The sequence below is a fragment of the Electrona antarctica genome (assembly GCF_951216825.1).
Source record: "Electrona antarctica genome assembly, chromosome: 22".
Lineage (NCBI taxonomy): Eukaryota > Metazoa > Chordata > Actinopteri > Myctophiformes > Myctophidae > Electrona > Electrona antarctica.
In genome coordinates, this window is record NC_136805.1 from 5,303,998 (window position 1) to 5,376,086 (window position 72,089).

At 45.0% G+C, this 72,089-nt stretch overlaps 2 protein-coding genes and 2 long non-coding RNA genes across 4 annotated transcripts in view; 1 reads left to right on the top strand and 3 right to left on the bottom strand.

The window, feature by feature from the left end:
- Positions 1–17,964: 17,964 nt before the first annotated feature.
- LOC306915209 (tyrosinase-like) lies at positions 17,965–28,233 on the bottom strand. The gene is made up of 7 exons (XM_079492483.1): positions 26,776–28,233; positions 25,051–25,261; positions 24,028–24,175; positions 22,731–22,912; positions 21,558–21,761; positions 20,255–20,375; positions 17,965–18,381 (listed from the first exon to the last, which is right to left on the bottom strand). Exons 1-7 carry the CDS (start codon positions 27,598–27,600, stop codon positions 18,258–18,260), a joined length of 1,815 nt encoding a protein of 604 aa, XP_079348609.1. The 5' UTR covers positions 27,601–28,233; the 3' UTR covers positions 17,965–18,257.
- Positions 28,234–29,928: 1,695 nt separating this feature from the next.
- LOC306915211 lies at positions 29,929–42,757 on the bottom strand. The gene is made up of 3 exons (XR_013788778.1): positions 42,635–42,757; positions 39,370–39,516; positions 29,929–30,132 (listed from the first exon to the last, which is right to left on the bottom strand). It is a non-coding gene; the product is annotated as an uncharacterized lncRNA (long non-coding RNA).
- Positions 42,758–47,013: 4,256 nt separating this feature from the next.
- On the top strand, positions 47,014–47,670 carry LOC306915711. The gene is made up of 2 exons (XR_013788874.1): positions 47,014–47,436; positions 47,570–47,670. It is a non-coding gene; the product is annotated as an uncharacterized lncRNA (long non-coding RNA).
- Positions 47,671–65,949: 18,279 nt separating this feature from the next.
- The window catches only part of prkg1 (protein kinase cGMP-dependent 1), a 12,541-nt gene continuing 6,401 nt past the window's right edge, over positions 65,950–72,089 (bottom strand). Inside the window, exons 6-8 of the mRNA XM_079492461.1 lie at positions 68,905–68,967; positions 67,062–67,128; positions 65,950–66,055 (exon numbers count right to left, since the gene is read on the bottom strand). Coding sequence (XP_079348587.1) covers positions 65,957–66,055; positions 67,062–67,128; positions 68,905–68,967 — 229 coding nt within the window. The 3' untranslated portion in view covers positions 65,950–65,956. The remainder of the gene's footprint in view (positions 66,056–67,061; positions 67,129–68,904; positions 68,968–72,089) is intronic.

A 72,089-nucleotide genomic window follows, 5' to 3' on the forward strand; every position in this document is an offset into this window, starting at 1 on the left:
CATCGTCTCGGAGTCATTTTCGTCTTTTTTTCAAATCCTCGTTTTTCATCATTTATGACCATGGGCTATAGCCCATATCGGACGGCATACTATAGCATGCCGTTTTTCATCATTTTTGAGGATTTGAAAAAAAGACGAAAACGAGGATTTGAAAAAAAGACGAAAATCACTCCGAGACGATGGGCTATAGCCCATGGTCTCGAACGGCATACTATAGCATGCCGTTTTCCATCATTTTTGAGGATTTGAAAAAAAAGACGAAAATCACTCCGAGACCATGGGCTATAGCCCATGGTCTCGGAGTCATTTTCGTCTTTTTTTCAAATCCTCGTTTTTCATCATTTATGACCATGGGCTATAGCCCATATCGGACGGCATACTATAGCATTCCGTTTTTCATCATTATTGAGGATTTGAAAAAAAGACGAAAACGAGGATTTGAAATAAAGACGAAAATCACTCCGAGACCATGGGCTATAGCCCATCGTCTCGGAGTCATTTTCGTCTTTTTTTCAAATCCTCGTTTTTCATCATTTATGACCATATCGGACGGCATACTATAGCATGCCGTTTTCCATCATTTTTGAGGATTTGAAAAAAAGACGAAAATCACTCCGAGACCATGGGCTATAGCCCATCGTCTCGGAGTCATTTTCGTCTTTTTTTCAAATCCTCGTTTTTCATCATTTATGACGATGGGCTATAGCCCATATCGGACGGCATACTATAGCATGCCGTTTTTCATCATTTTTGAGGATTTGAAAAAAGGACGAAAACGAGGATTTGAAATAAAGACGAAAATCACTCCGAGACGATGGGCTATAGCCCATGGTCTCGAACGGCATACTATAGCATGCCGTTTTCCATCATTTTTGAGGATTTGAAAAAAAGACGAAAATCACTCCGAGACCATGGGCTATAGCCCATCGTCTCGAACGGCATACTATAGCATGCCGTTTTCCATAATTTTTGAGGATTTGAAAAGAATACGAAAATCACTCCGAGACCATGGGCTATAGCCCATCGTCTCGGAGTCATTTTCGTCTTTTTTTCAAATCCTCGTTTTTCATCATTTATGACCATGGGCTATAGCCCATATCGGACGGCATACTATAGCATGCCGTTTTCCATCATTTTTGAGGATTTGAAAAAAAGACGAAAATCACTCCGAGACCATGGGCTATAGCCCATCGTCTGAGTCATTTTCGTCTTTTTTTCAAATCCTCGTTTTTCATCATTTATGACCATGGGCTATAGCCCATATCGGACGGCATACTATAGCATGCCGTTTTTCATCATTTTTGAGGATTTGAAAAAAGGACGAAAACGAGGATTTGAAATAAAGACGAAAATCACTCCGAGACGATGGGCTATAGCCCATGGTCTCGAACGGCATACTATAGCATGCCGTTTTCCATCATTTTTGAGGATTTTAAAAAAGTACGAAAATCACTCCGAGACCATGGGCTATAGCCCATCGTCTCGGAGTCATTTTCGTCTTTTTTTCAAATCCTCGTTTTTCATCATTTATGACCATGGGCTATAGCCCATATCGGACGGCATACTATAGCATGCCGTTTTTCATCATTTTTGAGGATTTGAAAAAAAGACGAAAACGAGGATTTGAAAAAAAGACGAAAATCACTCCGAGACGATGGGCTATAGCCCATGGTCTCGAACGGCATACTATAGCATGCCGTTTTCCATCATTTTTGAGGATTTGAAAAAAAAGACGAAAATCACTCCGAGACCATGGGCTATAGCCCATGGTCTCGGAGTCATTTTCGTCTTTTTTTCAAATCCTCGTTTTTCATCATTTATGACCATGGGCTATAGCCCATATCGGACGGCATACTATAGCATTCCGTTTTTCATCATTATTGAGGATTTGAAAAAAAGACGAAAACGAGGATTTGAAATAAAGACGAAAATCACTCCGAGACCATGGGCTATAGCCCATCGTCTCGGAGTCATTTTCGTCTTTTTTTCAAATCCTCGTTTTTCATCATTTATGACCATATCGGACGGCATACTATAGCATGCCGTTTTCCATCATTTTTGAGGATTTGAAAAAAAGACGAAAATCACTCCGAGACCATGGGCTATAGCCCATGGTCTCGAACGGCATACTATAGCATGCCGTTTTCCATCATTTTTGAGGATTTGAAAAAAAGACGAAAATCACTCCGAGACCATGGGCTATAGCCCATCGTCTCGAACGGCATACTATAGCATGCCGTTTTCCATAATTTTTGAGGATTTGAAAAGAATACGAAAATCACTCCGAGACCATGGGCTATAGCCCATCGTCTCGGAGTCATTTTCGTCTTTTTTTCAAATCCTCGTTTTTCATCATTTATGACCATGGGCTATAGCCCATATCGGACGGCATACTATAGCATGCCGTTTTCCATCATTTTTGAGGATTTGAAAAAAAGACGAAAATCACTCCGAGACCATGGGCTATAGCCCATCGTCTGAGTCATTTTCGTCTTTTTTTCAAATCCTCGTTTTTCATCATTTATGACCATGGGCTATAGCCCATATCGGACGGCATACTATAGCATGCCGTTTTTCATCATTTTTGAGGATTTGAAAAAAGGACGAAAACGAGGATTTGAAATAAAGACGAAAATCACTCCGAGACGATGGGCTATAGCCCATGGTCTCGAACGGCATACTATAGCATGCCGTTTTCCATAATTTTTGAGGATTTGAAAAAAGTACGAAAATCACTCCGAGACCATGGGCTATAGCCCATCGTCTCGGAGTCATTTTCGTCTTTTTTTCAAATCCTCGTTTTTCATCATTTATGACCATGGGCTATAGCCCATATCGGACGGCATACTATAGCATGCCGTTTTTCATCATTTTTGAGGATTTGAAAAAAAGACTAAAAAGAGGATTTGAAAAAAAGACGAAAATCACTCCGAGACGATGGGCTATAGCCCATGGTCTTGAATGGCATACTATAGCATGCCGTTTTCCATCATTTTTGAGGATTTTAAAAAAAGACAAAAATCACTCAGAGACCATGGGCTATAGCCCATCGTCTCGGAGTCATTTTCGTCTTTTTTTTAAATCCTCGTTTTTCATCATTTATGACCATGGGCTATAGCCCATATCGGACGGCATACTATAGCATGCCGTTTTCCATCATTTTTGAGGATTTGAAAAAACAGACGAAAATCACTCCGAGACGATGGGCTATAGCCCATCGTCTCGGAGTCATTTTCGTCTTTTTTTTCAAATCCTCGTTTTTCATCATTTATGACCATGGGCTATAGCCCATATCGGACGGCATACTATAGCATGCCATTTTTCATCATTTTTGAGGATTTGAAAAAAAGACTAAAAAGAGGATTTGAAAAAAAGACGAAAATCACTCCGAGACGATGGGCTATAGCCCATGGTCTCGAACGGCATACTATAGCATGCCGTTTTCCATCATTTTTGAGGATTTGAAAAAAAGACGAAAATCACTCCGAGACCATGGGCTATAGCCCATCGTCTCGAACGGCATACTATAGCATGCCGTTTTCCATAATTTTTGAGGATTTGAAAAGAATACGAAAATCACTCCGAGACCATGGGCTATAGCCCATCGTCTCGGAGTCATTTTCGTCTTTTTTTCAAATCCTCGTTTTTCATCATTTATGACCATGGGCTATAGCCCATATCGGACGGCATACTATAGCATGCCGTTTTCCATCATTTTTGAGGATTTGAAAAAAAGACGAAAATCACTCCGAGACCATGGGCTATAGCCCAAAACCATGGGCTATAGCCCATGGTCTCGAACGGCATACTATAGCATGCCGTTTTCCATAATTTTTGAGGATTTGAAAAGAATACGAAAATCACTCCGAGACCATGGGCTATAGCCCATCGTCTCGGAGTCATTTTCGTCTTTTTTTCAAATCCTCGTTTTTCATCATTTATGACCATGGGCTATAGCCCATATCGGACGGCATACTATAGCATGCCGTTTTCCATCATTTTTGAGGATTTGAAAAAAAGACGAAAATCACTCCGAGACCATGGGCTATAGCCCATCGTCTGAGTCATTTTCGTCTTTTTTTCAAATCCTCGTTTTTCATCATTTATGACCATGGGCTATAGCCCATATCGGACGGCATACTATAGCATGCCGTTTTTCATCATTTTTGAGGATTTGAAAAAAGGACGAAAACGAGGATTTGAAATAAAGACGAAAATCACTCCGAGACGATGGGCTATAGCCCATGGTCTCGAACGGCATACTATAGCATGCCGTTTTCCATAATTTTTGAGGATTTGAAAAAAGTACGAAAATCACTCCGAGACCATGGGCTATAGCCCATCGTCTCGGAGTCATTTTCGTCTTTTTTTCAAATCCTCGTTTTTCATCATTTATGACCATGGGCTATAGCCCATATCGGACGGCATACTATAGCATGCCGTTTTCCATCATTTTTGAGGATTTAAAAAAAAGACGAAAATCACTCCGAGACCATGGGCTATAGCCCATCGTCTCGGAGTCATTTTCGTCTTTTTTTCAAATCCTCGTTTTTCATCATTTATGACCATGGGCTATAGCCCATATCGGACGGCATACTATAGCATGCCGTTTTCCATCATTTTTGAGGATTTGAAAAAAAGACGAAAATCACTCCGAGACCATGGGCTATAGCCCATCGTCTCGGAGTCATTTTCGTCTTTTTTTCAAATGGGCTATAGCTATAGCCCATGGTCTCGGAGTCATTTTCGTCTTTTTTTCAAATCCTCAAAAATGTTGGAAAACGGCATGCTGTAGTATGCCGTCCGATATGGGCTATAGCCCATGGTCATAAATGATGAAAAACGAGGATTTGAAAAAAAGACGAAAATGACTCCGAGACGATGGGCTATAGCACATGGTCTCGGAGTGATTTTCGTCTTTTTTTCAAATCCTCAAAAATGATGGAAAACGGCATGCTATTATGCCGTTCGAGACCATGGGCTATAGCCCATCGTCTCGGAGTGATTTTCGTCTTTTTTTCAAATCCTCTTTTTAGTCTTTTTTTCAAATCCTCAAAAATGATGAAAAACGGCATGCTATAGTATGCTGTCCGATATGGGCTATAGCCCATGGTCATAAATGATGAAAAACGAGGATTTGAAAAAAAGACGAAAATGACTCCGAGACGATGGGCTATAGCCCATGGTCTCGGAGTGATTTTCGTATTTTTTTCAAATCCTCAAAAATGATGGAAAACGGCATGCTATAGTATGCCGTTCGAGACCATGGGCTATAGCCCATCGTCTCGGAGTGATTTTCGTCTTTATTTCAAATCCTCGTTTTCGTCTGTTTTTTCAAATCCTCAAAAATTATGAAAAACGGCATGCTATAGTATGCCGTCCGATATGGGCTATAGCCCATGGTCATAAATGATGAAAAACGAGGATTTTAAAAAAATACGAAAATGACTCCGAGACGATGGGCTATAGCCCATGGTCTCGGAGTGATTTTCGTCTTTTTTTAAAATCCTCAAAAATGATGGAAAACGGCATGCTATAGTATGCCGTTCGAGACCATGGGCTATAGCCCATCGTCTCGGAGTGATTTTCGTCTTTTTTTCAAATCCTCTTTTTAGTCTTTTTTTCAAATCCTCAAAAATGATGAAAAATGGCATGCTATAGTATGCCGTCCGATATGGGCTATAGCCCATGGTCATAAATGATGAAAAACGAGGATTTGAAAAAAAAGACGAAAATGGACGAAAACGAGGATTTGAAATAAAGACGAAAATCACTCCGAGACGATGGGCTATAGCCCATGGTCTCGAACTGCATACTATAGCATGCCGTTTTCCAAAATATTTGAGGATTTGAAAAAAATACGAAAATCACTCCGAGGCCATGGGCTATAGCCCATCGTCTCGGAGTCATTTTCGTCTTTTTTTCAAATCCTCGTTTTTCATCATTTATGACCATGGGCTATAGCCCATATCGGACGGCATACTATAGCATGCCGTTTTTCATCATTTTTGAGGATTTGAAAAAAAGACGAAAACGAGGATTTGAAAAAAAGACGAAAATCACTCCGAGACGATGGGCTATAGCCCATGGTCTCGAACGGCATACTATAGCATGCCGTTTTCCATCATTTTTGAGGATTTGAAAAAAAAGACGAAAATCACTCCGAGACCATGGGCTATAGCCCATGGTCTCGGAGTCATTTTCGTCTTTTTTTCAAATCCTCGTTTTTCATCATTTATGACCATGGGCTATAGCCCATATCGGACGGCATACTATAGCATTCCGTTTTTCATCATTATTGAGGATTTGAAAAAAAGACGAAAACGAGGATTTGAAATAAAGACGAAAATCACTCCGAGACCATGGGCTATAGCCCATCGTCTCGGAGTCATTTTCGTCTTTTTTTCAAATCCTCGTTTTTCATCATTTATGACCATATCGGACGGCATACTATAGCATGCCGTTTTCCATCATTTTTGAGGATTTGAAAAAAAGACGAAAATCACTCCGAGACCATGGGCTATAGCCCATCGTCTCGGAGTCATTTTCGTCTTTTTTTCAAATCCTCGTTTTTCATCATTTATGACCATGGGCTATAGCCCATATCGGACGGCATACTATAGCATGCCGTTTTTCATCATTTTTGAGGATTTGAAAAAAGGACGAAAACGAGGATTTGAAATAAAGACGAAAATCACTCCGAGACGATGGGCTATAGCCCATGGTCTCGAACGGCATACTATAGCATGCCGTTTTCCATCATTTTTGAGGATTTGAAAAAAAAGACGAAAATCACTCCGAGACCATGGGCTATAGCCCATGGTCTCGGAGTCATTTTCGTCTTTTTTTCAAATCCTCGTTTTTCATCATTTATGACCATGGGCTATAGCCCATATCGGACGGCATACTATAGCATTCCGTTTTTCATCATTATTGAGGATTTGAAAAAAAGACGAAAACGAGGATTTGAAATAAAGACGAAAATCACTCCGAGACGATGGGCTATAGCCCATGGTCTCGGAGTAATCTTCGTCTTTTTTTCAAATCCTCAAAAATGATGGAAAACGGCATGCTATAGTATGCCGTTCGAGATCATGGGCTATAGCCCATGGTCTCGGAGTGATTTTCTTCTTTTTTTCAAATCCTCAAAAATGATGGAAAACGGCATGCTATAGTATGCCGTCCGATATGGGCTATAGAGCGTCGCAGTCCCGCCCCTTACCTTGGACCAGGAAATGAATCCCAATGCATTTTTCCCATAGACATTTCGTAAAGTATTTATTTAAAGACCTTTTAAGCGTCGTACGAAGCCAACTCGAGTCGTGACAAATCATGACAACACACACAATATTTTGGACCAAACAAATAATTACATAGAAGAAAAACAACAAAAAAAGTGTTGTAACCTTCCGTTTTTTTCTTCTTTCTAATTATTTTTTCGGCCCCAAAAATTGTGTTTGTTGTCATGATTTGTCACGACTCGAGTTGGCTTTGTCAGCGGCGTAAACGTCTTTAAATAAATACTTTCTGAAATGTCTATGAGGAAAATGAACGGAGAATCATTTCCTGGTCCATGGTAGAGGGCGGGACTGCGACGCTCTATAGCCCATGGTCATAGTGAAATCCAACATCAAAGAAGAACACGTTTATCCACAGTCACAAGGGGGCGCTCTGTAGTAGTCTGTAGTACCAAGACGATCTGACGACGAAGAAAGAAGAAAAGTAACGAGTGTGTGTTCTGGTCCCTTTGATTGAGCTGAGAAGGACCTAGAAACTGGCTAGCCTGATTATCAGACTGTAGCTTTCTTGAAGCTTCTCAGTCCACTCAGAGAGTGGGCGGGGTCTTTGGGCTGGATCCAGGCTAGAAACTGGCTCCTTCTTCTCCTTCTTCTCAGCTCAATCAACAGGACCAGAACAAACACTCGTTGATGATGAATGAGGAAGTGGTTCAGTCCATTCAACAAGTGCCTCTGAGAACGAAGCGAGTCGCCACACTGCCCCCTAGTGGTGGCAACGCTAGGAAAGTTCCACTGTGTAGTGTCATTGAGAAAGCTTGGAATTAAACCAATAGATATAAATATGCATTGTCCATTCTTGCTCATATAGCAACATTCTTTTCACAAAAACAACATCTTCACAATCATGTGACCATACATTTTGTGTGCGTCACATTGGCTAAAATACAAAAGAACGCTTTCTGAGAGATGGTGTACTGGTCTGATGATCAGACTCTCAACACAGAGGTTCCATGTTCAAGTCCCACATTTCCTAGTTCAACTTCAATTCTGGAGAACTTTTAAATATTGCCTATATAACATTGCACAAAGACGTTAATATCACTTTTCCAAGTCTGACGCAAACACGCCCAACACTCACTCAGCAGTCAGCTCACTCTAATTCAATATACAATTCAATATATAGGCCAAATATTGAATTGAATATAATTAAATGTAAATGTGTCTTATAAACCCATGGGGGTTTGGGCACTTTGTGTGCAGGACACGAAAATAAAAGAAGCAATCAAAGCTAAAAGAGTTCGAAAGTGAACAGCCCCGACATTGTCCAGTTCAAAATGAAGTAATGAATTACGCCGACACGCCACCCATACGACGTTGATACGCCGTCTCTCTCTGGACGGCGTATCAACGGCGTATCAACGTCCGCTCACGCCGTCGGACTGTTTTTGTCCAAAAACAGTTTTTTGTGTGATTTCAGACAGTTGAAAGTGAGCTGAAAATGAACTACGCCGACACGCCGTGCGCACGACGTTGATACGCCGTCTCTCTCTTGGACCGCGTAGTAACGGCGTATGGACGTCCGCTCACGCCGGAGATTTCCTCAGTGATAGAATGAATAAGTTACAGCTATATCTTTAATGGATTTAACAGATGGAATTAATTATTACAACTAGGCCTAGTCTTTAGTGGATTTATTTGATACAATTAAGCAATGGAATTAATAATTATAACTAAATGTCTTTAGTAAAGAAGTCAAATGTAAATAAATATTTATATTAAAATAGCTTAAAACGTGACAAATTTCTTTGTCTTTGTTTGGGGACTTTAGTTTGGACTAAAGTTTAGTCCACTGGTAACGTATGCGCCTTGTTGATACGAGGGCCGGGGTTCGCCTCCCAGCCGAGGTTACACTTTTAACCACAGTGTTTCTTTCTACCTTAGCTACGGTTGAGTGGAATCAAACCAAGGAGGATCTCTCACACTTAAAGACTTGAGATGGTAGACCACTGTTAACTCAATTAGAACTTTTAATGATTTGCGAGTTCAAGGTTTAAAGTTAAATGTTGTTATCTAAAATGCCTAACAACACCAACGACAGAAACATCTAGCTGCCCTCTGAACACTAGCCACTTTACACAGCGAGTGAAATGCATTCATTCATCATAGACGTTATTACAGTCACCAGGGGGCGCTCTGTACCAAGACTATCTGACGACTATGTATTCGTGTCATGTGTCACGGTGTGGTCCTGCTGATTGAGCTGAGCAGGAGCCTGGAGGACATCCATCCATCCATGGGGAGGTCAGAAGCAGAGAAAGGTGAAAAGGAGGAGGCAGCAGCCATGGCGTCACATTCCCCTCAGCTGTATGGATGTATGTGACAATCCACTCGCTGGAGTCTGGAGGTGATGGAAGGAACCCATCATCAGCCACACTCAGCGACGGATACAGGTCCAGTGCCAGTGGGCACCTCAATGTTAAATTACCATCCCCAAAACGTAAGGCTATGCTTTGGAAAATGGTTGTAATAATAAATGTAAAGTATATGATTTGAACATGCCCAGTACATCTTTAAAACAACTTTATTGACCCTTCAATTCCTTGTTTATCCCCGAAATGACTGCACATCACAGGTTTTGTATTTTGTAGAAATATAGGGCCAAATATTGAGACAAAGCAGTGAAAGGTCCTGAAAGATACATAACGTCAGTCTTACCCAATACCCAATCTTTCTGTTTTAGGAACACAAGGCTGCTTTATACCTCATACTAAGCATTAAAGTATGAGGTATAAAGTACAGTAGCCTTGTGTTCCTAAAATCGTCACGTTTTTCCGTCACACTATAGCATGCAGTTTTTCATCATTTTTGAGGATTAAAAAAAAGACAAAAATCACTCCGATGATTTTCGTCTTTTTTTCAAATCCTCGTTTTTCATCATTTATAGCCCATGGTCTCGGACACCATACTATAGCATGCCGTTTTTCATCATTTTTGAGGATTTGAAAAAAATACGAAATCACTCCGAGACCATGGGCTATGACCCATAGCCTCGGACGGCTATAGTATGCCGTCCGAGGCCATGGGCTATAGCCCATGGTCTCGGAGTGATTTTCGGCTTTTTTTCAAATCCTCAAAAATGATGAAAAACGGCATGCTATAGTATGTCGTTTCGCAGTGATTTTCGTCTTTTTTTCAAATCCTCGAAAATGATGAAAAACGGCATGCTATAGTATGCCGTCCCAGGCCATGGGTTATAGCCCATGGTCTCGCAGTGATTTTCGTCTTTTTTTCAAATCCTCGTTTTTCATCATTTATAGCCCATGGTCTCGGACACCATACTATAGCATGCCGTTTTTCATCATTTTTGAGGATTTGAAAAAAATACGAAATCACTCCGAGACCATGGGCTATGGCCCATAGCCTCGGACGGCTATAGTATGCCGTCCGAGGCCATGGGCTATAGCCCATGGTCTCGGAGTGATTTTCGGCTTTTTTTCAAATCCTCAAAAATGATGAAAAACGGCATGCTATAGTATGTCGTTTCGCAGTGATTTTCGTCTTTTTTTCAAATCCTCGAAAATGATGAAAAACGGCATGCTATAGTATGCCGTCCCAGGCCATGGGTTATAGCCCATGGTCTCGCAGTGATTTTCGTCTTTTTTTCAAATCCTCGTTTTTCATCATTTATAGCCCATGGTCTCGGACACCATACTATAGCATGCCGTTTTTCATCATTTTTGAGGATTTGAAAAAAATACGAAATCACTCCGAGACCATGGGCTATGGCCCATAGCCTCGGACGGCTATAGTATGCCGTCCGAGGCCATGGGCTATAGCCCATGGTCTCGGAGTGATTTTCGGCTTTTTTTCAAATCCTCAAAAATGATGAAAAACGGCATGCTATAGTATGTCGTTTCACAGTGATTTTCGTCTTTTTTTCAAATCCTCGAAAATGATGAAAAACGGCATGCTATAGTATGCCGTCCCAGGCCATGGGTTATAGCCCATGGTCTCGCAGTGATTTTCGTCTTTTTTTCAAATCCTCGTTTTTCATCATTTATAGCCCATGGTCTCGGACACCATACTATAGCATGCCGTTTTTCATCATTTTTGAGGATTTGAAAAAAATACGAAATCACTCCGAGACCATGGGCTATGGCCCATAGCCTCGGACGGCTATAGTATGCCGTCCGAGGCCATGGGCTATAGCCCATGGTCTCGGAGTGATTTTCGGCTTTTTTTCAAATCCTCAAAAATGATGAAAAACGGCATGCTATAGTATGTCGTTTCGCAGTGATTTTCGTCTTTTTTTCAAATCCTCGAAAATGATGAAAAACGGCATGCTATAGTATGCCGTCCAAGGCCATGGGCTGAACTTGAACCCACAACCTGTGGCTCACATATAGACAGCAGCTTATGACCAGAGTGCCACCATGCTCTCTGGTCTCCTCAGCTTTCCATCTCTTTCTTGGGTTCTTCTGGATGTTATTCTCCAAAACATGCTGCAGAGTGAAAGTAGGAGGAACTAAGCTGGATTTGAACTCACAACCTCTGGCTCATATGGACGTCATCTTAACAAGGGTGCCACTGAGCTCACTGTGATTTCAAGTTGTAAAGTTGTTCTTGGTGTCACTTTTCAAATGGGGCCTTGGGATCATGTACAGAGCATTGGCAGCCAGCCCAGGTGTGTTCTGGTCCTGTTGATTGAGCTAAGCAGGACCTTGAAACCTGGCTCCTGCTCAGCTCAATCAACAGGACCAGAACATACACTTGTTACTTTTCTTCCAGTTTATTTGACATTTCTAAGACTATGAAACATTTCAAAGATTCCTTTTCAGGCAAACATGTTCACCGTAAGATGAACCTAAATAGGGTTGAATTGGGTTTCTAGGTGTAAGTATGTAGGACTAGTAGCATGCCAAAGTTTCCATTGGGAATGCATTGGGCGTTTAAGTTAAATAAAGTTCTGTCATGGTTTCTCCTCTGTATTATCTGATTAACATCCGCGATAACACTTAAAAGCACTAAAGACACCTTTGATGCACAGCAAACACCATTAAAATGATGATCCCAAGGCCCCATTTGAAAAGTGCCACCAAGAAGAACAACTTAAAACCACAGAGAGCTCAGTGGCACCCTTGTTAAGATGATGTCCATGGGAGCCAGAGGTTGTGAGTTCAAATCCAGCTGAGTTCCTCCTACTTTCACTGTGCTGCATGTTTTGGAGAATACCATCCAAAAGAACACTGGAAAGCTGAGGAGAGAGAGAGCATGGTGGCACTCTGTGATAATCTGCTGTCTATATGAGCCACAGTTCGTGGGTTCAAGTTCAGCCCATGGCCTCGGACGGTATACTATAGCATGCCTTTTTTCATCATTTTTGAGGATTTGGGAATAAAAGCCGAAAATCACTCCGAGACCATGGGCTATAGCCCATGGTCTCGGACGGCATACTATAGCATGCCGTTTTTCAAATCCTCGAAAATGATGAAAAGCGGCACGCTATAGTATGCCGTCCGAGGCCATGGGCTATAGCCCATGGTCTCAGAGTGATTTTCGGCTTTTTTTCAAATCCTCAAAAATGATGAAAAACGGCATGCTATAGTATGCCGTTTCGCAGTGATTTTCGATTATTTCTCTGCCCTTGATTTTCTACTCTATACTGCTTATATTTAGTTATGATTGAATTCATGAATTTGGATAAATTCTTTCCATCTAGATGACCAAGTGGGGTCCGGGGACTCCGAGGGAGTTCCAGGGGGTCCCCATGCAGCTAAATGATAGTTAGTAACCAAATGGACCCTTTGTACACTCTCATAGTTAAATTAACATTGATTTGAAAATATAAATTGGGGGACCCAGAGATAGAAATGCCAGAAATGGGGGTCCGTAGACTAATGCATGTCAAAATGGGGGTCCTTGAAATTAAACGGATTGAGAATCACTGCTAGAGCCATAAAAAAGATATTCGCTTATGGAGGGCCCTGGCATATGTTTTAAAATAAAACAAATTAAGAATGTATTGCTCTGTTTATATAACAGAATTTCTTTATACAGGTGTCATTTGCTGTAAGCAGTGTAGGGGTATAAACAGTGTACACATTCCTTAAGGTGCTTCCATTCCATTCCATGTCCATTCTCTCTCTCTATGAAAAAAGTTTTAGTCATTTGTTTTTATCAACACTGGTGTGTGTGTGTGTGTGTGTGTGTGTGTGTGTGTGTGTGTGTGTGTGTGTGTGTGTGGCACAGTCCTCAGGCACAGTAGAGGCATACAGACAGTTGGACTGTGAGGTGATGTGGCAGCCCTCCTCCTCACCTCCAGAAGGAGACTTTGACCTGTGCGTCCATGAAGGCAGCGCCCAACGCCTGCACTGCGTCGCCAAGGTCTGCCGCTCACTCACTCGTTAACTAAAACACCTGAAACAGGCAGGGAAAGCATATTGTTTTTTAAATGACCGGTTAGTTTGATTAGAAAGTTCTGCATTGTCCCTATAACTCACGCATCAAATCACAAAACGTGTCGGCTGAGTAGAGATACAGAAGGGATTCTGCATTGCTGTACTGAAACGTCCCACATCTGTCCTCAGACGATTGAGGGTTGTCCACTCCATGCGGGGCAGGTGCTGGCTGGCCATGAACATCTGTGGGATCCTTGATGTAGTGGTGAAGCCTGGATGTTCTGCTGCCTTCCACTGATCCCTCCATCTCGCCATCACCGAGGAAGCCTTGGCTGGTGTTGTGTGAAGCAGTTCCTGGGCCTGTGTGGCAAAGGGGCACAGGGACTTGTTGTATGGTTAACCCATTCTGGGCGGGAACCCCTTTTGGTGTTTTAAGGATTATGTTATACTTTAGCTATTGAAAAATAGCAGATCTACAAGCTCATAGCGCGGTGCCGCACTACGAGCTTGTAGATCTGCTATGTTTGGAAAATGTGGCGCAAATATTAGAATATATATTATTTCAGAGCGAACGTTTTGAACTCTAATCAGCTTATTTTCATGTCACGGACCCCCGGGGGTCCGTGACATGAAAAAGGTTGAGCACCACTGACATGAAAGCATAGGTTTTTCAGAAAACTGTCATGATTTAGAAGACACTTGTAGAATCGTCCTCAGGTCTACAACTGTTGAAAATACTAAATAAAGTATCAAATAAAAAAAATAAAAAAACAGTCATCCGTTTGCAGCAAGCTATACACCTTGAAAAGTAGTCATGACTCTTACTAAACACCAAAACTCAAGTGTACACTTAAACTGTATGTTCGCTTGTTTACTGTTGAGTTTGGAAAACACTGCATTAGCTGTCTGGGTGTTATAAATATTGATATGATATATAAAATTGCATTGCTATATCACACAAATTATGTTGTTGTATTACTGTTGTATGGTAGACAATATATTTGGGTTTCAAGTGTGGTAATCTGAACACAGCGTCTTTACACTCTAGTGAAATAGTGCATTTAATATTTTTGAGTGGTGTAAACCACTCCTACAACTGGCTTTGTTAGTCTGTCTGTCTGTCTGTCTGTGCTCAAAAAATGAGCACGGTTGCTATGGTCACCCAGTTCACACGGGTGTGATTTCATTACGTCAGACATTACGTCAGACCACAGCTGATCAGTCTATATAAGACCTTACACCACTCAGTTCACACGGGTGTGATTTTTAATGTACAACAGGACAAAGGCGAGGCAGTCAGCAGGTCACAGCGCTGTAGGGATTCGAACCCTATATCCAGGCAGAAGCTTGGATAGTACTCTACCAGTGCTTTTTTTGCTTTGCAACACCATGCCTTTACTTGCATGTGAATTATTTTGTTTTGACTGTTCTACATTTGTCTAATAAAATCATTTAATCCACCAAACAAGCCCATTAATTATAACAGAGATGCTATTAACTAAGCTGTCCTGTCCATGTCAACATGCTCTAGGAGTAGCAATAACAGTTAATGTAGCAGATGAGGCAATTCATTGAACACAGTTTTGCACAATGTTAACATCCCAGATCGATTACAATATGAATCCACTGTGCCATGATAGGAGTACAATAACTTTGCATTGTGAATAAAACATATTAACCACAGTGTGGTTGCAGTGTAATGCTAAAGATTTAATCACAGGGGGGGCTGTCTGCTTCATGTATTATAATTAAAAGTGCATTCTAGTATTGTGAATCAATGTACTTAAATGAAAGCACCAACTTCAGTGTTTACTGACTGACCTATAATAACAATATAGCCTCCAATAGCACAGTGAGGGGTCCGGGGACCCCCAGATTTTGTGTTTTGTTTTTTAAATAGCATCAACATCAGCTAAAGCCACTATAAAGCCTATAGGCCTACACATTGGCTATTTGAAACTAGGCGATCTACGAGCTTGTTGATCAGCTATTTTCAACACATCAGACCATTAAACTCAGTCAAATAAATGTTACATCATGAAATATAACATCGGGTCTATTGTAGGGTTTAAGGAGTAAACACTGATACAGTGAGTTATTATTTTGTCTGCTGGTTGCTAACTTGCTATGCAGGGTTCAGCCCCATGTACAGTAACAGCTCAGCACAGTACACAATTAACAGATCCCTGATCGATCTAAAAACGAATCCACTACATTCACCAAATCACCAAGACAGCTAAGCATTAAAACGTTTCCTTTGACAAGTCAGAAAGTGATCTGTTCGTGCCCCATTGAGCCATGAAACGTCTGTTTACGATGATGCTAACACGCTAATTCGATTAGAATTCCTTCCTTTGTCAAAGACGTGCAAAATAAAGAATCTGTCAATGTATACACATGTTTACCCACCTGTCGGTTTCTGCTGCTGCTCGGGACTTCATGTATGTGGCCTAAACATTAAACAGGCAGAGAGACATATATAAATCCAGGCATTAATCTCGTCGAAAAATATATAAAACTTAAACGCCAAAATCGCGAGAGAGTCCGCTATTCATTACAAAGTATTTCACAGACCTTGATGTGATTGTTAGCTGTGATAAAGTAACAAAAAGGTGATGATGATGATGAGCAGGAAAAAATACAACGAGACGAGAGGATAAACATAACACAGGAACTCAGAGAAACGAGAGAAGAAGAACAGAGTAATTTGGCAGTGAAATTCAGAACAGCGCCATAGCCATCCACACCCACTCTGTGGCCAGACATATATATTACATCGGCAGTGAGATTAGGACAGTGCCGCGGTCCGGCCGCAAAAAAGGGTACTGCGCCCGTAGTGAATTTTCACTACCATAGAGAATGCATGGAGGGAGGTTTAGGGATGGACATCATCTTTAGCCTGGCTAATAAGCCACACTCAAATCACAGCCAGGCTACATCATCTTAACAAGGGTGCCACTGAGCTCACTGTGATTTCAAGTTGTAAGTTGTTCTTCTTGGTGTCACTTTTCAAATGGGGCCTTGGGATCATGTACAGAGCATTTGAATGCTATTTGCTGTGCATCAAAGCAAAGCAAAGCAAAGTTACTATATTTACCCAGGGTAACTGGACTAAGCATCAGATACTTGTTTACAGCCAGGCCCTGCTCATAGAACATTTCATGGTAGTGGTTCAATGCCTTGCTCAAGGGCACTTCAGCGGTGGTAATTTTAACGTGCCGGTCCGGGGATACGAACTGGCGACCTTCCGGTATCAAGACCGCTCCGCAAACCGTTCGGCCACCTTTAGTGCTTTTAAGTGTTATCGTGGATGTTAATCAGATAATACAGAGGACAGAACACAGACAACCATGCAGTGCAATGTGTTAAGTGGTTGTCTACATGATTCAGTTGTGGGTTCAAATCCCACTCTGGTCTTTACTCTGAAACTTTAGCCTACTTTGAATAAAGAAGAAGATAAAATCGCCCGGAAGTCTCACTCAGTCATAGTGATGGTGCAGTTGGTAAAGAAAAGGACCTTGAAGTAAAAAATCACTTTCAACTAGAAACTCCATTTACACTTTATAATTCAGCTTACTGTGGAGACACATGCTGGAACCTTTTACTTTGAAATGTTTTGTAGTTATTTAACTTAAACGCCCAATGCATTCACAATGGCAATAGCACAAACTTTGGCATGCTACTAGTCCTACATACTTACACCTAGAAACCCCATTTAACCCTATTTGGGTTCATCTTACGGTGGACATGTTTGCCTGAAAAGGAATCTCTGAGATGTTTCATAGTTTTAGAAATATAGTGCTTTCAAATTTGAGAAATTTATAATGGGGCTCTATGGCACGTCAAAAAATCACTTTCACCTAGAAACTCCATTCACACTTTGTGCTGGAAGTTATTACTTTGAAATGTTTTGTAGTTTGAGTTATTTTTTCAAATCCTCAAAAATGATGAAAACCGGCGTGCTATAGTATGCCGTCCCAGGCCATGGGCTATAGCCCATGGCCTCGGAGTGATTTTCAGCTTTTTTTTCAAATCCTCGAAAATGATGAAAAACGGCATGCCGGTATGCCGCCTCGGATTGATTTTCATCTTTTTTTTTAATCCTCAAAAACTTCTATGCACCAATGTGCAGTTCCAAGAATGCAGAGTCTGAATGTAAACAAGTAATGCCTCATTGTATAGCCCTCATTGTATAGCCTTATTCTCTGAATGTCTGAAATGTTCACACACAGACGAGAGACAGACAGACTTGTACACGTCATTATGCTTTGCTTTGCTCTTTGTTTATTTTTCAAACATTCAGAATAGGGATCAAATCAACCACGCAACTTCCTTGGCTAATTCTAGGCATAATACACCACAAAATATTTAGAAAATGTAATATAGACGCCTTATAAGTTAGCCAAAGGACTTAAAGTCCACTCATTCCAATTACAGGTCCAAAGAGTACTGCATGGATTGCTATTTTTCGTCAGTATACCTCAATGGCAATTACACACCCAATCAACACAAACACAGAAAACAGCCATATAGATGTGCTATTTTCAGGATTTAATACAATAGTGGAGAATGTGGTTGTTGTTGTCGTAGAAAATAGTCATCAATAAGCCCTCAAATCCACTTAAACGAAGCGCCGGCCCTCCAGACAGTTGGGAACATCACAAGGTTTGGATTCAGTCTTGGTTTGGAACTCCGGAAGCTCACCACAGTTAACTTCAGGTTTCCCGTAGAAAGTTATGCTTTCACTGGGAACAGAAGCAGAAACGAATGAGCACACGCGTGCACACACACACACACACACACACACACACACACACACACACACACACACACACACACACACACACACACACACACAGGGTATGGGCACATCTAAGATTCCATGTGCGGCCAAAGGAAGCTGACTCCCGACGTCTTTTCCGGGTTTTTAGACAGCTGGTGGATGGAAAGAAGCTCCACCCACGCGGCAGGTTGCCGCGCTGGCCAGATTCCCGGAAAAGCAGCTTTGCCCCAGCGGCAACCTGCCACGTGGGTGGAGCTTCTTTTCCATCCACCAGCTGTCTAAAAAAACGGAAATTACGCAAAACACAGCTTCTTCTGTCCGCACATGGAATCTAAAGTGTGCCCAGGCTGACAGAGCTCCATCTTGCGCCACCCTTATCCCTTATCCCTAAACTTATTTGCCATTTTTTACTATTTTGAAAAACATTTTAAAAAAAAGTTCAACTAGCCGAGCCAACTACATCAAGACATTGTGAGCTTGTAGATCGGCTATTTGAACTATTTGAACTATTTGAAAAAGGTTTTTTAAAATAGTAAAAATGGCAAATTAGTTTGGGGATAAGGGATAAGGGCAAGATATAGCGCACAAGATATTAAACAATATCCCCATAACAAACAGAAAAAAGTCTGGTTTAGTCCACAATAAGTTATATGTCAGTGGTTTTCAACCATTTTCATATCAAGGCATGATATTTATTCAGAATTTAGACTCTCAGACCCAAAACTAACGAATATTTCGTTGTCGTTAATAACATCATATTTTTTCCAGTATCCGTGCTGTATTGAGGTTGGTACCATTAGGAGACATAACAGGCAAACGTTGACGGAAATAACAATTCTTCTACATTCTCTAATTGTGTAGACTTCTTGTAAATTAACTAATGCAGATGTTTAACAATAATCTAACTCTTAAGGTTTCATTTTACGCTCTCAAGAGTTAAAGATCTATAAGGGTCCATTTGGTTACCAACTCTCCATCATTTAGCTGGGGACCACCTGGACCACTGGTGGCCCCCGGACCACTGGTTGAAAACCACAGTATTAAACTATATCCCCATAAGAAACAGAAAAAGGTACTTCATGGCTATGAGTATGAAGTAAGTCCATGATGTAGTCATAGCACTTCATAGTATATATGTACAGCATAGTATAGCATATATGTATAGTTTATATGTATAGTGTCATTATATAGATATGTTCTAGTTATAGTTTATATGTATAGTGTCATTATATAGATATGTTCTAGTTACGTTCTTAGCTTACGCATGTTTCGCGATAAATGCATTTTACATATGTGATGTATTCCCATGCTTTTTGTTCTTGCTTAATGTAAATCGCTCTGGATTAAGAGCGTCTGCTAAATGCCTAAATTGTAAATTGTAATTGTAAATTGTAAGTTCAATGTTGTTGATTGTGAGCAGTGGTGAAAAAAGTACTCAATTGTTTCACTTAAGTAAAAGTACCAATACTGCAATTTAGAACTACTTCGTTACAAGTAAAAGTATGGAATTGAAAATGTACTTGTGTAAAAGTACAAAAGTATCTGCATCAAAATGTACTTAAAGTACTAAAAGTAAAAGTCCCCATGTTGCAGAATGTCCCATTTCACAAGTTCAAAATGTGTACAAAATCTATTGAAAATAGCCGATCTAAAGGCTCGCGTTGCGACGCATTGAGAGCTTGTAGATCAGCTATTTGTAGTGGAGTAGAAGTAAAAGTACTGGAAATTGGAAATACAAATACCTCAAAATTGTACTCAGGTACAGTACTTAAGTAAATGTACTTAGTTACTTTACACCACTGATTGTGAGTGAGTGAGTGAGTTCGTCTCCTTACGTGTAGCCAGATGCTGCGTAGTCAGCATCACAGATTCTCTCCCTGAATTGTTTGGAGTTGAAGCTTCCACATGACGGCCTGCACCTGGACCAGTCTGACCATGCGCCCCATGTACCTTTCACTGCAGACACACAGATATACAACTATGATGAATAACATTGCTTATTAACCATTTAGGCCTGACGTCGAAATAAAAAAAAAGGTTTTCTGAAATAGCCTACCTGTTTCTAGGCCTAAATCACTCAATATTTCATATCAAGGACTCCAAAAATTATATGTAATTGGCCCGCCAACCCCCCCCCCCATCTCAAAATATGTTAAGAAGCAAAGATTTGAGTTAAAATCGGTCGCTCTGAAAGAATATTCCAAGGTTTGCGCACACATTTTCGCGATTTTTCAAAAAATAGCAGATCTACAAGTTCATAGAGCGGCACTCGGTGCTTGTAGATCTGCTATTTTTCAACAGCTAAAGCACAACATGATGCTTAAAACACCAAAAGGGGTTCCCCTCTGCATCTGTTGATGCAGAGGGTAAAAGGATCAAGTACAGAGCCCTGGTGGACCCCTATATAGAGTTTAACCACTTGAACACTTATTAACACACTATTAAAATCGGGGCTGAAATGTGGCAAAAAGACAAGAGCAGATCTACGTAAGGTGGACAATGTAAGCTTCGGATTCAGCCCTATAACCTCTTCGGCCAACAACTGTGTTGTTTTAAAAAAATCACACCCGTGTGAACCGAGTGGTGCAAATCCCCCCCCCCCGCCCCCCTCTCTGTCTCTCTCTCTCTCTCTCATTAGCAGGCAACATGCAGCACTATCTCTCTCTCTCCGTTTCTGGCACAACAGCGCCACTTTTGGTACTCATTGGTACTGGTCACATAGTCACACACAAACACGGACACGGACATTGCTGTTCGTTGGAGTGGTTGCACCACTCAAAAAATGACCGAAATAAATAAACTAACTAATAATAACACAACAACGGCATGCTTTGTGAGCTTTTAGACAGTTCGGCAAAGACACTTAGTGAAGCGTGACCAGGAGGGAGCGTAGTATGCAGCACTTCATGGGAAAGTGTGGATTTAAACGGTGAAGTTAACTATTGTGCACATTAAGAGCTGCTGGATATAATGTAGTAAATGTACAGCTCAGAGCATCAGTCATAACATAGCAGTGGAATTCTTGTACTTAGCTTGAGCTTACTCAATAAATAAGGGCTGTGTGCGTGTGCGTGTGTGTGTGTGTGTGTGTGTGTGTGTGCATGTGTGTGTGTGCGCGTTTGTGCGCGTGTCTCTTACAATTACAACACTCCCTTATATTGTAACAGGCTCGTGTTTCGGTCGTGTCTCCCACGCAGGTTCCATCTTCACCGTGGCGAACACAGCGGCGGTCTCGAGCCTGAGTTCCGGGGATTGGTTTACACCTGATGTCCAGTCCTGGGATGGTGCAGTCTGACCAGTCTGACCAGTCCGACCACACGGCAACGTCAACATCAACATTGGCTGGACGGACGGACGGAGAGGCAGAGACAGACAAAACATAAAACGTTAGTGTTCGTTGTAATATTAATAAACTAAATAAATTAATTCATTGACACAGACTGGTCCAAAACAGAGCACCGGTACGTTGCTGCAACCTAATGGCTCAACTTGAACTTCTGGCGTTTGTGGCGCCTCCTATGGGTCAAAGTGAAATCTGTTTTGGCGGTGCATTGTACAGTGGCAGTTTTGGGTTGATCGGCTTATGATGCGTTTCATGAGGTTTGGCATTTCTTATGTAAAACAGGCCCCGCTGATAACATTTACGGTGTTTAATATCATGTGTAGGATCACGCTTTCAGAAAGTCCAGAAATCTTGTGTAAAAAAAATGTGAGAGTTTTGGACAAAATCTGTAGGAGGAGTAGCAAAAAGTGTGTTACTTTTATAGACTATATCGTCTATATGTTCGGCACATTTATTTTGGGTTGGGGAAAAACATATGGTCTATGTTTATTATTAGGTCTTCTGTTAGCTTGGTTATAATCACTACAATATTTCAGGTCCAGTTTGACCGACAAGTAGCATAAATGAACAGACAGAGATGGTAGAAGTATGTCTAATTTCGTCTTTAGAAAATGTTTGAATCAAATATTTAGGAAAAGTCATGGAAGGGAGGCAAAGAATTAAAATCTCAAAATGGGTCAGAAAGACCTCAGAGGCTCCGCTCACTGTCGAAACAGGCGTTCTCTCGCTGTTCTGGGGGGAGGGGGGAGGGCAGAACAGCTCGCAATTAATTTCCAAAGGGAGTCATGTGGTTTTGACGAAACCCCCCCCCCATCGAGTAAAACCACGTGACTCCCATTGAAAATGAATTGCGAGCTGTCCTGCCCCTCATCTCCCCCCAGAACAGAGACAGAGCACCGCCGTGCTTCGACTGTGTGACCCGAGCCACGCAGACACTCAAGCGTTAACCTGTTTTGTTTTGTACTGACCGGTGAGTTCCTGCAGGTAGTCGTATTCGTAGCCCAGGTTCTTGGACAGCATGTACTCGATGTTCCTGTAGATGGGCAGGAAGGGAACCATGTGGTAGCCCTGGCTGTGGCCAATGGGAGCGCCTTCGTTTGGGAAGTCTTCGTAGAATGGCAGATGCTTTCTCAGCCAACGTTCCATAAGACTAGAGCGGACCGAGGAGAGGTAGATGGAGAGAGTCGAGAGAGAGAGCGAGAGACAGACAGACAGTTTGTCAGAATTGCATAAACAAAGTGTGCGTGCGTGTGTGCGTGCGTGCATGCGCGCGTGTGTGTGTGTGGGGCAAATTCTAGATTTTGTTTTTACACACCACTATAATGTTCTTATTAATGTCAGGTTTTCTTCAGAATATGTATGACACTGAATTACCATGACGCATTAGGAGTCCACTATAGGACAGCTGTTCTTTAATTAGAAAACATACATTTATCAAACATTTAACAAACATTTATTTTATGGTATTTTATTTTATTTTATTTTGTATATTATGTAATCTGCCTTGTAAGGATCTGGAGTGTATTAGTCAGTTTGGTATTCACTTGATCATTGTTGGTCATGTCGGTTTATTGTAATTTGTTTATGTAAACTGTAAAAAGTGTCCTGTAAGTCAATCATCAATCATAATATTAACCACTTCAGTCCTATACATTTCGGCCATTTGAAAATAGCCGATCTACGAGCTCACAATAGCATTGTGAGCTTGTAGATCGGCTATTGGAAATGGGACATTCTGTAATATGAGTACTTTTACTTTTAGTACTTTAAGTACATTTTAATGCCTATACATTTGTACTTTTACTTGAGTACATTTTTAATAAACGGGACTTCTACTCGAGTACATCTGCATCGCAGTATTGGTACTATCACTTCATTGTGAAGTGAATGAGTGTGCGCAAGGGCATTCACTTCTAGTCATTTTTACTAGTTGACTAGTTGCCTAGTTTTCTAGTCGACTAGTCGACTAGTTGTTTAACTACCTATTATGTAATTTTTTTTTAATAAATATTTGTACATTGAAAAACTGTGTACATGGTGACTATAACTATAATCTACCTGATCTTGAGGCCTACAAAATCGGGGAAAAAATAAAAAATAAAATAAATAAATTTTATTTTTTTTCTTATCAACTAGTCAACTAGTACCAACAAGGTCGACTAGTGGATTTACTAGTCGACTAGTTACGGGCGCGTGCACGTGTGTGTCTGTGTGTCTGTGCGTGCGTGCGTGTGTGCGTGCGTGCGTGTGTGTGATATACTGCACCTGTCTATGAAGGCGTGGTGCAGGAAGAATATGGGGTCATTGGCCGTGGCTTCGATGATTGACATGGTGCCGTTCAGGAAGTTGTGCACGAGGTTGTGCATGTAGCCTTTACCGTCGACCACCTTGCCGGTCCTCGAACTGACCCAACCTGCGGGAGGAACGCACGCACTGAGTGAGTGACCACTTGAAGAAATCCCAAAAGCGTTCGTGCAAATTTTCAGAGCAATGTTATGATAGGGGCAATCGGTTGTTTTTGAAACAGACTTATAGCATGTCATGTAGACAGCACAATAATTGCATTGTATATAGTCATAGCACATCATAGTAGCCTACATATGTATAGCATAGTATAGTATATATGTATAGTTAATATGTATAGTGTCATTATATAGATATGTTCTAGTTACGTTCTTAGCTTACGCATGTTTCTTGATAAATGCATTTTATATATGTGATGTATTCCCATACTTTTGTTCCTGCCTAATGTAAATCGCTCTGGATTAAGAGCGTCTGCTAAATGCCTAAATTGTAAATTGTAAATTGTTGTTTGGAATGGAACTCGTGTATAGTATATGTTATTGTTTGCCAGCATCACAATGAAAATTCACTTTAACTTTAAAAGAGTTTAAAGAAAATAAATACTATATGATTAAATAGAAACACTGTTGCTGTCGGGCATTTCTTTTTTGATTTATTGTGTTATTGAACACCCTTTGTGTCTCTGTATGAATTTGATTTCTTAAAATGCATGCTGAAAATGGTCGATCTACTACAAGCTCATGTGTATTCTGCTATTGCTCTGCTATTTTTTAGCATGCAACCAAGCATAAAATGACTTGTCTTTTTCTAGTTCCACTGGAACTCTTCTCCACTATAGTCCCTCCACAACACATTAGTCTAGTTTGTATTTGTTGATGAAGTTAGTTTTAGTCATCGTAGCTCAGTTTATTTCATTTTTTTAATATTTCGTTTTTTGTCAGTGAAAAACAAAACTGTGTGACAAATGGTATGACTCTGCCTTACCCTCCAGCATGTTCCTGAAGCTCCTCTCGGAGGTGCGGTTGAAGGGATTCGTGTCGTATTCGTCGAACGCCATCATCAGCTCCACCTCGTTGGACGACGGCATGCGCTGGTACAGGTCGTCGTTGCCCGCGTTACGCAGGAGCAGACCCTCCTTTTTGCCGTCGCACAGCTTCCCCTCTTTGATGTAGGTTTCTGGGAGGGTGCAGACACCCTACACGCACACGCACACGCACACACACACACACACACACACACACACACACACACACACACACACACACACACACACACACACACACACACACACACACACACACACACTTTAACCATGTATTTTATGTCCACACAAAAGTACTGTAGATGCATACAAGGACACAAATATAGGTGCAGTAAGATTACATTCACAAAATCATGGCTTGTGTTTTCACGACACAATAGGTATGTCACTGCAGTACGCTTATGTGTATAAAGTAACAGCGGCTCTGCCATATGTGGGCAGCTGCCAATTATAGCAGAGACAGCACAATACTTAATTTGCCAGCCTTTTTGCTTATAGGCACTTTAGGGCATCCCACGTTGTTGGAACCCTCTAAAGACAGAGTCTCTGGGTATATGCCCTAGGCTGCCAAATATAAAAACTATAGTCTATATCAGGGGTTCTCAACCCGTGGGTCGCGACCCCTCGGGGGGGTCGCCCAATTATTTTAGGGGGTCCCCAAATTATTTCCCAAAAAGAAAAAAGAAAAAAAAGATTTATTTTTTTAATTTTCTTTTCACGATTTTTCAAAAATAGCAGACCTACAAGCTTGTAGCGCGCCACTCGGTGGCGCGCTATGAGCTTGTAGATCTGCTATTTTTAAATAGCTAAATTATAGCAATGCTTAAAACACCAAAAGGGGTTCCCGCCCAAAATGGTTTAAGGTTATTGTAGCAGTCAATTTATATTGGGGGTCGGGAGGGGGCGGGGCGGGGGTCCCGAGACGTTGCCAAAGCATTTTCGGGGGTCCCCGGCCAAAAACGTTGAGAACCCCTGGTCTATATAGTCTGCACCTATAGCCCAGCTCTGAGATATGGCATGTAGAAGGGGTTGGCATTTAATGACCTTGGTCATGAAGGCTTCCTCAAAGGTGCAGGCTATCTCTAATACAGACAATAAAGCACTACACAGGATACAGGATACTAATCATCTGAACAGGGCCTCAACACATTTCTGTTGGTATACCACTAGGAAACTGGCAGTATTAAGAGGAAATGAGGGAATAAAAGCCAATCCAGTGAGTTTGTTCATCAAATTAGTTTAAAAAAAAACCCCACCAAGTGACGGCATGATGGGAAGAAACCAGCTAGGGAAACAGTGGCACAAAATGTGGGAAAGAATAATGACATATTTGACGGGTTCCTCGAACTGATACTGAATGGTATCGCCTAAATATGATGCATCCACACACAATGAGAGAGCAGCATCTCACTCTGATGTATGATTTTCATCCATGCACGTCTTCTTAATTTATGGAGATTAAAGATGAATGCTGTGTTTTTCTCAGCCCACTGGAACAGCAGGTTATCATGACTCTCAAAGGGATCCCAAGTTTAGACAGAAGGGTCAAATCAAAGCTCACGTCAAGGCTATGTGCTTTTGAAAAAGGCTATATGATCGCATAGATTGTAGTTATATTAAGAATGGAAAGTAGTACACTATTAGCACACGATTGCTAGTTTCCTTACCTTCCAATGGCCGAAGGGAGACTTGGAACTGATGAGGTTGGGGAAGTTGGGGTCCTGTCCGCCCATTAGATCATCGGTGCAGATGTCACAGTCGGTCTTGCCTCTCCAGTCCCAGTAGGGGATGGCGAATTCGTTGTCCTTGGTCAACTTCTTGATCTCGTTCTCGAAGAACAGCAGCTCCACGCGGTGCCAGATCGGGAAGGCCGAGGCCATGTGGGCAAAGTCGATGTTCGCAAACACCTCGCCGTTGCCGAGGAAGGTGGGGTGCGTCACGTAGTAATGGATCCAGGCGAACAGGTCGAAGGTGGTGGCGTCGGCGAACTGGGGATTCTCGCCGTTCAGGCCCATTTCCTCCCTGGTGGCGGTGGCGATGACGTAGTCGGGGTTGACGGTGCTCTTCGCCAGGTCAAAGTAGTCGACTAACTTCTTCTTCTCCTCGTCTGAGAGCTTCATGACGTTCTTGCGCACGTGGTTATTGTAGGAGGAGCAGTCGGGGCCGTAGTAGCCGAACCGGCACTCGCCGCACTGGTAGCCGCCGAAGCGCCCGAAACAGTTACAGGTCCTGTTGTAGAATGCTAGTGGCCAGTCTTCTCTATCGTCTTTGCCATGGTAAGGATACTGTTTAGAAATGGCCGCATTTGACACCTTCACTTCGGCACATTTGCCACGGCCTGATTTAATGCCACAGGCCGAGCCGTCGCCCTCCCACACCGGGCAGCACTCTTTGGTCCGCAGACCCTCCGAGTTGGCACACGGCCGGGGGAACTGGCACAGGCAGGACCCTACTAACAGCAGCAGGCTCACGGACACACACAGGCTCCTCATGATGGAGCAGCAACGATTAGCCAGCCAAAGAGCTAATGAACAGTTTCTGTCTCCCTTCCTTTTAACTGATACTCAGGTTCTGTTCCCGCCCCATGGGCGGTGTTATGAGGAAGAACTTGTTCCATAATGATGTTGTGAAATGAGCAAACTTTGACCTCCTCCCACTACAGAGGTCTGGGGGTAATTACCCCAATCAAAGCTCAACTTTGAGCCCCCTGAGCCCCCCTCTTGTTCGTGTGTGTGCAGTCTAAGCACACAGAAACAAAATTCCAAATCACCTGCATGTCTGTTCTGGCAATGCACGACTGATTATTGAATATCATATGAATTATTCATTGTTTACATTGCTTTGAAATTATTGGCCCTGATGGGGGTGAACGGAGAAAAGGAATTAATTGACAATCAGACATTGGGGATTACAAATTAAATGGAATGACAGGAATGTGTTCAGAACATACGGACGATAAAAATGAATGGACGTCATGCACGATGCTGATAGACTCTAGTCTACAGGCAGTAAAGGAAGGCAATAGACCCCCAGGTGTGATGCAGGGTCTTCAGTCTGTCCTGGGCCTGCAGCGTCCTTAGACCCCCAGGTGTGATGCAGGGTCTTCAGTCTGTCCTGGGCCTGCAGCGTCCTTAGACCCCCAGGTGTGATGCAGGGTCTTCAGTCTGTCCTGGGCCTGCAGCGTCCTTAGACCCCCAGGTGTGATGCAGGGTCTTCAGTCTGTCCTGGGCCTGCAGCGTCCTTAGACCCCCAGGTGTGATGCAGGGTCTTCAGTCTGTCCTGGGCCTGCAGCGTCCTTAGACCCCCAGGTGTGATGCAGGGTCTTCAGTCTGCCCTGGGCCTGCAGCGTCCTTAGATCCCCAGGTGTGATGCAGGGTCTTCAGTCTGCCCTGGGCCTGCAGCGTCCTTAGACCCCCAGGTGTGATGCAGGGTCTTCAGTCTGTTCTGGGCCTGCAGCGTCCTTAGACCCCCAGGTGTGATGCAGGGTCTTCAGTCTGTCCTGGGCCGGCAGCGTCCTTAGACCCCCAGGTGTGATGCAGGGTCTTCAGTCTGTCCTGGGCCGGCAGCGTCCTTAGACCCCCAGGTGTGATGCAGGGTCTTCAGTCTGTCCTGGGCCTGCAGCGTCCTTAGACCCCCAGGTGTGATGCAGGGTCTTCAGTCTGTCCTGGGCCGGCAGCGTCCTTAGACCCCCAGGTGTGATGCAGGGTCTTCAGTCTGTTCTGGGCCTGCAGCGTCCTTAGACCCCCAGGTGTGATGCAGGGTCTTCAGTCTGTCCTGGGCCTGCAGCGTCCTTAGAACCCCAGGTGTGATGCAGGGTCTTCAGTCTGTCCTGGGCCTGCAGCGTCCTTAGACCCCCAGGTGTGATGCAGGGTCTTCAGTCTGTTCTGGGCCTGCAGCGTCCTTAGACCCCCAGGTGTGATGCAGGGTCTTCAGTCTGTTCTGGGCCTGCAGCGTCCTTAGACCCCCAGGTGTGATGCAGGGTCTTCAGTCTGTCCTGGGCCTGCAGCGTCCTTAGACCCCCAGGTGTGATGCAGGGTCTTCAGTCTGTTCTGGGCCTGCAGCGTCCTTAGACCCCCAGGTGTGATGCAGGGTCTTCAGTCTGTTCTGGGCCTGCAGCGTCCTTAGACCCCCAGGTGTGATGCAGGGTCTTCAGTCTGTCCTGGGCCTGCAGCGTCCTTAGACCCCCAGGTGTGATGCAGGGTCTTCAGTCTGTCCTGGGCCTGCAGCGTCCTTAGACCCCCAGGTGTGATGCAGGGTCTTCAGTCTGTCCTGGGCCTGCAGCGTCCTTAGACCCCCAGGTGTGATGCAGGGTCTTCAGTCTGTCCTGGGCCTGCAGCGTCCTTAGACCCCCAGGTGTGATGCAGGGTCTTCAGTCTGTCCTGGGCCTGCAGCGTCCTTAGACCCCCAGGTGTGATGCAGGGTCTTCAGTCTGTCCTGGGCCTGCAGCGTCCTTAGACCCCCAGGTGTGATGCAGGGTCTTCAGTCTGTTCTGGGCCTGCAGCGTCCTTAGACCCCCAGGTGTGATGCAGGGTCTTCAGTCTGTTCTGGGCCTGCAGCGTCCTTAGACCCCCAGGTGTGATGCAGGGTCTTCAGTCTGTCCTGGGCCTGCAGCGTCCTTAGACCCCCAGGTGTGATGCAGGGTCTTCAGTCTGTCCTGGGCCTGCAGCGTCCTTAGACCCCCAGGTGTGATGCAGGGTCTTCAGTCTGTCCTGGGCCTGCAGCGTCCTTAGACCCCCAGGTGTGATGCAGGGTCTTCAGTCTGTCCTGGGCCTGCAGCGTCCTTAGACCCCCAGGTGTGATGCAGGGTCTTCAGTCTGTCCTGGGCCTGCAGCGTCCTTAGACCCCCAGGTGTGATGCAGGGTCTTCAGTCTGTCCTGGGCCTGCAGCGTCCTTAGACCCCCAGGTGTGATGCAGGGTCTTCAACTCTCCCTCCACTGTCCTACGCCATGTGTTCTTGGGTCGGCCTGTGTTGCGTTTGCCCTCTGGTGTCCAGTGCGTTTGCCCTCTGGTGTCCAGTGAAGTATCTATATCCGGTCCAAAGACACCCCGGAACATGGGACCAGACATCGGATGAACTTTATGAATCATAAAAACATATTTATATCAACTATATCTTTTGACATGCAAAAAAGGGTGTTATCTAATCAAATAATTAATGTTATGATGATGGCAGCAGTCCCCCCCCCCCCCCCCCCCCCAGCCCTATGGAATGCAGGTGCTAATAAAAAGTATGTAAAATATTCCAAAGGTAGCCACGCCCCTCCTACTCTAATTTATCATACATTTTTTAAATAAATGGGACCATAATTTACTATAAAACAATATAATGGTGATTGAAAGAAGACTTTAAAGTAGTGACTGGAAGCATAAAGTATTTATGACCATAAAATCCAAGTGTAAAGTAAAGCCAAAAATCCATCCACCCATGTTTTTTTTTATCAAAATTTAAATCTCCAAAGTAACTAGTAACAAAAGTTTTCAAATAATTGTAGTGGAATAAAAGTACACATAACATAACAGTACAAATACCTCAAAATTGTACTTAATTAGTAAATGTGCTTAGTTACTTTACACCACTGTACAAATATATATACTATATATATATATATATATATATATATATATATATATCATAGCAGCAGTTATTGAGAACATACAATTCCATGCATGACCTACAACATGCTACTCTGACACCAGCTATACACACCAGGTAGGCTGATGGTAGGGAGTCAAGTCATTTTGGGTACATGTATTAACTAATGTATTAATCTATGAATTATTAATGAATTAAAATGGATCATCCCAGTTCTCAGGGCGGACACTCTAACAACAATACCACTGAGGTGGTTTCTTATATTGCATCTATTCTGCTTGATATTATTCCCTTTTTTAAATTACATTATTATTATTAGTGCTACTATTTCTAAGTACTATTTTAACATTGTGTCGTCTTCTATCATTTCTTTATGACTGTTGAAGAAGGTTGGGGTATAAATCAATGCACTGCTTACAGTAGAATGCTGCCCTATTATGTTCTTTGTAATAATAAACACCCTGAACTTTGAAATGGTCTTTTTTGAATCAGCACTTTTTTTCTTTTTGCAAACATACATAACTGTTCCATAACAGGGAGGACCTCGGTGATCCTTTCATGGAAGCCAGACAGTGTTTGTTTAAACCTCATCCACACATGTGTGTCACGTAGACACTGACACACACGTGTGTCACGTAGACGCTGACACACACGTGTGTCACGTAGACGCTGACATGTCCCTCGGCACGTCGCCAGTCAAATGGTTTGTTTTTCTTGTCTGAAAGATAACCTGGTTGTTATGGACTGCCTTGCTTAGAGAAAGGTCAGTGGAGACCAACAACAAAACAGAAAAAAAAAGAAAGAATAAATTGTGAATCTATATTGTGCATCACTAATTTTGCGACCCAGCGGCCTTGTATGCAACACATGTACACACATTTGACATAACACAGAGAACAGAAAACAAAACAAAATGACATACATAATTAAAAACGTAAAGACAAGAGCAATATGTTCACTGCTCAGTCTAGTCCTGGCCAAACTCCTGATTCAATATGTTCACTGCTCAGTCTAGTCCTGGCCAAACTCCTGATTCAATATGTTCACTGCTCAGTCTAGTCCTGGCCAAACTCCTGATTCAATATGTTCACTGCTCAGTCTAGTCCTGGCCAAACTCCTGATTCAACCTCAAAGTCCACTGATGGACAAAGGACCTCTTGACCTTATTACGACCCGTAGGTTGCAGTTTACTATGAAAACCTGCATCTCCCGTCCGTCCGTCCGTCCGTCCGTCCGTCCGTCCAGCCAGCCAGCCAGCCAGCCAGCCAGCCAGCCAGCCAGCCAGCCAGCCAGCCAGCCAGCCAGCCAGCCAGCCAGCCAGCCAGCCAGCCAGCCAGCCAGCCAGCCAGCCAGCCAGCCAGCCAGCCAGCCAGCCAGCCAGCCAGCCAGCCAGCCAGCCAGCCAGCCAGCCAGCCAGCCAGCCAGCCAGCCAGCCAGCCAGCCAGCCAGCCAGCCAGCCAGCCAGCCAGCCAGCCAGCCAGCCAGCCAGCCAGCCAGCCAGCCAGCCAGCCAGCCAGCCAGCCAGCCAGCCAGCCAGCCAGCCAGCCAGCCAGCCAGCCAGCCAGCCAGCCAGCCAGCCAGCCAGCCAGCCAGCCAGCCAGCCAGCCAGCCAGCCAGCCAGCCAGCCAGCCAGCCAGCCAGCCAGCCAGCCAGCCAGCCAGCCAGCCAGCCAGCCAGCCAGCCAGCCAGCCAGCCAGCCAGCCAGCCAGCCAGCCAGCCAGCCAGCCAGCCAGCCAGCCAGCCAGCCAGCCAGCCAGCCAGCCAGCCAGCCAGCCAGCCAGCCAGCCAGCCAGCCAGCCAGCCAGCCAGCCAGCCAGCCAGCCAGCCAGCCAGCCAGCCAGCCAGCCAGCCAGCCAGCCAGCCAGCCAGCCAGCCAGCCAGCCAGCCAGCCAGCCAGCCAGCCAGCCAGCCAGCCAGCCAGCCAGCCAGCCAGCCAGCCAGCCAGCCAGCCAGCCAGCCAGCCAGCCAGCCAGCCAGCCAGCCAGCCAGCCAGCCAGCCAGCCAGCCAGCCAGCCAGCCAGCCAGCCAGCCAGCCAGCCAGCCAGCCAGCCAGCCAGCCAGCCAGCCAGCCAGCCAGCCAGCCAGCCAGCCAGCCAGCCAGCCAGCCAGCCAGCCAGCCAGCCAGCCAGCCAGCCAGCCAGCCAGCCAGCCAGCCAGCCAGCCAGCCAGCCAGCCAGCCAGCCAGCCAGCCAGCCAGCCAGCCAGCCAGCCAGCCAGCCAGCCAGCCAGCCAGCCAGCCAGCCAGCCAGCCAGCCAGCCAGCCAGCCAGCCAGCCAGCCAGCCAGCCAGCCAGCCAGCCAGCCAGCCAGCCAGCCAGCCAGCCAGCCAGCCAGCCAGCCAGCCAGCCAGCCAGCCAGCCAGCCAGCCAGCCAGCCAGCCAGCCAGCCAGCCAGCCAGCCAGCCAGCCAGCCAGCCAGCCAGCCAGCCAGCCAGCCAGCCAGCCAGCCAGCCAGCCAGCCAGCCAGCCAGCCAGCCAGCCAGCCAGCCAGCCAGCCAGCCAGCCAGCCAGCCAGCCAGCCAGCCAGCCAGCCAGCCAGCCAGCCAGCCAGCCAGCCAGCCAGCCAGCCAGCCAGCCAGCCAGCCAGCCAGCCAGCCAGCCAGCCAGCCAGCCAGCCAGCCAGCCAGCCAGCCAGCCAGCCAGCCAGCCAGCCAGCCAGCCAGCCAGCCAGCCAGCCAGCCAGCCAGCCAGCCAGCCAGCCAGCCAGCCAGCCAGCCAGCCAGCCAGCCAGCCAGCCAGCCAGCCAGCCAGCCAGCCAGCCAGCCAGCCAGCCAGCCAGCCAGCCAGCCAGCCAGCCAGCCAGCCAGCCAGCCAGCCAGCCAGCCAGCCAGCCAGCCAGCCAGCCAGCCAGCCAGCCAGCCAGCCAGCCAGCCAGCCAGCCAGCCAGCCAGCCAGCCAGCCAGCCAGCCAGCCAGCCAGCCAGCCAGCCAGCCAGCCAGCCAGCCAGCCAGCCAGCCAGCCAGCCAGCCAGCCAGCCAGCCAGCCAGCCAGCCAGCCAGCCAGCCAGCCAGCCAGCCAGCCAGCCAGCCAGCCAGCCAGCCAGCCAGCCAGCCAGCCAGCCAGCCAGCCAGCCAGCCAGCCAGCCAGCCAGCCAGCCAGCCAGCCAGTCAGTCAGTCAGTCAGTCAGTCAGTCAGTCAGTCAGTCAGTCAGTCAGTCAGTCAGTCAGTCAGTCACGCCTCGTGATATACTCCATACGGTATATGGCCAAGAATGTACAGAATTCATTCCAAATGTTGATCTGACCTCATCAAACCCCTGGATAGCCATACATGGAGATCATCACCTAGATCTGAGCCGGCCAGCAACTCTACATCTGACCTCACGGACACCAGATTAATAGTTTAACTCCTGCTTCTTAACTGTGTCATATTAAGGAGTCTTACTGGTTGTAATAATCTCCATACAAAACATGGCTAGACATCATGATATCATCCCCCAAAACAGGGACAGCGTGAATCCCTAGACTCCTTCAAAACTGCTCTCAAAGAGCACTTATACAGGCGGCTGCAATTTGAAACTGGCTCCTAAAAAAAGTGTACTGTACACGTTTTCCCTTTTTTTTTTCTTTGCATAGAATTGCATATTTGTATGTCTTTAAATATTCTGATGAATTGAAAATGGAGGACCCTGATGTAAACAATTAAGTCTTAGTGCTTTTTCTGGTTGTATCCTCCAGGTTTTGTATTGACCTGTACTTTCCATGAATTGTACCCATTCTACAAACTGTTAATACAAATGTCAATCAACCAATCAATTGATTAATCAATCAATCAATCAATCATGTAGAGCAGTGGTTCTCAATCTCTTCGGGCCGTCACCCCCCAAAAATAATCCTATTTGAACTGGGGACCCCCTGCATCCGGTCAAGCTTGGAATGTAGAAGTTGAGGCATTACATTTTTACTCTGTTCCACGGATACATATTGTGAAAATAGCAGATCTACAAGCTCACAATGCCTCGTTATGTAGAGCTGCTATTTTCCGAGTGCAAACAACATTTTGCTACTTGTACACCTGTATAAAAGTCAGTGACAAGTACAAACTGTGTCTTCTATAAGTCTATGAAGGAAGTAATGTTTCCATCAAATGACATTTAACTCAACCCAAGAGCAAGGCCGCCATCTACTGGTCATTGGAGTTCACTATGTACTACAGCAAACAGATTAGGATTGTGCATTCTCTAAAGATCTGGTTTATATCTCTGTCATACATAATAATATAATGTTTGGGGTTTTCTGTTTTTGTTTCGTTTTGGTACAGTGGGACACAATCATTTAATTACCCCTATTCTTGCATCTCTCCAGCTCAGAATCGATTTTAAGATTCTTCCGTTTGGTTTTTTTTAAATACCTCTCCTATTTTAACACAGACCTTCTTACACAGTTACATGGCCGTAATCAGGGGTGGGTTACCGCACAGGCCTACCGGGCCAAGGCCCAGGGGCCACAGAGCTTAGGGGGGCCCTAAGGCAGAGCAAGGCCCAGGGGCCACAGAGCTTAGGGGGGCCCTAAGACAGAGCAAGCTTTGCCCAGGGGCCACAGAGCTTAGGGGGGCCCTAAGACAGAGCAAGCTTTGCCCAGGGGCCACAGAGCTTAGGGGGGCCCTAAGACAGAGCAAGCTTTGCCCAGGGGCCACAGAGCTTAGGGGGACCCTAAGACAGAGCAAGGCCCAGGGGCCACAGAGCTTAGGGGGGCACTAAGACAGAGCAAGCTTTGCCCAGGGGCCACAGAGCTTAGGGGGGCCCTAAGACAGAGCAAGGCCCAGGGGCCACAGAGCTCAGGGGGGCCCTAAGACAGAGCAAGGCCCAGGGGCCACAGAGCTTAGGGGGGCCCTAAGACAGAGCAAGGCCCAGGGGCCACAGAGCTTAGGGGGGCCCTAAGACAGAGCATTTCTTGATAAAGTGACATTCATGTCAATAACTGCATTAATAGCCAAAACATTTACTTTGTAGAGGTCACGAGAACAAAACCATCATGATACCTTTTGAGTGAGTGTTAATGCTGCCACATTATCTATGGGTGCAAAAAACAACACAAAAAAAGCATGATTTTCATCATTGCTTTTTTATTGTTGAAAAACGACATATTATATGTCATAAAATATCATAAAAAAGGACATAAACTACACTACAAATTCAAGTAGACAGTGGTTCCTTACATAGTAACTTTGTTTTCAAATATGAAGCTTTGTATGATCCCGTTAATATTATATCTTTAAAGATACATCATATAGTCCTCATACGATTATTAAGGCCAGGTATGTATTTTTGTATCGTCGAAAACCATGAAATACGACATACCGTAACTCTTTGCAAAATGCAAAGAAAAAGACAAACAGACCTTTAGCCACTCAACAAAAAAAACTAATCTTTCTGTACATGAACAGGGAGGACCTCAGTGATCCTTACATGTGTACACAGAGAGTTCATGTGCTTGATCAAACCTCATCCACACACGTGTGTCACGTAGACGCTGACATGTCCCTCGGCACGTCACCACTCACCAGTCAAATGGCTCTAAACCTTGCTATATATGCTCTTTTTGACATCAAGTGCCATGTTTCTATTCCCTTGACAGTCAGTGTGCCATCATCAACGTCATCAAAAGAAAATATTTGAAAAGAAAAAAGAAACTGATTTTGAGTTCCCACAAACATACCCTTTTCTTCTTACTTCTTTTGAAATATTTTCTTTCACATCATCAGGCCATTGTAAAGATCATTAGACTCAATAACCCATACTGTATCTCCCGCCCAGACTCAATTTTTTCAATTTTCAAAGGGCTTTATTGGCATGAGAAAACATACGTTTACATTGCCAAAGCAGAAAGCACAATACAACAATACAGCAATACAATCAAAACAAAAAATATGTATATTTGAACGTCAGAATCTTCAATAGATCAATTTCTATATTGAAGACTCCCTCCCCAGTCAGAGTCTGAATGAATGTAGAATGATGTGCAGGATGTAATTTGCATGCGGATGTGAGGGGACATGATTTTATTGAATTTATATATATTATTGTTTTATTTTATTTTATATTATATTATAATATATTTTGGGCATTTTTCTGCCTTTATTGGATAGTGTACAGTAATCTGACAGGAATTGGGGGGGGGGGGGGGGGGGGGAGTGATGGGGAACGACACGCAGCAAAGGTCGTCGGAATCAGGAGTCGAACCCGCGGCACGCTGTCAGGCTGGATTAGCAGCCTATAGATGCCGGGACCACTCACACTCATGCCAGTGTGCCAGGGATCACCGTCCGTCCCCTGTGCCAATGTTGTCTAGCCCTCTTCTAAAGCAGGGGTTCCCAAACCTTTTCATGTCAAGGACCCCCAAATAATATGCCAGGGACCTCCATAAGAGAGTATTTCTACGGCTCTAGCAGTGATTGGCTGTGTGAGAAAAGACCAAAATGAACAAAACCTCGATTAGGAGCCCAAAAGAAAATCCTTATTTCTGAAATGTGTCAAGGAGTGTTTCCATCTAATGACATTTAATTCAACCCCAAGACAAACGCTGTCATCTGCTGGCCGTTGGAGTTCACTGACTACAGCAAACGGAGACTTTAGGATTGTTATAAAGACATAAATGGTCTTTTCCCCCCCTCCTATATTAACAAATATCTTCTTACATAATCAGTTACCACCACACAGGCCTACCAGGCCAAGGCAGAGCTTTAGGAGGCCCTAAGACAGAGCCTTTGTCCCTGTTGTTATTAACTTTGCATTTCTTGTTAAACGGAATGAATAACCACAACATTGACTTCACGAGAACAAAACTATGATACCCTTTGAGTGAGTGTTAATGCTGCCACATTATCTATAGGACGTGCAACAAAAAGGAAAACAAAACAAACAAAAAAACAGCATTTTCTCTGAAATCCTATGTTGTATGCACAGTTGCACACTGTTGTAGATCCTCTCCCAGTTGAAAACTGTTATTGTGGTGTTTACTAGAAGTCAGTATGGAGCACCGGAGTGGCCATTGAGAGAGATTGTTTTTTTATAATGAACTTGAGCTCAAGTTAATAGCCTACGTTAATAATTCAACTTTTCTCTCTCTCTCTCTCTCTCAATGGCCACTCCGGGGCTCCGTAAATCAGTGTACTTGTCGTGGGTTGGTGTCTCATAATCAGTGTCTCATAAACCGCCTGCCCTACAGTCATAATATACTGTACAGTATGATACCAATGTGGATTAGTGGTTGTATTCTTCATGGTACTGCTCCAATATTCGATTGATTGATTGATTGATTGATTGATTGATTGATTGATTGATTGATTGATTGATACTTTTCACAGTATGTAGAAATATGGGTACATTTCAAACGAAAGCACATAAGTCAATACAAAAATAATAATTAAAGACGTATAAATATACACTTCTATGAAAAAACAGGATACTTGATTTGATCCACTGAACCTGATTGAAAGTCTTTCCACTGAAGCTTTCATGTTCATGATAAAAAAGAGTTTTCACTGCTGTGAAGACAACTGTGTGATGTTTCCTTCAATGTATTATTATTTTTAATCACGTAAGCATTTGCAGTAAGTCTTATTTTAGAAGTGAAAATGTGTCCCTTGAAGAAAGAACTAAAGGCCTATTCAAGCTCTAGTTTTTTGGTGATGAGGTGACCATCGAAACGGTGGTCACCTTATGAGGTGACCATCGAAACGGTAAGGTGACCATCGAAACGGTGGTCACCTTATGAGGTGACCATCGAAACGGTGGTCACCTTATGAGTTATGAGGTGACCATCGAAACGGTGGTCACCTTATGAGGTGACCATCGAAACGGTGGTCACCTTATGAGTTATGAGGTGACCATCGAAACGGTGGTCACCTTATGAGTTATAAGGTGACCATCGAAACGGTGGTCACCTTATGAGTTATGAGGTGACCATCGAAACGGTGGTCACCTTATGAGTTATAAGGTGACCATCGAAACGGTGGTCACCTTATGAGGTGACCATCGAAGCGGTGGTCACCTTATGAGGTGACCACCCATTGGAGTATGAATTGGCCCCATTTAGGCCTGACGTCGAAATAAAAAAAAAGGTTCGCTCTGAAAGAAGATATATTCAAAGATTTGTGCCACATTTTTAAGATTTTTCAAAAATAGCAGACCTACAAGTTCATAGCGCGCCACTCGGTGGCGCGCTATGAGCTTGTAGATCTGCTATTTTTAAATAGCTAAAGTATAACATAATGCTGAGTTAAAACACCAAAAGGGGTTCCCGCCCAAAATGGGTTAAGAAGAGCAGGCGTGTCACACCGTTCACTGTGAGTACGTCGCGACACCCCCACTCTCACAGATTGACTTTGACCACCCGACTGACTGTTTGTTTTGGTTTTTTCCCCCACTTGGACGTCAGCAACAACTCTGTTTGGCCCATTTAAAGATTGATTGAACGGCGACTGTGTCATTTTTGCCTAGCCAAAGCATGCCTACCTGTGAATTTTGGCCAGGAATAGGCTAAAATAGAACAAAAAATAAATAAAATGCCAAATTCGGCAGGCTATGCCACCCCCCACGCCCCCTCCCCCTTCAGATATACCCTGTGACACCCCGCCTGTTAAGAGTGTGATTGATGTCAAACTAAAGTTTCATCTTATGAGACATCTTTCTTCATCTATCACTCCAGTCATCAGATCAGCGTTTAGTACCTGGCTGAGTGCTTCACTGATGGTGTCGTATATCCTGAAGAGGTCGCTGTTGATCCACGTTGTCCCTTCAGTGGCCAGTCAGAGCCCTTGGCAGCAGAACGTCCTGGCTGTTTCAGACTGCCACCACTCCATCACTGGCTCAGAAGACTGAAGACAACACACAGAAAGACATTAGCAGTGATGATGATGATGATGATAGGAGAAGAAAGAACTGTAACTGATCATTATCATCATTTTGTTTATTTTCTTTTAACTAGACCTGTGCCCGTCAGCCACCGTCCTACTTGGGAACGATGCAAGTATGCAATACCTGTTGTCAATACCCGTTTTAACCGTCTGTCTGTGTCCCTTTTGTGCCCAGGAGATCTCTGGGGCCTAGTTCACACCTACACAACAAATGTTCGGTCCGTGTGTGATGCCTGATTGCTTTTTGATTGCTGCTCCAATTCATTTTCAATGGGAGTCACATGGTTTGACCAAACATTTTTGTTTGATGAGGGGGGAGCAATCAGCAATCAGCCATCAAACACAAATGTTTGATCAAACCATGTGACTCCCATTGGAAAAGCATTGTGGTGGCCCAAAAAAACGACCAAACATTGCTTGATTGGTGTTTGGTACGTGTGAATGAGGAATGAGGCTGTCTGTCTGCCTGTGTCTGAAGAGTGCAAACTGCAAAATGATGTGAAAAGTAGCCTAATGAAATGGCAGGTGTGGGGTTGCCGTGGCAATCAATTGGCTGAGGCTGTGAATTCTACAGGTGAGGGGACTTGGGCTCATCAGGTCCATGCACTGGCAGAGCCTGACCAGATAGCCTTTTGTGGCGATTCTGGACAACGGTGTATCTGACCGACTCAAGGCCGGGCACTGCACTCGCGGCCGGGTGCCGTCTACATTCCGGCTGCCACCCGTCTCTCCGGTGGTCACCAGACTATTCCTGGTTGTCACGTAGTCTATTCCTATGAGTCACTAAAACAAAAATACATCGCATGGATGCACCTCGCACTGACGTATCCTCAGTGATGTATCCCAAAGTCATCGAGGTTTTGGGTCTCGCAACATCATCATACCCCTGAGAGAACAATACAGCAGATGGACTAAGAATAAAATCCACGGTCCCCCTGCATTTCTATCTCTGGGACCCCAATGTAGGCTATATTGTAAAGATCTAAATTAATTTCACTCTGAGAGTGTACAAATGGTTCCATTTGTACACACTGAGTTACAGACCCATAAGGGTTCATTTGGTTCCTAATTATCATTTAGCTGGGGAACTCCCTCAAGGACCCCTAGCAGTCCCTGGACCCCACTTTGGGAACCACTGCTGTACAGGACAAAAACAGTACCAGACCTTGTGGGTGGAGTATAGGAGAGTAGTGTTGAGAGAATAATTGGAGAATCCTAAAGTGTACAAAATAAGTGTCCTGTCATCGCCACTTAAACTATGTGGAAAATGTTGGTCAAACCCCCACTGTGGGAAGTGGGAACACATCACCCATGCTTCAGCCTTCACAGAGCCATGGTCACAAACATAGTTCTGCATATATTCACTGCATTTTACGTTCAAACATACATCATCATAACTTATTTAAGTACAAGAGTACAATTGAGGGGCAGGCCCTCATTTTCAATGTAGCCGAAATACAAAACACAAAATCAACAATCAACAACATACATTAAATACAGCAATATAATAATATATGAATTGGAAAACAGAAAGTATTCAAAAGTAAAAGGATGCAACCATTTATAATTATTTTAGGTGTATCTCTTTTTATGCTGTATCAGAGAGCTTATTAGAGTAAACCTACCCTAATATTAGTTTAATCGTTTCTTATTTTTTTATTCTTACTAGTCTTAATATTGAAATGTACTAGGTATTTGTATGCTATGTCCTGTATGTCAGCCCTGTTTGTACTGTTTGATGTTCGATGTCTGGGGACTGCACATGGAAATTAGCATGTTTTGCTAAATCTGGTATATTTACACTGCATTTTTAACGTAATGTTCATTAATGTACATTGTCCCGACTAAATAAACAAATAAAGTAAAGTAGATAGATGAGAATTAATTCAAACAGTTACATTGTTGAACAAAAGTGCTAGAAATCATTTCCCTGAATTGACCTATAGGGAAGGCAGTGATCAGATTTTTAGGGACTTCTGGAGTTCGTTCCAATCAAATGGAGCACTAACAGAGAAAGCTGCTTTACTCTGAGTTAGCAAATGGAACCTTGATGTGGCTAGAAGGTAACAACACACCAACCGCGTAATTAGCAGATGCATTAGTAAATCAGACATTAATTCATTCCACACACCAAAGCACAACTTACACTCACAGGATTAGTTCATATTTTTGGACTTAAAGCTAAAGCTATATGAAATACTTGCCATTAAACATGGTGGTTGCAAAGGTATTAATTGATTGCCTGAGTCATGTGGTGGGAGATCTGGTGTGGTTGGTTGGTGGGGGGTCTGGGGGCCACCCGTTAAAAATAAATGAATCCACCAAAACTATAGCGTAATTTGTATTGTTGACCTATTTCTACCATATAGCGCAACTTAAGTTCAACTTTGACACATTTGTTTGTGTCCAGCAGCACCAAACCATAGGGACCAGGGCCTGTCTTACCGGCTCTGTACGAACTACTTATAGTTGCATTAAATATCGTGACCCCTCTTGGCTTATAATAATAATAATAATAATAAACTTTATTTATATAGCACTTTTCATACATAGAATGCAACCCAAAGTGCTTCACATAAAAAATAACAAGCAGCGGAATGCCGAAAAACAAAAAAGCAGGTCAATACAAGACACAATATATACAAATTAGAAAATAAAAATGGCAATACAAAAAAGAAAATAGTTGAAAATCAAATTATAGCAGTGGTTCTCAAACCTTTTCATGTCAAGGACCCCCAAATTGACACTCATTATAGCCTGCGGACCCCCATTAGAAAATACATGCCACCCATAAGAGAAGATTTGTACGGCTTAGCAGTGATTTTCAACTGTTTTCATTTCAAGGACCCCCCCGGATTGACCTGAATTATAGGTCCCCCATTTCTATCTCTGGGACCCCAATTTATAGTTAATTTAACTCTGAGAGTGTAATGGGTCCATTTGGTTCCATTTGTACACTCTCTGAGTTACAGACCCATAAGGTTCCTATAACTATCATTTAGCTGGGGACCCCCTGGAACTCCCTCAAGGACCCCTACTTTGGAACCACTGACTTATAGGACCCCGCACACACTACTACCTCTCAGGCAACTGGGGGAGGGATGCGGCACCTCCCGGGTCCTCCATGCAGTACCTCGATGGTGTACGTGTGGGTCTCTAACCCGTATAGAAGGTCCAGACTAGACCAAACTGTCCATCCTGAGGAGAGGGAGGTCCTTTGGCGATGTGTCCCACCAGGATGCTGCAGATGTTCTAGAAGTCTGTGGTGCAGCGTCCTCCTCTCTGCATGCCGCTGCTGGGGGTTTACATGAACAAAAGGAACGTTTTAAATGGAGAGTTTGTAATTCTGCCCTCTGGGAGAAGGTACAAAGAACCGAAGTGGAAGTACATCAGGTTTAACTAGAAAAAGTGCCCTTCTGGGCACAGGTCTCCACCAGGAGGATAGGACTGTGTGAGATGTTTGGAAAAATGTTTAGGAGTAATATAAACATGTTTGCCTTTGATGGCAATTGGATGATTTGAGGCATTTTGTTCCAAAAAGGTGTTTTGCAAAAATCAACCTGTTGGTGGCGCTATAACAGGCCAATGTGAAAAGGATGGGATATATTCCTCAGCCCAGTAAGAAAATGTGTGAAAGATTTCACGTAAATTGCATGCTGCGTTCATGATTTGAGGCTTTTGTTCAAAACGGGGCAATCTTGCAAACTGTGAAAGCCAATTATAGCCAATTAGGATGGAATATTAAATATCGGACAGATCCGACTTGAGCACATGACCATAGAGATACTGTGTAACGATTTGTGAGTTTTTTGGACAAAAAACTCACAAAAACAAAAAAATTGTTTTACAAAAGTCGGCCTCCTGGTGGCGCTATAAAAGGCAGATGCGGAAAATGCAGGTCAAAGGTTTGTCCTTGGCCTCTAGGGAGTGTGCATGCAACGTTTCACGCAGATCGGTGCAGTTTTAGGTAAAACATGTGAAAAGCTGCCTCATGGTGGCGCTATAACAGGCCGTTCTGGAAAATGTGGGGCAGAGGTTCATCGTTGGCATCCAGGGAGTGTGTGTGCAAAGTTTGGCATCGACCGGGTTAACGGTGCCGGAGATTAGCTGTACACAGACGGACGGAAGGAAGGACGGACGGACGGACACACACACACACGGACGGACGGACACACACACACACGGACGGAGTGCAAAACATACTCTCTCCCCATGCCTTCGGCCTGGTGGAGACAATAAATCGTTTGTACCAGCGTCAACTAAAATGTTGAACGAGGCTCTGAAACAGCAGTGACTGTAAGAGGTTAGATTATTCACACTATGTGTGCACTGTGTAATGTTGTGTCTCCCTCTGTTATGCATTTTGTTTGTTATTAATGTTTTGTGTGTGGCAGCAGGGGTGAAAGCCCAAGACAAATTTCCCTTGTGGACTATAAGGTTTACCTTGACCTTGAACGTGGGACATAGATTCAAAGTAATTTCTCCAATTAAATAAAAATCTAAACCGATATTGTCTGGATATGGACTAGTATGTAAATACCAGAGTAGGAGAGTAGCGACACACTTTGATCTCGCCGCAAAGTGGGTGCCTATGGGCTATAGTTCCAAACATTGCTGGAACTATCCCATTGAGATAGAATGAGCACTTCCGCATTCCATTGTTACAATGGGAGTCAACACTAGCGTCGCCACTCTCTTACTAGATTACTCTGGTAAATACCAGTCCCTAAATCTGTTACCTATAAAGACTGGCTGCCGAGACGTCACCACAGAAGTTAAGCACCGTCGTCTAGAATGGCTTGGACACGTACTCCGAATGCCCCCAGAGCGGAACCCCAAAGTGGCCCTCAGATGGACACCCCCAGGGAAAAGGAAACGAGGCCGACCTAAGATCACCTGGCGCAGAAGGGTAGAGGCTGAACTGCTGGAGATGGGTCTCTCATGGGGCACGGCGCAACTGGTTGCCAAAGACCGTGATAGGTGGAGGAACATTATCGATGCCTTATGCCCCATTGGGGGCGAAGAGCATAAGTAAGTAAGTAAATCTGTTACCTATAATAACCCAAGCTTAAATTTCAGAGAATTTAGAGAACCAGGCCTGTTCTGGCTCCTCGCCATTCACCATGGGTTCTATTCAGATCCAACCCAGCGCAGAATCACCCCCTGCCCGCCCTCTTTCTCTCTCTCTCTCTCTCTCTCTCTCTCGGGTATGGCGAGTTTCCATCCGTTCAAGTGCTTGTTATTGTTATTACCTGAGTTCCCTCACCTGTAGAGAGCTGGAAGGCATGTCAACACCACACACACACACACACACACACACACACACACACACACACACACACACACACACACACACACACACACACACACACACACACACACACACACACACACACACACACACACACACACACACACACACACACACACACACACACACACACACACACACACACACACACACACACACACACACACACACACACACACACCATGTAAACATCACACCAGTATACTACTACATTCCGCTGCTTGTTTGCCACTGGGAGCTGCCCAGTTGCTCTTCTGAGCGAAAACATCAAGTTTCAAACTAGCAAACCTTCATTATGATGAAGTGGGTTTCTGTGGTTAGACACACACGGACACATGCACGCACACACGGACACATGCACGCACACACGGACACATGCACGCACGCACGCACGGACACAGAGAGAGAGCTACTGACAGCCTGCAGCATTCCTTATGGTTTAGCGCCTAACCACACACAAACACAGAGAGAGAGAGAGAGAGAGAGAGAGAGAGAGGGGGGAGTTGGCTTGGGCCGTGGTTAGATTGGCAAGCTGACCATAGGGCTGCTGACTGTCAAGGTGTCAGGAGTCAGACTGGTGTGTGTGTGTGTGTGTGTGTGTGTGTGTGTGTGTGTGTGTGTGTGTGTGTGTGTGTGTGTGTGTGTGTGTGTGGGATTGAGACGATTCTAATTAGTATTTAAACAGACAGACTCATGTTGTAATGTGTGACAGTATAGCAGCAGCAATATAACGTGCTTTCCACCGTCTGGGTGGGGGGGGGGGGGGTCTAGAAAACAAGAACATCGTGTGCATTAAAGTTGTTCTTGGATTTCCCGTCACGTTGCCTCACGCGCAATTAATAAAACAAATTGCCGCCGTGCGAAGCCGCGAATGCCTGGATGGCGTGCAGAAATTCGCCGAGCCACCCCAATTCAAACACACGCCAGTGACCTCAAACGCAGCCTAGTGAGAGAGTGGCTTTTCAGTAGCATCAGTACTGTCCTTGTTGAGAAACAGGACCTGACACTTGCATCACCGCCAGAGTAAATACATAATCATTAAAACCCAAAAACCCTGCAGTGCATTCACTTCATCACCATCAGCCAGGCAGAGAGAGAGTGGTGTTAGGTCAGCCCGCCACCACTGACTGCACAGCCCTCACTGTTCATTTATTCGTTTGTAACGCAGAGTGTGTGCAAAATCATAAATGCAACCAATTTGGTTACTTTTGGTATTATGTACACTGTCTGGGTCAACAACACAGATGTTTTGCTGCGTGCCCTCTCTCTACCGTGTCGTGCATGTCTGTGTGCGCCATTGAGGCCTCAGTCACCAGGGCCGGATTTACCCTCCCAAGGGCCCCCGGGCTAGACACAATTTCAGGGCCCCCCTGGGTTGTGTGGTGCATTTCGGTCGCGCGGCTGCCGGAAAATAATTGGTGTATTTTGTTTTAATTTCGCTGTAATTTTGGGGTAGCCTACCCAGCCCCCCCAAAAGAGAAAGGCAGGCAGGCAGACAGACAGACTAGTCGCTGAATGCAGGCTGCCATGCACAGCGTCATTGGCAGGGGTTTCCACCTAATACCTATACCCCACAACACAGCGTCACTGTCTGCAGTGCAGACAGCAGAGCTGAAGCTCTCGGGCTGCAGCCCACCCTATAGAGCGTCGCAGTCCCGCCCCCTACCAGGGCCCAGGAAATGATTCTCCGTTCATTTTCCTCATAGACATTTCAAAAAGTATTTATTTAAAGACGTTTACGCCGCGGACAAAGCCAACTCGAGTCGTGACAACTCATGACAACAAACACCATTTTTTGGGCCGAACAAATAATTAGAAAGAAGAAAAGAATGGCAGGTTACAACACTGTTTTTGTTGTTTTTCTTCTTTGTAATTATTTGTTTGGTCCAAAATATTGTGTTTGTTGTCATGAGTTGTCACGACTCGAGTTGGCTTTGTCTGCGGCGTAACCGTCTTTAAATAAATACTAATAAAAATGTCTATGGGAAAAATGCATTGGGAATCATTTCCTGGGCCTGGCGTTGTCATGAAAGGGGCGGGACTGCGACGCTCTATACTAGACCAATGGTAAGTCCGCCTCTGTCAGTCACATATAAAAGACAGGGTGCTCTCTCGCTGTCTCCTGGGGGAGAGGAGGGCAGAGCAGCTCGCAATTCATTTCCAATGGGAGTCACGTGGTTTTGACGAGACAAGCTTGCTCCATAGCTGTCTTCTGCCCTCCTCCCGCCAATGGAGCAAGCAACCAAAGAACAAGATTCCTATTCCTATACAGGATCTACTCACTGGTCAACAAAAACACCTTGACGACCTAGGAGCCCTCGTACAAGGTTTCTTCGAATATGCATGCACCTCTTGGTACCACAGCTGTTACGGTTCGCTCTCCATCACCTCTACATCCATGTGCTGTGGGTGTTCTGGGCACTTCAGTGCCACCAGAGGACTCCAGAGCACTCCACAGCACCTCTTTCCCTGTTACTGTCTCCCCACCTGGATGTCGTCTGCAATCACCTGATGAGCCTACAAAAGCCAGGCCTGTCTGCAGCTCGGTGCCAGTTCTTCCCCAGTCTACGGTTGGTAATGTTAGACAGCCAGACTTAGCTCTCAGTGTTTTAGTGTTAGACAGTTAAACGTCATGCCGTTACTGTGCTATTTCCTCTACTCTGTGAACCTGCCATTGACTCGACCTTCTCTTCTCCCCTCCAGTGTTTCTGGGACCCGAGCTCTGTGGAGCAGCCTACGGACCCCTGCACTCCTTTCACCCCCCGTGTTTGTGAATAAAAACCCGCCCGGTGGGCTTTACTCTGCTTTGCCTCTCCTTGCTGTGCTTTTGGGTCACACCACACTCGAGTCATAACAACAGCACCTCAAAGGCCCTTAAAACAAGGCTCCAGACTTCCCAAAACAAACTGGTCAGGCTACTACTGGGTCTCACCCCCGAACCCACCTCACTCCTGCCCACTTTGACAGGCTGGAATGGCTTAGGGTTGACGACGGAGTACAACATCTTGCAATGGGTCTGGTCCACAAGATTCCATACACCACCAAGATAGTAGATACCCATGTACCTGTCTAAATACTTCCTTAATGTCAATGAAGTCCACATCCACAACACCAGAGGGAGTTCAACAAACCATGTGCAACCCAGATTCGGCACAAACAAGGGACTACATTAATTTCGCTCCTATGCCACAAAAATGTGGAACACCCTACCAACTGTCATTAAGACATGTGAATCCCTTGACTCCTTCAAAACCGCTCTCAAAGGGCACCTATACGGACGGCTGCAATTTGACGGCTGCCATAAAATCTGAATCCACCCACCCCTTTTTCCCTTCACTATATGTTTTCCCCCTTTTTACCTCCTTTATGATGATTTCCTGTTTTGGCTGTATAGAAGTGATTATTTTACTTCTCTAAATGTTATGATGAATTGAAAACGGTGGACCCTATTGTAAACAAGTGTAATGCTTTATGGTGTCGTCCACTCACAGTTAACAGTTTCTTTGTATTGAGTTGTGCTTGAAATGTACTGTAATTCTGCAAACTGTTAGTAAATACTTCAATCAATCAAATCAAAAACTCACCCTGCCCCGTACACACTGCATTCCAATTTCCAAATGCACTGGTTTAGCTTTCACTGTATCAATCCAGCAGCTGGTGACAATTAAGAATGTCAGTCACCTGACATTTCAGTTTCCAAATGACACAGCTGATTTAATTTGGCATAATGATTGATAATTAGAATAATTAGAACAATAGCAGCAGCAGCAGAAACACCAACAACAGACCCTTTTCACTGCTGTCACTTTTTTTTTTAATACAGGAAACCGCAGCTGAAGCCAATAACCTTAATGGTGGGTCATTTTATTTAGGTGTTTCTGTAGTGCCAGCACTCTAGAGCAGTGATTCTCAACCTGTGAGGATATTTGTGGTGTCCCCAAATAACCACTGTCCATGCTGGCACACAGTAACACCTGAATGAAACACAGCCACAAGCCACAATTAATATTCAGCTGTGACTATTTATTTACCTGTCAAAACGGCTGCTGTCAAAAAGGTCTAGACTAGCATTCTTCTTCTTCTTCTTTTGAATTGTCGGCAGTCTAGACGCCCGTCGGCGTATTGCTGCCTCCCACTGTTTGTGTTCGGTATTACCCAGACCTTGGCTTACACCTTACGGTGCAGGTCTGTGTCTTGCTGCTTCCCAACCTGATGTACCACCTCAGAAAATATTTGGCTCTCCAAGTAGTACCACCATAATAACTGATATTAAAATACAGGAGCCCTGCCCTTTTATATCTCAGAGATATACTGTAGCTGAGGGGTGATTTCACCCAACACCCTTTTGCACCCATTACATTCCCAAGCCAATAATGCTGCTGCTCTGACTACTCTGTCTAATCACTATCTCAGCACAAGAGAGGAGTGCTGTGCCGTAGGATAACAATGGTTTTGCAGGCCTGGGCCGTGGCTCAGTGGTCCAGGCACCTTGGCTGGTAATCCAGTCTGGCAGTGTGCCGCGGGTTCGACTCCCGATCCCGACGGCCCTTACTGCATGTCTTCCCCCCATATCTCTCCCCATTTCCTGTCAGCCTACTGTCTGTCCCTCCATAAAAAATATAAAATAAAGGCGAAAGCCACAAAAAAAACAATGGTTTTGCATGGCGTTGTGCGATGGGATCTATTTTCGTCCATGCTAAACCCCTAATCCCTAAACTACTTTGCCTATTTTACTATTTGGGAAAACATTTTTGAATAGATAAAATAGCCTTCTAGTTTTTCAAAATAGTAAAAAGAAAAGGCAAAGAAGTTTAGGGATAAAGGGTTTAGCATGGACGAAAATAGAGCCCTAAATGTCTCGGTGTGGATATTACATAAAAATTACACACTTTGTTTAGTAGCCTACAGTAATTTACTGTAATGAACCTTTATTCACTCAGTCAGTTCCATACAGAAACAACAACATTATCACATTTACAAATGTCTGAATGGAAATAGAACACGTCGATAACAGAAATACTCTTCAGTGTATAGCAACAGCTATAGAACACGTCGATAACAGAAATACTCTTCAGTGTATAGCAACAGCCAGCTGCTTGTTGGGGGAATGTTTATATAAAAAAATGTATAACAATAATAAAGACATAACTGTTGTCCCGTTGTACAATGAATAATGACATTTCAACATTTCAACTCGCATCTTCATTTCAATGATTCTGTCAGCGTGCAATTTACGTGAAATCTTTCACGCACTTTCCTACTAGGCTGAGGAATATATTCCACCCTTTTCATATTGGTCTATAACAGGCCACCAACAGGTGGATTTTTGCAAAACACATTTTTGGAACAAAATGCCTCAAATCATCCAATTGCCATCCAAGGCGCAAGAAGAAATGGCACCCTTTTCACATTGGCGTATTATAGCACCACCAGGAGGCCACAACCTGACCTGCCCTGGTGGAGACCTCTGCCCCGAGAGGCACTTTATACATTTTTTTTTTCTCCAGTCATTACATGCATTGGAATTTGTTTTCACACTACGGAAAGTCACCAGATTGTCTGCTCGAGAGTCCCGAAACCAAAATAGTTAAAATATCGTTTATACAAAATATCTCGTCTATATACAAATAATACCTACAGCTCTGCTGACAGTAAAAAAAAAAAAAAAACACTTTCCACATTCATTCCGTTTTTAAGTTCATGTGGGTGGTCAGCAGCATCCTCACTATATGTGCCCACTGGAGCCATCCACTCTCCAACAGCGTGTGTGTGCGTGCGTGCGTGCGTGTCTGTGTGTGTGTGTGTCTCAGTGTTGTTGGCAGGTATGCAGGCTCCTCGCGGCCCTGTTCAGCCTGAGCTCGTGCAGCTCTCTCTGGGTCCGACACACTAGCCCCGCCCCGCAGTCGCACCGCTGGAAGATCTCCAAACCCAGCGCTCCCTTCTTCCTGTGTTTGGTACACACCTGCAGATCAAAACAAGAGGACAAAACCGTTATTTGTCTGTTTTACTTGTTTGATTCGATTTCCTAATTCCTAATCAATCAACTTATTGGCTATACTGTGGGAGCTGCCCTGTACATCCACAGTCAAATACTGTTGGGTCACTGGGAGCTGACCAGTACAACCACATAGTTGTACTGGTCCACCCCCAAACCGGGGGTGGACTGCCCTGGAGGTCCCGACCCACAGTCACAGGTTTTGGGATATGTAGTCCATATTGACACTCACCTGGTTTTCTCTTAGAACAGGCTTGCAGATCTTAGACCAGAAGTGTCGAGCGCAGCACAGTCCATCAGAGCAGTCTGACGATCGCAGACAACCGTCTCCCTCCAGAGCTGCAGGACAGAGACACAGACAGACAGACGGGTGAATAACAAGTTGGATCGGAACCGATGGCATCATCGAACACAAACATAACTGGACTGCAAGGCATGTTTAGAACTTTGGTGTCGACCACTCGGGTGGTTCGACTGAAACTACACACTGTGCAAAAAGTAGACATTAAAAAAAGGTATTTTCAGACATTATTTACTTAGTCACCAATTGACCCTAAATGGCTTCAATTTATTGCTAGTATGTATACAGTAAAATAAAGCAACACTAGGCTATATGTAACTTTTAATAGTGCTGCTTTCATTGGACATCTATATGTTCTATAAGTTCAAGATGGACATCAGAAAGAATGCTGGTTGTATTTGTATGTCCTACCTCTGACTGGGAGGGCGGCTGTTGGACTGGCTTCACGGTCGTTAACGTGAAGAGTGTTACTTCTGGTGCTGGTGCTGCTGCTACCAGACGCTGCACTACTGGTGCCGTTGATGGTTTTCCTGGTCGGAGTCACAACGTCCTCCTGCAGGGAAAACTGCTGCACAATGTCTGCTGATCCCACTGGCAGACACACTCCTGGAGCGAGGGAGAGAGAGATCACCGTAAGTGACTGTCTAATGATACCAGATACACGTTTATGCAAAGGAACACACAATATAGCACGCACACACGCACACACTATAAAAAATAATATATATAGTCATGTTTTCTCGTAACTTACCGTTGCTGCACTGGTTGCCGTGGCAACACATGGTGTCGCGGGTGCACCTCTTCCTGCGTCGCTTGCACGGCAGACACGCCCCCCTCGCCACCAGACAGAATCCACCTGCACACTCTGCGTCCGCTGAACAGCTCAGAGACTGAAACACAAACAACAACAAGTAAATACATGTGTACATATACAGTATGTACGTGTAGAATATAGCGCGCACACACACACACACACACACACACACACACACACACACACACACACACACACACACACACACACACACACACAGTCACACACACACACGCACACACACACACACACACACACAGGCCTATGTTTCATTATTGAAAACAGTAATTTATACTTTTGTGTCCTCCTCTCCTCTCCTCTCCTCTGTCTCTCACACACCCAAGAAGAGAGATGCAGATGTATTTACATTATAATACGAAACAGAAACTTAACTGATATAAAAGGATATATAATTAGGCTATAGTGAAATGTGCGATTCTGCAGAATAAATTAATAATGAGTGTAGGCTACTGTAAAGTATAAAAGCTGTATTTTGATATAAATAGGCCAACTTCTACTGGGCTATACTCAAGTACCATTTTGATTAGATGATTATCTAAGGGATTGTAGGCTACTATCTAGTCCTATAAGCTCAACTGTATATGTTTCTTTTCCCTTTTTACCTCCTTTATGATGAATTCCTGTTCTGTTCTTTGACTATAGAGAAGTGTCTATTTGTACGTCTCTAAATGTTTTGATGAATTGAACATGGTGGACCCTCTTGTAATGCTTAATTGGGTCGTCCACTCACAGTTAACAGTCTTTGTATTGAGTTTGTGCTTGAAATGTACTGTAAATTCTGCAAATAAAATTTTCAATCAATCAAACCAATTGAATACAGAACGTTTGACTTAAATAACCGTGTATTATCGTTAAAGTAATAGTTGTTGACTCATTACCTGAATGGGGTCTAGCAGCAGATTGTGGCTGCTCTCCATCGCGGCCATGTCCTCGAGGATGAGCAGGGGTCCCACGCCGTGATGTGAGGGGGTCCCGGACCCGGGGGCCGGGGAGGGGACGTGGCTCTTGATGGCGTTGATGGAGTTCGTCACGATCAGCGATCCGGAACACACGGTGGCCACAACGCAGCACAGCAGCGCGCACAACACGACAAACTGCATCCTGTCCGTCCTTGTTGTTCTACTATTAAAAACGATGAAAAGTTCTCAAAATCCCCCAAAAGACGCTGAGAAAGCTGAAGAAATAGCCAGACCGTCCCGCTGCTGACAAACGCACGGAAAATGCTCAATAGCCTAGTTGAATTGTAGGGTAAATATCATGGGATGTTTCAACAAAACGCCTGTTCGTCCGAAAACTGAGATAGATTTCTGAGCAGCTCTCTCTGACTCTCTCTCTTTCTCTCTCAGTCCGTCTAGCTGTCTCTCTCTCTGACTACCTGACCGTCCATTTATAGCCTACCTCGTTGCACTCCCCCCCCCCCCCCCCCCCCCCCCCCCCCACACACACACACACACACGGTTGTGAGGAAAAATGGGGGGGGGGGGGGGGGGGGGTTCAAAGAGGTGTGCCAATACACACAGATGAATACACACGGGAACTACACTCACTGTTTGCTTAATCGCGCATGTGTGTGTGTGTGTGTGTGTGTGTGTGTGTGTGCGTGTTATCAGCTCCCCCCGCGGACCGACATCAAACGCGGACTGTTTTCAGATGACCGTTTCAACAGTTTTAAGCATCATGACAGAATCAGCATCACAGAACAGCCTAATCATCAATTAGGCCATTATAATCAGGATGATAGAAGCCTATTGAATCCGTGCGTAAAGCAAAGAGGACGCGCCTTTGGAGTGGTAATGTTTAAATTAGGCTACAACTGCATATTATAGCCTATTCGGACCTGAACGGCTCGTAACAATGATAAAGTGACATCTCATTGTTGGGCTATTTCACACTTTAAAACCACACAGAAAGAATAGATTCACTGAGTTTCTTTCTCCAAAATAGATATATGATATATATATGAATATTAGGCTACTATCCTATAGAATCGCCTATTTGTACGTCTCTAAATGTTTTGATGAATTGAACATGGTGGACCCTCTTGTAAACAAGTGTAATGCTTAATTGGGTCGTCCACTCACAGTTAACAGTCTTTTGTATTGAGTTTGTGCTTGTAATTCTGCAAACTGTTAATAAATATTTCAATCAATCAATCAATCAATATCATACATTATTATTGTTCAACATTTTACAACACACTGTCTACACCATGGTGGGCGTTTGGGTGTTTTTGTATAGATGCACTAAAAACCCAATATAGCTATAGATTAATATAATATAGCCAAAAGCCTATCAAGATGACGGGTTGTCTTTACACCGTTAAAAAAGGCGTTACATTAAAACACTGCATGGATTTTATTCATTCATCTCACGAGAGAGGAAAGTCAAGAGATGACTCGGTGGGATGGGGTGGGTATGGGGGTATGGGGGGGGGGGTGGTATGGGGCGGGGGGGTCATGCAGTAGCTATAGTCCTCTGATGATGATGAGTGAAGTCCTATCCTTGTTATCTATACAGAGAGTTATTATCTCATGTTTGCTTCCTTAGTTTCCTTTCCTCCTACCAACTCGGTGTCTCATTAGATAAAGGTGACCACCAACTGGACGCTATTTGCATACCTGGGGGGGGTCTCCTCTTTGATGCCCCCCCTCCCCTCCCCACCTGCAGGGTCCCCCCCGCCCGCAAATGTGTGTCGTACCAGCGACCCCCCAGCGGGTTCAATTAGGGATCAAAGGCCTCTAATGACGGAGTCAATGGGCTGAATGATCACAGATTAACACAACACTGTCTCATCTGATCTGCGGCCCTTCCTAAAGTTACACTTTGTTTGCGCGTTTATTAGGCCTGCTTATAATAGCTCTACTGCTGCTGTAAAGCCATGATTTATAGCCGAGATACTCTTTCGTACACGCGGCGTCGCCACGCAGCAACACCTTCGTACGGCGTAATACAACGCGAGAGATAGCTTGCATGTCTGTCATTAAATGTTTTGATGAATTGAGTTTAGGACGTATACCCAAATGGAAACGAGACAATTATAGGCTTTCTTGTGTTTAAATCCTCTTAGCAGACCTTGTATTGAACTGTAGATATAGGCTATATATAGGCCTACTTTCCCGTTTCTGCAAACTATTAATATTCAATTAATGAATCGGCTAAAATATATATGCTAAAATCGGATTTATATATAGTCTCCGCATCTGTATAGGCTATATCCTACCACGTCACACCAAAATAAAATAGACCTGCGCTTAAAATGTCATATATATGCAGGAGGCCTACCTATACATACTGTCTGGACAATTTGGACAGGCGAATTTTATCAAGTAAAAAATAGGCTAGGGCTAGGCTTACATGTTGTATTTAATCAAAAGTCAGCAGCTGACTCGATTTAGTTTGGAAGGAATGACCTGATATCATCCATTCATTTAAACTTCTAGGACAGGCCTATATGTAACTGGTTTCTTTAAAAAAAATTGGCCTGAAAAACATCTATCAGGAGACCACACGGTAAATATATTCCAATTTGCCCATCTTTTTTGTAGGAAGGAAGTGTTTGCATGTGTTTAGGCTGGCTATTATGATCTGATGCATTGAAGCCTATAATGACCACAATGGAAACAAGTCCCCTGCATGACTTTTTGTGTTATCATGCCTTCATGTCTTACTGTATGTATAGGCTGTGCTGTTTATACATTTCGTCTAACAAAAGTATTCAATCAATCAATCAATCAATGAAAAATTATGTCATTTTCGGAACTCTATAACTGTGAATTAAAACAGCCTCAAACAATAAAAGGTAAATACAAGGAAGAGATAGGGACTATAACAGCCTACATAACAAACACGACGACAGGTCAAGTTAAGTAACAGTGTATTGAAAAAGAAATCAGTCTGACTGAAAGGCGTTTTTTTCTTCTTCTCCCAACTACATTAGAACACAAACACACACACAAATGAATTAACAGTCTCACAACATCTCCCGCGGGCACCTCCCTGAACACACAGGCCGGGCCTTTGATCTCCCCTAACGGGGTGATCTGGTTACAATGGAAGACAAACCTACAGCACACTTCATTAGGCCTCAATCAGCTCGCATTCAGGCCCATTCTTTGGTGTGAGCGCCTTTGTTTTAATTGTGCGGCCCGGAGCCCCGCCGTGGTGTCAGCCACCGAGCCTTTGATAGTGGCCGGCATCAAACAGAACTGTGGCTTCAACCAAACCAGGCCGCTTCTTCTCTCTTTGCAGTTCTCACAACTTTAAGCAAACCGGCCGGGCGCTGCCCGGGCAGAGTTGACAGAGAAATGCCTCGAATCTGACGCGTTTCAATATGGGCTGCCATGCAGAGAAAACCAATGAATGAAGCTATATTAATATGTCATAAATAAATGGTGTGTATAGGTTATTCATTGTTCTTCTCCCCCCTCTCTCTTGTTCTGTCTGTCTGTCTGTCTGTCTGTCTCTCACTCTCTCTCTGCCTCTTTTCTCTCTGCCTCTTTACCCCCCCCCCCCCCCACACACACACCAGAGGAGTTTATAAATGTTAGCCAATAGGCCTATGGTCGAATATGACATCAAGGCATTTAATAGCACCTCAAGTAGTAAGTTGCTAACCCGGTACTCCAGTATCGCTTGTGTGGGACAAGTGGGATGGGGGGACGGGGTCCACCCCATCCCACCCCGATACTTCTGTCCCTCAAATGAACAGTTTGGATCTGGTCACCCTACCACACACACACACACGCATCTGTTCAATAACCATATAGTGTAAAAACATTTTAAACACCCAAGGGTAGGCAGTGCACCACAATATAAAATATAAAATATTCTAGGCACCACCAGGCCCTGGGAAAATGCACGGGCACTCCCCCCAAAAAGTGCATGCCCATGGTGTCTTCTCACTTTTTGGTGCCGAAAAATGGTTCCCAGCAGATATCCCTATAGTGCCCACACTTCACGTATTCCTTGAACCACCCCATGTTGTATACATATTCTGGGGGGAATATTGGCAAAACATTGCGATGTGAGTTAATGCGTAGATTGATTATTTTTGCAAAAGAGATTTGGTCTATATAGACTAGAGTCTAGAGCAGAGGTCTTCAGCATGGGGTCCGGGGACCCCTTGGGGGTCCTCAGAGTGACTACAAGCTGCCAATTAAATCTTTGAGATGTATTTATTTTTTATGTAGGAAAAGATAATGGGATCTTTACTCGTGTTGTGACCAGGGGTCACCAACATGTCCGTACACGGACTGATGTGTCCACCGTGGCACATTTTAGATTTTCTGTTTTACACTCCATTATAATGTTCTAATTTTGATCATAACACCCACTTACTGAATGAATCTACAGAATCAATATGGCAATTATTTATTATGCCACTGTGGCACATTAGGAGTCCACTAGTAGTAGTGGTTCTGAAGTTCTCAAAGACCCCCTTTAACTCTGAGTGTTTTAATGGAACCAAATGGACCCGTAAGAGTCCATTTGGTTCCATTTGAGCACTCTCAGTTACAGACCTGGTATGGTCATCCAGGGCTCTCTATTTATGTGTTTCTGGTACTATTATTGTCCTCTCATTTTGTATGTCCGTGGCAAAAAATGGAATGTTGACAAAAATGTCCACCACGAGCCAATGACCTCTGGTTGTGACCCTTAACCCATTTTGACCTGAGATCAGATTCTAAAAATGTCAATTCAATTAGGGATCAAAGGCCTCTAATGACGGAGTCAATGGGCTGAATGATCACAGATTAACACAACACTGTCTCATCTGATCTGCGGCCCTTCCTAAAGTTACACTTTGTTTGTCCATTTTGACCTGAGATCAGATTCTAAAAATGTCTTCATGACATCCTGACAGTTTTCTGAAAAAGCTATGTTTCTATGTCAGTCGATTTTTCAAAAATAGCAGACCTACAAGCTCGTAGCGCGCCACTCGGTGGCGCGCTATGAGCTTGTAGATCTGCTATTTTTCAATAGCTACACCAAAAGGGGTTCCCGCCAAAAATGGGTTAAAATGTTTGGAAAACAGTGGTCAGAACATGAGGCCATGTTGAGTCACCGTCAGAATAATCTGTGTGGGTCAATAATACAAGTTCAGGTTGACATTTAGAGGCTTTATTGTAAAAAAACAAACAAACAGAAGGCATTTCAATAGAAATGGCTGGACCACCATAGAAAAGCAGCAGAACAACATCAATGACAACAGGTCAAAGGTCAAAGTCCTGTATCACCTTGGCATGCAGCATCAGTCGCGCACACACACACACACACACACACACACACACACACACACACACACACACACACACACACACACACACACACACACACACACACACACACACACACACACACACACAGCGCGTTGTGAGCCATTTTCGGCCCAGACAATTTGTGCAGGACATCTTGTTGTCATAATTAGACCTTATCGATGGGGTTTTCATCTTCACCTGTAGCTGAACGCTGCTCAAGGGATCCCAGTGATCGTAAGAGGGTGGGGGTTATGTGCCTTGCTCATGGACACTATATACCATTTCCTTCCATAGGAAGTGAAGCGAGGGAAGATGAACTCGGTTCAGAGATGGTTTAGTATAGAGAGACATCAATCATCCACACGTATCAACATTCGCAACATTGCCAGTGGAATAAAATATGTCTCTATTCCAAGTTCTCGTGTTCAACCCTGCACTGATCTTAACGCTTTGGGGGAGTCGGGGAGATGATCGAGGCTTTCCGTGACAATAAGGGAAAATTATGCCATTTCTAAGGCACTCTGCTTCGTTGGCAAAAATGAAAGGGGAGCGGAGGGGAGGGGACGTGTTGTACAGCCACATGGGTCCCACTATTTCCAAATGTCCTGCAAAACACTGTTCCTCTCCCAAAAGTACAAGTCTACAGTGCTAAACGCAGGAAGGCTGCAGGTGAAAGCTACCCCTGTAATATTGGCAGACAATGACAATAAATCAACAGCAATAATAATAATAATAATAATATAACATCAACAACATAAAAGTTAACCATTCAAACATAAAAAAGCATGTCAGTAACATAAACAATATCCACAATAGAAACCAGTGACTCTCACTTCATCAAACAAATGTTTTACCAAATATATATAACAATTCAAACATATATACATGAATATACTTTGCACGGTAAAATCAATCCACCTGAAGCCACACCCACAGCTGTGGTTGTATGATAAAGGGGGAGGGGTTAGGGGAGGTGTGATATTGTGATGTCACTACTGTTTTTTTCATTGGCACGTTTGACTGGCAAGGTTTCAGCCTCCAGGAAGAAACCCTAAATACAAAGGGAAGACATCATTGCACATAACAAGCACACTAAGGGGTCTGATGAAGTACTGTCACCTCATAAACACATTAAAAACTGGAGAAAACACAAAAATCACGGCACTCCATCTTTAAGGTTATGTGACTAAGGGCGTTGCAGTCCCGCCCCCTTTCATGACGACGACGGTCCAGGAAATAATTCCCAAAATATTGTGTTTGTTGTCATGATTTGTCACGATCCGAGTGGGCTTTGTTTCGAGGCTTACAGATCTTTAAATAAATACTTTTTTAAATGTCTATGGGGGAAAATGAATGGTGAATTATTTCCTGGGCCTGTCGTCGTCATGAAAGGGGGCGGGACTGTGACTGTGTTTTTTTTTTCTCTATAATTTTTATCCCACGATTTTGCAACCCATTTTTTCACCCAGTGTCAATTATCTAATGTAATCCTGGGTGCTACACTTCCTCTGCCAACCTGGGGAGGGGGCAGCGGACTGACCTCATGCTTCCTTCTATGCATGAGGAGTCCAAGCTGCTTCTTTTCACCTGACAGGGGGGGATTTACCCGGCCGGACGTAGGAAGGAACACGTTATTCCAACCAGTTCCTTTCCCCTCCATCAGGCGCCCTGGCTGGGGGAGACACAGGGAGAACATGCAAACTCCACACAGAAAGGCCCTTTTGCCAACCCCGCCTCGGGTCTCTCTACATTTACATAGAATTTTGGTCACTAAAAAATATAATTAGTTAAAATATGTATTGTAATTGCACTTTAGTAGGCTATAGGGTGTGTGTGTATGTGTGTGTGTGTGTGTGTGTGTGTGTGTGTGTGTGTGTGTGTGTGTGTGCGCGTGCGCGTGCGTGCTTGCGTGCCAAGTTTATAATTTGATCGATCTAGAATTGTTTGAATTTCATTCTGTACTCTTGTGTGAATACAGCAACACGCTGCCCTCTTGTGGCCATAAAGGAAAACAGCCCTGTGCTGTGCGGCATGCTCTTTTAGAGCGACACAGTAGATTTAACCAACTTATTAGAACACATGGAAAGGATAAAATCTTCCTCAAACAAACAAACAAACAAACAAACAAACAAACCAAAACAAGAGTGAATTCTGTCTCGTTTGAGGCGTTCGGAAACACTTTTAAAACAAGCCTTTAAAAATGCAAAAAAAAAAAAGTAAAAATAAAACCTTTCCAAACTCACTTTGGCAAGCAGCTTTCTAATGATATGATATAAGTATGTGGTTCCCGAAGTGGGGTCCGGGGACCCCCACTCAGGGGTTCTTGAGGGAGTTCCAGGGGGTCCCCAGCTAAATGATAGATACTACAAGAACCACCAAATGGACCCTTATGGGTCTGTAACTCAGAGAGTGTACAAATGAAACCAAACGGACGGTTCCATTTGTACACTCTCAGAGTTAAATGAATATAGACTTCTTACTATTTTTACAATATAAATTGGGGTCCCTGGGATAGAAATGCCATTCAATGGGAGCCTGTAGCCTAATGCATGTCAAACTGGGGGTCCTTGAAAAAATCTTCTCTTACGGGGGTCCCTGGCATATTATTTTCAAATGGGGGTCCGTCCGTTTGAGAACCACTGCGATAAATAATGGAGTTATGAGAGATATACATATCGATGTGGAGCAGAAACCTTGTAACTCCACATCTCAACTTGTACTGCATGCTTTTCTTTTGTAAGTTAATGCCCTCGTTTGACATATAAGCAGTGGCGTGCACAGATAGACACTAGGGGGTGCTAGAGCACCCCCTGCCCTTTTGGCAATGTGCCCTTTTGAAAAAAAAAACGAAAAAAAACAAACATTTTTTTCACTGGATTTTTCAAAAATAGCAGACCTACAAGTTCATAGCGCGCCACTCGGTGGCGCGCTACGAGCTTGTAGATCTGCTATTTTTCAATAGCTAAAGCATAACATAATGCTAACACCAAAAGGGGTTCCCGCCCCAAAATGGATTAAGGCAACCGGCCGGTTCCACGCGCTGCACAAGGTGCCCTTTTTTAACTTGAGCACCTGCCCCTCTAAATGTCTGTGCACGCCACTGTTAATGCCCTCGTTTGACATACAAGAGTGTCGAACAAAACTAGCGAAAATAGACGATCTACGAGCATTAATAATAGAATACTTTACACAGTAAAATCCTCTTTGTTTTATACTCAGTCTCTGTACAAATGCAACACAGAGAGCTTATAAATCTGCTATTTTCACTATTTTATGGTACTTTCTTTAAATAGAAATAAAAAAAGGAACAGTTTTGAACATACAAGGTTTCCACCCGACCGTGCACGGCGATTATGGGAAATCGTTTCAGTGCACAAACAAACCTGTGTGTTTGTGTAGAAAGTAACGCCACGTATGTACAATTTACAAACATCAATGCAGCCACAACAGCAATATCATTATGCACGAGAACACGAGATATACAATATGAAGAATAATGGAAAGAAAAGGGAACGTTTAAAAAGAAGGAACAAAAGCATTGTTGACGATAACGGCTCTTGGCAGCAGACAGTCATACACGGTAAATGGTAAATGGTGCATTTATATAGCGCCTTTATCCAAGGCGCTTTACATAGATTGTGCATTACATTCACCCATTCATACACCGATTGCGGCGGAAGCCATGCAAGGTACCAACCAGCACATCGGGAGCAATTTGGGGTTCAGTGTCTTGCCCAAGGACACTTCGACATGTAGACAGGAGGAGCCGGGATTCGAACCGCCGACCCATTTATCATTGGACGACCTGCTCTACCTCCCGAGCCACAGTCGCCCGTCATACACGGCCGTTGTCCACTCCGGGCCCAGTGGTTCTGTCCACTCCGGGCCCAGTGGTTCTGTCCACTCCGGGCCCAGTGGTTCTGTCCACTCCGGGCCCAGTGGTTCTGTCCACTCCGGGCCCAGTGGTTCTGTCCACTCCGGGCCCAGTGGTTCTGTCCACTCCGGGCTCAGTGGTTCTGTCCACTCCGGGCCCAGTGGTTCTGTCCACTCCGGGCCCAGTGGTTCTGTCCACTCCGGGCCCAGTGGTTCTGTCCACTCCGGGCCCAGTGGTTCTCAACAGGAACGTGCAGAGCGTGAGAGGCAGCGGGGCTGAAATCTCGTAAGAGGGCACTTTTTTCCAACAAAAATAGCGAAGATAGCAGATCTACAAGCTCACAACACGTCGCAGTGCGACACGTTGAGAGCTTGTAGATCAGCTATTTTCGGGCGCAGCCCAGCACTCTTTATCTACTGGAGATGCAGGTGTAACGACATGGATTTAGAAACAAATTTGTTTTCCGAGTTCTGCAGAATTCGGAAAAAAGCTATTCTCCTGAATGCTGCCTTCCGGCATGGCATGGAAAGGAGAGGAGGGCGTTTGCATCTCTTTCACCATGTAGTAAATGCTGCATTCGTGGTTCTGGAGAGGGCAGTTGTTTTACAGACGGGTAAAAGGGCAGGGGCTGAAGCCCCCTTTGAGACCTATGTGTGCACGTCCCTGGTTCTCAAGCTGGGGGGGTCAGCAGACCCTCCAGTTGTCCAGGCCCAGTAGTTCTCAAGCTGGGGGGGTCAGCAGACCCTCCAGTTGTCCAGGCCCAGTGGTTATCAAGCTGGGGGGGTCAGCAGACCCTCCAGTTGTCCAGGCCCAGTGGTTCTCAAGCTGGGGGGGTCAGCAGACCCTCCAGTTGTCCAGGCCCAGTAGTTCTCAAGCTGGGGGGGGTCAGCAGACCCTCCAGTTTGAACCAGACTAGTGGTTCTCAAGCTGGGGGGGGTCAGCAGACCCTCCAGTTTGAACCAGACTAGTGGTTCTCAAGCTGGGGGGGGTCAGCAGACCCTCCAGTTGTCCAGACCCAGTGGTTCTCAAGCTGGGGGGGTCAGCAGACCCTCCAGTTGTCCAGACCCAGTGGTTCTAAAGCTGGGGGGGGGGTCAGCAGACCCTCCAGTTGTCCAGGCCCAGTAGTTCTCAAACTGGGGGGGTCAGCAGACCCTCCAGTTGTCCAGGTCCAGTGGTTCTCAAGCTGGGGGGGTCAGCAGACCCTCCAGTTGTCCAGGCCCAGTAGTTCTCAAGCTGGGGGGGGTCAGCAGACCCTCCAGTTTGAACCAGACTAGTGGTTCTCAAGCTGGGGGGGGTCAGCAGACCCTCCAGTTTGAACCAGACTAGTGGTTCTCAAGCTGGGGGGGGTCAGCAGACCCTCCAGTTGTCCAGGCCCAGTAGTTCTCAAGCTGGGGGGGTCAGCAGACCCTCCAGTTGTCCAGACCCAGTGGTTCTCAAGCTGGGGGGGTCAGCAGACCCTCCAGTTGTCCAGACCCAGTGGTTCTAAAGCTGGGGGGGGGTCAGCAGACCCTCCAGTTGTCCAGGCCCAGTAGTTCTCAAACTGGGGGGGTCAGCAGACCCTCCAGTTGTCCAGGCCCAGTAGTTCTCAAGCTGGGGGGGTCAGCAGACCCTCCAGTTGTCCAGGCCCAGTGGTTCTAAAGCTGGGGGGGTCAGCAGACCCTCCAGTTGTCCAGGCCCAGTAGTTCTCAAGCTGGGGGGGTCAGCAGACCCTCCAGTTGTCCAGGCCCAGTAGTTCTCAAGCTGGGGGGGTCAGCAGACCCTCCAGTTGTCCAGGCCCAGTGGTTCTCAAGCTGGGGGGGTCAGCAGACCCTCCAGTTGTCCAGGCCCAGTAGTTCTCAAGCTGGGGGGGTCAGCAGACCCTCCAGTTGTCCAGGCCCAGTAGTTCTCAAACTGGGGGGGTCAGCAGACCCTCCAGTTTGAACTAGACCAGTGGTTCTCAAGCTGGGGGGGTCAGCAGACCCTCCAGTTGTCCAGGCCCAGTGGTTCTCAAGCTGGGGGGGTCAGCAGACCCTCCAGTTGTCCAGGCCCAGTGGTTATCAAGCTGGGGGGGTCAGCAGACCCTCCAGTTGTCCAGGCCCAGTGGTTCTCAAGCTGGGGGGGTCAGCAGACCCTCCAGTTGTCCAGACCCAGTAGTTCTCAAGCTGGGGGGGTCAGCAGACCCTCCAGTTGTCCAGGCCCAGTGGTTCTAAAGCTGGGGGGGTCAGCAGACCCTCCAGTTGTCCAGGCCCAGTAGTTCTCAAGCTGGGGGGGGGTCAGCAGACCCTCCAGTTGTCCAGGCCCAGTGGTTATCAAGCTGGGGGGGGTCAGCAGACCCTCCAGTTGTCCAGGCCCAGTAGTTCTCAAGCTGGGGGGGTCAGCAGACCCTCCAGTTGTCCAGGCCCAGTGGTTATCAAGCTGGGGGGGGTCAGCAGACCCTCCAGTTGTCCAGGCCCAGTAGTTCTCAAGCTGGGGGGGGGTCAGCAGACCCTCCAGTTGTCCAGGCCCAGTGGTTCTCAAGCTGGGGGGGGGTCAGCAGACCCTCCAGTTTGAACTAGACTAGTGGTTCTCAAAGTGGGGTCCGGGGACTCTCAGGGTTCCTTTAGACTGGCGGTTCTAAATTGATCCTTACAAAGTCTGTAACTCTGACAGTATAAAAATGTGTCCATTTGGTTCAACCGGGGGGTCCTTGAAATGCAAAAGTTTGAGAGCTTCTGAACTTGATTATATATATATATATATATCCGCTATTAAAAAAATAATGTGAAAGATCTGGAATACTCTTTTACACAAATCTTCTTCTTTTCAGATGGATGCTGTCCGTGGGCCAAACACATTCATTTAGGGCTCCTTGACGTGCAAATGTTTGAGAATGAGAACCACCAAATCCCAAAACTGCATTTTTGCCTCCTCCTCGACTTCCTCTGCACTCCGTCCTCCAGCGCAACCCGAGGAAATGGTTCGCGTCCCAGAAGTGTTTTCATTTACTTTTTTGTATTTTTTGGAGTAGCCGAGAGAGAGGAGGCTCGATCACCCCAAGCAGCTTTGGGGGGCGAGGAGGATCAGCGAGGACACATGGAGCATAGTGTATATCCCTTCACGTCTACCGTTGCGGAAGTGTCTTCAGTCGGGAATGCGTGACGTTAACGTTGGAAGTTCTCCCTCATCCACACAACAACCAATCCTGGCTCCGGAGGAGTGGTCCAGCGATCCAGCCGTGTTGACATGTCAGAACTAACTGCAGACGCTTTCGGAATGACGCACAACTTGTGGATCGAGTGGATCGGTTCCTCTGAAGTTGTGAGTATACTGGGGGTATTAGGCTATTGACAGCAACAGATAAGCTTTCTCCCCCACGGCAGAGACCCCCGTATAGCGCGCGTTCCTCTCACGTCCCAGGGGCTGACGGGTAAACAAGGCTCACTGTGAGAAGTGCTGTGAACTCAGCAGTGCCTGTGTGTGTGTGTGGGTGTGTGTGTGTGTGTGTGTGTGGGTGTGGGTGTGTGTGTGTGTGTGGGTGTCGGAGGTGTCGGAGCCTCGGAGGTGACTTCAGTGTTATGTCTTGTTCGGTCGACATCACGTAGAGTAAATAAACCATGACGGAAAACAAAAGCGCTGTGATATTCCGGCCTCTATTCCTGCTGGTGTCACCGACTGGTACCGCAGTAAAAAAAAACATGAAATAAAATATGAAAATGTAGAAACAATGCACTTACTGACTCTGCCCTTATAGGACACTTTGGGGTCAAAGCGTCCCGTCAACTGTTTGTGTGTCACTTTTAGGACTGTCCCACCAGGCAAAGAGAGAACGTGAGAGAGAGAGAGAGCCGGAGGGAGGGTGTTCCGGGGACTCTAAAAATCCTTGTCCCACCCTGACATGTCGTCCGGGGGCGGCTCGTCTGCGTCCTCTGGGAAGTTGTCAAAGTTACTGGTGTCTGTAGGAGAGGACACCTGAGGACAAGATGAAGACTAGTTACTGGTGTCTGTAGGAGAGGACACCTGAGGACAAGATGAAGACTAGTTACTGGTCTCTGTAGGAGAGGACACCTGAGGACAAGATGAAGACTAGTTACTGGTCTCTGTAGGAGAGGACACCTGAGGACAAGATGAAGACGATTAGAACACACAGTATTACTGGTGTCTGTAGGAGAGGACACCTGAGGACAAGATGAAGACTAGTTACTGGTGTCTGTAGGAGAGGACACCTGAGGACAAGATGAAGACTAGTTACTGGTGTCTGTAGGAGAGGACACCTGAGGACAAGATGAAGACTAGTTACTGGTGTCTGTAGGAGAGGACACCTGAGGACAAGATGAAGACGATTAGAACACAGTATTACTGGTGTCTGTAGGAGAGGACACCTGAGGACAAGATGAAGACGATTAGAACACACAGTATTACTGGTGTCTGTAGGAGAGGACACCTGAGGACAAGATGAAGACGATGATTAGAACACACAGTACTAAAACTAGTTACTGGTGTCTGTAGGAGAGGACACCTGAGGACAAGATGAAGACGATTAGAACACTAGTTACTGGTGTCTGTAGGAGAGGACACCTGAGGACAAGATGAAGACGATTAGAACACACAGTATTAAACTAGTTACTGGTGTCTGTAGGAGAGGACACCTGAGGACAAGATGAAGACGATTAGAACACACAGTATTAAAACTAGTTACTGGTGTCTGTAGGAGAGGACACCTGAGGACAAGATGAAGACGATGATTAGAACACACAGTATTAAAACTAGTTACTGGTGTCTGTAGGAGAGGACACCTGAGGACAAGATGATGATGATTAGAACACACACTACTAAAACTAGTACAGGCACTATGCAGTACACGTAGTGATAGTTTAATAATAATAATAGCAGATGAGAAATAATACATATGGTGTTAATCAGCTTTCCTTTTTATTTTAAAGTACAAACTTGAGTAATTCCACTCTGTGTGTCTTACATCAGGTATGATGGGAGGAGTCAGCGTCCCTTTCCTTAAACCCTCCCAGTTGAACACCTCAAACCACCTGAGAGAGAGAGAGAGAGAGAGAGAGAGAGAGAGAGAGAGAGAGAGAGAGAGAGAGAGAGAGAGAGAGAGAGAGAGAGAGAGAGAGAGAGAGTGAGTGAGAGTGAGTGAGAGAGAGTTTATTGACCCACTAAAGAAACAAATCAAACTAGAAAAAGTGCCCTTCTGGGCACAGGTCTCCACCAGGAGGATAGGAGTGTGTGAGATGTTTGGCAAAATGTTTAGGAGTAATATAAACATGTTTTTTTGTTTGTTTGTTTTTTGCAACAATTTTCTTCATTTTGTTGAGGAAATGCAGAGCCAGATCACTCATCAAATATCTGAGGATAGAATTTTGGATGAGAAGGACATGTGCAGCATTTTGAACAAAACGGGCCACTCCTGAAAACTTTAGAAGGCAATGTTAGCCAATCAGTGTAGAATCTGATAAATCCAACAGACTCGTCTTGATCACATGACTACAGAGATCATGTGTACCGATTTGCGTGAGATTTGGATGAAATCTGTGCGACTAACATAAGCAATGTGTTTAGCAGAAATTGGCCTCATGGTGGCGCTATAACCGGCAGATGTGGAGGGATGCAGGGACAATGTTTTTCCATGGCCTCTAGGGAGTGTGCATACATAAGTTGTATACAGATTCATGAAGTTATAGCTAAAAACAGGAATTGGCCTGTTATAGCGCCACCATGAGGTTGATTTGGAAAATAATGAGTGGCATGTCGTCCTTGGCCTAGTGGAAATGTGCGTGTATAATTTCACGGAAATTGCACACTGTGTTTGTGATTTGTGGCATTTTGTTCGAAACGGACCAATCATGTGAGCTTTGGAAGCCAATATTAGCCAATCAGGATGGAAGATGGGAAATTGTGCAGATCTGTGTTGATCACATGACTATGGCGATAGTGTATACCGAATTGTGTGATGTATGGATAAAATGTGTACGAGTAATCTACAGAAATGTGTTTTGCCTAAATCGGCCTCATGGTGGCGCTATAACAGGCCGTTGAGGAATATTTGGGGCAGAGGTTCGTCGTTGGCATCCATGGAGTGTGTGTGCAAAGTTTGGCATGGATCGGGCCAACGGTACCGGAGATTAGCTGATAACGGACGGACGGAAGGACGGACGGACGGACGGACGGACGGAAGGAAGGACACACACACGGACGGAGTGCAAAACATACTCTCTCCCCATGCCTTCGGCCTGGTGGAGACAATTAATAAGAAAATTAAGAGTAATGCATGTGTTGGATCACCAACACTACACCGAAGACTACAGTTAAATAGAAATAAACAAGAAAATCAACCAGTGAAGTGAAGTGACCTCACTAAACCTCAAAGTAAACAGCAGCAGCAAACAGCGCTTTCAAACTCCAACACTTAGAAAAAAATCACATGCAAGGAATTTCTTGACAGGAAGTAGCTCATAAAATGTCTACGGTGGATTTTTATGAAACAAACACTTTACAGATTGAAAGAGGATAATTCAAGCTTTCCCTACAGCTTGACGTTGTTTAATATAATTAGAGAGGACTTTTCTGTTTGGATGAATAGGCTGTCTATGGGAAGTGTCACCTACAGTAGGTAGCACCTTGCTGGCAGGTGGGCTACGGTCTGAATAATTATGGCCAATAGCTGTTAAAACAAACAATTTCTCTTCTCCTCCATGCATGGCATATCTTTTTTTAATCGCAAGCTAACATGTGTCCATTTTATTTGAGGGTTCTTGACATGAACAGTCTGAGAAGCAACAAGCTGTTTAACCGTGTGGACTGACTTGTGTTTCTGGATGTCCTTCACTCCGTTCTTCAGGTTGCCCAGTCTCTCTGAAGGGTTGTCTCTGTCGGCACAACAGAACAACATCTTCAAATACACATTTCAAATACAATGTAAAAAAAAAAACATATATATATTTTCTGTATGTTTCGACCCTGAGCAGACAGAATGCAAGCACTGCCCCAGAGCAGCTGACGGAAGAGAGCTCTCTCTCTCTCTCTCTCTCTCGTATTTTTTCAAAGTTTGACATGCGACATGTTGTGAGCTTGTAGTTCTATTTCGTCCCTGCTGACCGCCAGAGGCGGTGCTTAAGCACTGAATACGTCCCTTCGCGCATGCGCCGTCGAGTATTTTATACCAACAATGTCAATTTTGACCCCATGATGACCCGGAGTCGTCTATATCTTCCGGCAGTCTACAGGGGTTCAGTCCCTAATTTCTTCTCGCTCGCCAGTGAGAACCAAGTTTGCACCGAGCTGCGATGTGTTGCTATGCAATGCAATATGTAGCCTATGGTGTCTGCCGAGTCGCTGGTAGTTCCGTGACCGAATCGGTCGGAGTAGCGGCTGTTCGCCCTCCAGGAACTGCGACTATGGATTTTGTTTTTACTCCTCTATGAGTGGAGTTTATTTGGATTCGCGTGGACGGCAGCGTCCAATCTCTCTCGCCGGTAATGAAGGCGAACAAAACCTCCCTGGACAAAAGGTACGTTATCGTCTAAAGCGGTGCTATCCCCGCTAAACAGACGTTCAAATTATATGATATATTGCATCATGGCATAACCTCTTGTGAGTAAAGGCTGCGTTCGCGCCACCTCCCTGCTCCGCATACGAGGTTTGTTTGACGGTGAACGCTAACAGACGTTCAAATTATATGATGTATTGTATCATGGCATAACCTCTTGTGAGTAAAGGCGGCGTTCGCGCCACCTCCCTGCTCCGCATACGAGGTTTGTTTGACGGTGAACGCTAACAGACGTTCAAATTATATGATGTTTTGTATCATGGCATAACCTCTTGTGAGTAGAGTCTGCGTTCGCGCCGCCTCCCTGCTCCGCATACGAGGTTTGCTCGACTGTGAACGCTAGCGCTTATTATAAGCGACTATAAGATTTGCCGAAGGATAAGAACACTGTCATATTACCTTCGTCTGATAAACACGCTACTTTGCAAGCTTTGGTTAGCCCCTGCTGTTGATGGCAAGCGCTGGCGCTCCATTCTCTCAGCAGTCAGCATATAACTTATGATAAGTTAAGCTAGTTAAGGCTAAGTGTCATTTTCTGTTTGGCAAGCCTTGCTGGCCAAAGCCATAATGCCGATAATATTGGCAGCGTTCAAGCTTAACTGCTTCCGCGGATAGCTTGTCTTCTTGTTGTTGTTGTTAATAATAACAATAACAATAACAACTTGTTATTATTAGCCCGGTACAGGAGCAGCTACCTGCGTCCTCCCAGGGTATTGATGTGGCTACAAGTAGTTTGTAGCTCAGAGTATTAACAGCTATTGGTGTACATAGCTTGTCTGGTTATTAACCCAGCTGGCCCCCAGCAGTGGGCCTCGATACTGATGCTGCTACCAGTATGTCTGGACTCAGCTCAAAGCTCTAACAGTTTTTTGTGTATACAGTGGGTACAACTTTGTTTTTTCCCCACAGGTGCCCCTGGGTACCTCTAGGTCCTATTAGCCCAGCTGGTCCCCAGCACAGGGCATCTGGCGCTGCTGCCAGCGTAGCTCACAGCTGCTACCAGTAGCTTAAAGCTAAAGGCGTTTATTAACAGCTATTCGCGTAGGCTATAGCTTGTCTTGTTGTTAGTAGCCCAGCTGGTCTCCAGCATTGGGTCTCTGACTGGCGCTGCTACCCGTAGTTGTAGCCCAAGCGCTTATTATACTATTTATTATAACAGCTATCTGTGTATAGCTTGCCTTACTGTTTATTGGCCCAGCTGGTACAGGGCAGGCAGCGTATGCGCTCCGCTCCTCCAGCATACGGCCTCTAGTTTGATGTTACTTGCTACTAATCGTTTGTTAGCTCAAGCATTTATTAACAGCTATTGGTGTATAGCTTGTTCTGTTTATTAGCTGCAGCTGATACAGGCAGCGTACGCGCTCCCTTCCTTCAGCAGGCCCCTATCGGTGGAGCTATCGGTTGTAGCCCTTTCTCCAAAACTTGTTTGTTGGTTTATTTAACCAAACTTTGGGCTGGTGTAGGCAGTGTTAGTGCTCCCTCCTCCCAGCATGAATGCGTAGTAGTGCCTTGACTAGCGCATTGGAAGTGTCTTTTGTTTCGCTCTGGACTAGCAAACATAAATAATAATGCACTTGGAGTTTGGATAAACGTCATAGTGCTGTGATAAACGTTCGCATAGGAAACACTACAGCTGCTACATAGCAGCGTCCAAGCCTCGACTGAAGGCTACTTTATTATAAGTAAGCCTCAGCTGGGGGTACAGGTAGCGTGCAAGCTCTCCTCCCCCACCGCGACCATGCAGGTCGCACAGTCTAGCTAACAGCAGCGTTTGTGCGCTGTTCCTATGACGCACTTTACATCTGGTTAAATCTCAAAGTGCTACAATGAGCATTTGCATAAAACGTAAATGCATATTCACATGCTGCGGCAGGTATAGCAGCATTCAGTTGTTTGATTAAGTCATTATATGCCGATCTAAGTTAAAGCCTCTGCTGGTACAGGCAGCGTACGCGCCTCCTCCCCCCAGCATATGGCCAACACCTAGCAACCAGTAGCGTCCGCGCCCTGGGCTAGTTGGGACTGGTGTGCACCGGCCGGTCCAGAGGAACCGGTGCCACCACAACAGAGAGCTCCCACTTTTGTACCTCGAAAGCCTCTGCCGGTACAGACGGCGTACGCACTCCCTCCAGCATATGGCCAACACCTAGCAACCAGTAGCGTCCGCGCCCTGGGCTAGTTGGGACTGGTGTGCACTATGCCGATCTAAATTAAAGCCTCTGCTGGTACAGGCAGCGTACACGCTCTCTTCCTTCAGCATATGGCCAACACCTAGCAACCAGTAGCGTCCGCGCCCTGGGCTAGTTGGGACTGGTGTGCACCGGTGTGCACTATGCCGATCTAGATTAAAGCCTCTGCTGGTACAGGCAGCGTACACGCTCCCTTCCTTCAGCATATGGCCAACACCTAGCAACCAGTAGCGTCCGCGCCCTGGGCTAGCTG

Coding starts and splice junctions, on each gene's coding strand:
- LOC306915209 (XM_079492483.1), bottom strand. CDS start 27,600: ATGAGGAGCCTGTGTGTGTCCGTGAGCCTGCTGCTGTTAGTAGGGTCC. Junction 20,376..21,557: donor TATAAGGGAGTGTTGTAATT/GTAAGAGACACG, acceptor GTGTGTCTGCAG/TGAAAGGTACATGGGGCGCA. Junction 18,382..20,254: donor TACGCAGCATCTGGCTACAC/GTAAGGAGACGA, acceptor TTCTGTTCCCAG/TGAAAGCATAACTTTCTACG.